The sequence below is a fragment of the Falco biarmicus genome, chromosome 4 (genome assembly GCF_023638135.1).
Source record: "Falco biarmicus isolate bFalBia1 chromosome 4, bFalBia1.pri, whole genome shotgun sequence".
NCBI classification, from domain to species: Eukaryota; Metazoa; Chordata; class Aves; order Falconiformes; family Falconidae; genus Falco; species Falco biarmicus.
This window is the reverse complement of record NC_079291.1, coordinates 9,259,313-9,331,401: the sequence shown is the minus strand read 5'-3', so window position 1 is coordinate 9,331,401 and position 72,089 is coordinate 9,259,313. Positions and strand designations below refer to the sequence as shown.

General features: G+C 41.5%; 1 long non-coding RNA gene across 1 annotated transcript; it reads left to right on the top strand.

The window, feature by feature from the left end:
- Positions 1-36,559: 36,559 nt before the first annotated feature.
- On the top strand, positions 36,560-54,403 carry LOC130148309 (uncharacterized). Its single transcript, XR_008821519.1, has 3 exons — positions 36,560-36,783; positions 53,781-53,867; positions 53,999-54,403. It is a non-coding gene; the product is annotated as an uncharacterized LOC130148309 (long non-coding RNA).
- Positions 54,404-72,089: the final 17,686 nt, after the last annotated feature.

The following is a 72,089-nucleotide window of genomic DNA, read 5'->3' as shown; positions in this document are numbered from 1 at the left end:
ATTGTTAAATTCAGTACCAAATCAGATGTTTTACATTGTTTCAAAGCAGTAAAGACAGTGACTCCTCAGGAGAGAGTAAAATCTTACTCCTAAGACATCAGGTTAAATAGTGCCTCCAATGAAATCAATAGGAAAATGCTTGATCATTTTAGTGCTGCCAAGTTTTCATTCCTGGGTATTTGTTGATACCAAGGGAAACTTCTGAGGAATAGTGGAAACATTTTATTTGTGTGTCAGAGAATTGTCTTTTTGTTCAAGTTAATGCTAAAGCTACTTCCAACTTTTGTGCTTGATCAGAAACATAAATTACAGGTGTGGTCAGATGTGTAGGATGAAGAGGCCTTGGTCTGACATCTCTGTGTAACATTGAAAAAGTGTGACATTTAGCAGTTTTACAATAGGCTAAATCCTGAACTGAATTTATTTGGACACTCTGTAGCTGTAGCTGCAATGGCTTATCTGAAACAGAGTCACTGTTGGGATGTTGCTCTTTTTATCTTTTTAATTTCCACTAATTAAAAGCAAAATATAGGACAGAGAAGGACTGATTATGGCAAAGCAACATTTCCAGATGTTGGTAAATATATTGACTTCTGAAGACAAATTTCTCCCCATCTCATCGCAGATGCTTATCATATCAAGTGCCATGTCTCCAGTGCTTAAAACTAATGAGATTCAACTATTTTCCTCACCTAAGTATGCCTTAAAATCTTAATTGATCACCGAAGGCAAGATTCAAACCTTAACAGTGCTGAAATGAGGAATACAGGGACATCTGAGTAACATGTAGAAGATGAAGGGCTTAAATGACTTACTTTGTTTTAAAATATAGGGAGCATCAGAGGTCCGTGTGTCTTTATGTGTGCAGAAGGCAGCATAGCAAAATGTGCATTGAACAGGTGATAGTGAGTAGATTTCTATTCCCCAGAGACTGTCAGACCCATCTGTGGGTGCTCTCTGTTTTGACAGAACCCAAAAATGAGAGCTGCATTCAGTTCTCTATCAGTTCAGATGCATCACAGAGCTATCTTTCACCAAGTGCTTCTTCCTCCAACATTTAAACTTCCAGAAGTTGCCTGACCATGCATTGACTTATGCTTCTGTCCCCTTTTATTTTAAATGCAAGCTTTCTTTCACAGCTTCTCTATTTTACCTGTATACGTGTGAGCTTCTATTTCCAGCATGACCATGCCAGATTCTTTTTGTTGATCGTTAGTAAACCTACCTCATTAGCTGCCTATTCTGGATGTTAAATTTTCAATGCTACTGGTAGCAGAACATATGTTGAGTCGTTGCAGTTTTATTGTGTTTCCTTAGATAATTTTACAGAAGATTCTCTTAGATTTGACCTTTTAGGTTAATTTGGTAAAAGCTTGCCTAGATATTTTCATTTTGATTTTACTTATTTTCCTAAGTTAATTAACAGTATTCTGTTTGCTACATCCAGTGAAACTGATAGACATGCCTACACCCCAATGCAACTGAGAATATAAAGGACCCTCTTGGTGTCTAATTATGACAAGTAAGAAAAGAGGGCTGAGGCCAGAACCCATTTATGGATTAGTGCATCATGTATTCCACCTACTGCAAGTCACTGAAATTCTAAATGGTAGTCTATGGAGGTTAAAAATTTACAGTACTTTTCCATATTTTCTTTTTATTCCAACAAAACAGCCAGGAGGTAGAAGGTTATTTTGCATTAATATGCCTTTTCTCATTTTAGGGAGAAAGAGAACCTTCTGAGAGCAGTATAAGGATAATCCTCATTAAGACATTATTAACAAGGCATATTATTAGAACTGTTAAAGCCATTGCCCTTGATTACAAATGAGTAAATTGGTTAATGAGAACAGTAGTTAATTGGGGATATTATTGCCAAACAGGGAAATTATATGAAAGTTAAATACATCACAGTGGTTATTCTGCACAGTTAAAGATCTAGGAGGAAAGATATTAAGGAGAGTATGAGAAAGTAACAGTCGTAAAGTGGAAGTACATTTTAAAAAGTATATTGCAAGAGCCCATTAAATAAAACTGAATAAAAGTCAATGGTGCATATTTACTCTGTTGAAACTCATCTAAAGCTACTTCTTGAGAGGCTATAGACAGAAGATCTGAAACTCCAGCACTGTGCTGAAATGTTTTGCAATCACAGGGCCACCTGGTAGGGATAAAATTTGCCCCATCTGCATTTGCCTTAAAATCCAGGCCGCACATCTGTCCTTCCTCAAGCTTCTTCTCGTACATGTTGGTGAGCTTTATCCAGTGTAATAACTATGATTGTTTGGAGCCGCTCTTTGCTATAAGGGTTAGATATTGCCTGGCTTTTGCAGGCTTAATTGTACTTTCTTTCCCAGTTAGCTCTGCTGGAAATTACATGCCTTCCTGCCAAGAACGTCCTGTGAGGGAGAACAATGCACATACGCAAATGCTTGGGTCTAAGTCTGGTCCCAGACTGGATAACCCACAGGAAGACACTGCTGAATTTGGCTCAGGTTTGAAGTGGCATTTCTCCTGTAAGACCTTGTTTGAGAAACACCCCATTTTGTTTAGGGAGCTTTTATCCAAGTTGAAGCCCAATGTATGTGAAGTATACACTTATTTATGCTTCTGCAGTGCATTTCAAGGAGAATCTGCAAAGCCCATGCCCATGCTGTACCCCTGAACAGGACTATATGCAGTCTATGTTTGTTTCCAACTTTGGCATCCCCAAGCATTGGGCATCCTAAGTACTGGATCCCCACGTGCCAGGTACTGGAATTGAACGTGCTGAAGGATGTCAAAGGCTAAAAGAATGGCATATATAAATATATAACTGGAAAAAGGAGAACTAAGGAAAATATGGTTCTGCTGCTGAATGAGTTGGGGACCCTTGTGAGAAAAGGCTGGGAAACAGGATGAGGTACTGAATATTTTCTTCACCTCAGTCTTTACTAGTAAGAGCAACCTTCAGAAATCTAAGAACTTGGAGACGGGGGGGGGGAAGATTTACTCTTGGTGGAAGAGGAACAGGTTAGAGAAAACTTAAGCAAACCGGGCGTACTTAAGTCCAAGAGCCCTGATGAGGTACATTGAGTGCTGAGGAAGACTGTTGATGTCATTGTGAGGCCAGTCTCAATGATCATGGAGGCCGGGAGAGGTGCCTGAGGACTGGATGAAAGCAAATGCCACTCCTGTCTTCAAAAAGGGCAAGAAGGAGAATCCAGGGAACTACGGACTGGTCAGCCTCACCTTGATCCCTGGGAAGGTGATGAAGCAGCCAATCCTGGAAACCGTTTGCAGGCACGTGAAGGATGGGAAACTCATCAATAGTCATCAGCACAAAGGAGAAGTCATACTTGATTAAATGAGTCATATGATTAAATGAGTGGCTTGTTAGATGGAGAGCAGTGGATGCTGTCTACCTTAATATCAGTAAGGCTTTCAACATTGTCTCCCATAACATCCTCATGGAGAAGCTGATGGAATATAGACTAGATGAACAGACAGTGAGGGATTGAAAGCTGGCTGAATGGCCTGGCCTAGAGTGTGGTGATCAGTAGCATGAAGTCTAGTTGGATGCCAGTAACTAGCAGTGTATCCCAGGAGTCAGTACTGGGTCCAAGCCTTTTTAACATCTTCATTCATGATCTGGATGATGGGACAGAGTGTACCTTCCACAAGTTTGCTGATGACACAAGACTGGACTGGCTTATACACCAGAGGGTTGTGCTCCAACCCAGAGGGACCTCAACAGGTTGGAGAAAAGGGTGCGGTTTTACAGAAAAGGACCTCGGGTTTCTGGTTGACACGAAGCTGAACATGAGCCAGCAATATGCCCTTGTGTCATAGAAGGCAAACGGTATCCTGGGCTGCATCAGAGGGAGTGCTGACAACAGGGTGAGGGAGCTGATCCTTCCCCTCTGCTCAGAACTAGTGAGGCTTCACCTGGAGTACTGTGTCCAGTTCTGGGCTCCTCAATACAAGAGAGACATGGACATACTGGAGAGAGTCCAACAAAGGGCCACAAAGAGGGTTAAGGAACTGGAGCATCTCTACTATGAGGCTGAGAGAGCTGGGACTGTTTAGCCTGGAGAAGAGAAGACTCAGGGGCGATCAAGGGGAATCTTATCAAGGTGTATAAATACCTGAAGGGACAGTGTAAAGAAGAGGCAGACTACTTTTTTTTTTTTTCCAGTGGTGCCCAGTGACAGGTCTAGAGGCAATGAGTACAGACAAAAACAGAGGAGGTTCTGTTTGAACATCAGGAATCACTTTTTTTACTATGTAAGTGGTGTAGCAATGCAACAGGTTGTTCTGAGAGGTTGTAGACTCCCCATTCTTGGAGCTATTCAGGAAGCTCTCTGGACATGGTCCTGGTCAACCAGCTCTAGGTGGTCCTGCTTGATCAGGGTTGTTGCACTAGATGACCTCCAGAGGTCCCTTCCAACCCCAACCATTCTATGATTCTTTGATTTCTTCTATGCAGCTGAAATTCATCCTGGGTTGGTTGTGATTGGCAGCCTAATAATCATACCTGCATTTGCAGCAGGAAAAGGTACTGCGGGGAATGAAATTGCCTTATCAATTCTGCCTTAAACCACAGACATATGGGGGTAAGTATCCACACTATCACAGAGCTTAGTGCCAGGCCCAACCCAGCAGCAGGGAGAATCAACCTGGAAGGTCCCCAAGACCGGAAGAAAAGACTGAATTCTCTATTGAGAAATATGAACACCCCATTGGGGATGCTTTGCTTTGTCAGGTAAATAATGTGGACGAGATGCTTGTTCAGCCTAGGGCCACTGTTTATGACTGTGCAGATGTAGTCCAGCAAATAATACAAGAGAGCGAAGGCAAAGGATCATTGCTTACATCTGTAGTCATGCTGTGTATTTGTAAGCTTGAGCCACAAAGAAATCAGTTCAGCCTAAGTTCACTAAAAACACTATGACAAACTTTTGACTTTGGAGTTCCTTGCAGCTCTGTAGGTGCAGTGAGACAATGTGCCCAATGTCTTTGACTTAAATGGGTGCAGGCTATGCTCTGGTGCCGTTTGTCAGCCAGCTGCCTTCAGCTTTCATGCAGGTAAGGTTAAACCTGGAGACAAAGGGGTAGGATGATGATACAGCACTGGCAACACGCTTCTTGACTTGAATTAGTCTTGATTTTAAAGCAAGAAAGACACACAATTCAAGGCCTTCCAAAACTACACTTGCAAATGTCTTGTTAGTAGCCTGTGGAATATTTAAAGGTATAAAGTGTATGGCTGGAGTTACACTAGAAGAATTAGGTGTGGCTCAGAGTTGGCCACTTGAGAGCACTGGTGCTGTTAACCGTAATTATTAATCGTCTATGGGGTGAACAGCCTGGGGCACAGGCTGTCGTTTCTAGTGGCGTGTGCAATGGAGTGTTTAGTTTCCAGATGAAATTGTAACAAAAACACAGATGGAGTGATCACATCCCACCCACCCTAATTCTTCTTGAAATTCCCAATGAAGTATTTTGTCTTCCAGCTTTCTTCTTTATGAAAAAAATAATATTCTGTGGAGTGTTGTTTAGGGAGAGGAGGAGGGGCTGTATGACTCCCAAGTGATACTTCAGGAGTGGCTAGGTTTTGTTGAACATTGGCAAAACTTCCACTGAGCATATAAAGGACCGAGGCTTTCTTCAGTTTGAGAGCTGCTTTGGAAACCTGAAGACATGGCAGGAGTGGGTGGAGGAGGAAGGGCAGGAGGTCATACCAAGCAGTGTTTTCCATTCAGCTGCAGAAAGCTAATCCACATCATGCTGCCAGTTTCCTGTTATTTGTTTGGTGGTGGTGGCATGCTGTGAAGCACCAAGCTGAGCATCCCGTAGATCTCCTGCATAAAAAATGTGTGGGAAGATGATGATACATGTCTTGTAACAAAACAACACATAAGGGCTGTGCATCACTGAAGTCTCTTTCTATCTCTTCATTTTTTAGTATTATCATGAAGAAGAGTTTGAGTTTGTCATCCTAAAGCTACAAAACAATTTGGCTCTTATGCAAGATAATAAAAAAGAATCCTGCCAAAACCACAATGTGGTGGAAAAATGAGATATGAGATAATAGCTCTGTGAAAAGAGTAGTGTGCGTTATCCACAAACTCCCATGAATACTCTGTAGCTGGGGCACCTCTCCTTTTCTCTGATCTCATCTATCAGAGATTGTTCTGGTGATATGTGTTTCATTTCATATATCACTTCAGAAAAGCAGTCAATCAATATTTGCTCTTCTGTTTTCCCACATTGCCGTGAGTTAATGTGATGTTCTTTATCTTGCTGAGTGTAAGAACGAAAATCCTAGAGCTGTTGCTCTCCTAACGTCTCTTTCAGGATCACCACAAGAGCTGGTCATGGTTTGCTCTGCTAAGCTGAAGGCCCAGGAGGGCTACATTTCCTTCTGATCCTTCATAACCATTTCCTTTTTAGCTTAAGCAGTTCTCAGCTTTCCAGCAGTCTTTAGCCTTTTTGTTCCTCAGTTGCTTCAGCTATGTCTAGGCTGTTTTGAGGCAAGAGAAGGAATTTTTTTGAGAATAAGAGATGCCCTCTAGGACTCTATCCTGCTGAGGGAAGGTTAATATATTAACATAAAGCAAAGAACTGATGGTTTTGGCCAGGCACTTTCATGGCCTTTTTCACTGCAGTGTCTAAATGGCTCACAACTGTCCGTGGAATTATTCTTACTGGGCTACAGTCAGCTTCATAAGTAATTGTTTTTAACCCTGCCTCCCTGTAAAAACCTAGAGAAATATTAATTAAATTTGCCCAGATCATGCACAGAAAGTTCATGTACACAAAGAAACAGAGAAGTTGGTTCAAGTCTTGAGTCACCAGCCAGTATTTTAACATGACACCTTTCTCCCAGCTTTCCCAGTGTTTGCCTGGTGGGGCTCTGCTTTTTCCTAAGGAGGGTATGCATACTGAAAGGCTGGGGGTTGACCCTTTTATGCTGGGTCCCTTATAAAACTTACCTTGGAGTGAGATGTAAACTTAAGGCTTTTTCAGGATATTTTGGACATATCTGAACAGCCAACACCCAAGCTGTGCATGCAGGGGAGCCCATCACAGATTTCCTGAGACACGAAAGAGGATCTTGACTCCAGAGCTGCTAGGTACAGGCAGTGTGTCAGCCAGAGAAGGAATATTCTGCATAAAATTCACTGAATCAAGCTACACAAGGAGCAAGAAAGCCAAGATCAAACTACTTCTCGACATAAGTTACAGAGAAACTAGCTAAAGGCTAGCTGCAGGCTCACATAATTGAAGCTAATATGCTAATTGTAGCAAAGCCTGGGCTCCAGCCAGGATATAAAGCTGTGTTGCAGCACTGGTAGATGATCTCCTGGTATTATTGGGTACAGAGCGATCTTTCCTTACAGGCCCTGTTTGTATCTTATCTGTGTCACCGTGAGATGCTGCTGTCTCACTCAGGGATGCTAGAATGTGCTATAGCCATGACAGCTTTCTACAAGAAAGACATTGAGGTACTGGAGGGTGTCCAAAGAAGGGCAACAAAGCTGGTGAAGTCTTAAGAGAAGCAGCTGGGGGAACTGGTGTTGTTTAGCCTGAAGAAAAGGAGGCTCAGGGGGAACCTTATTGCTGTCTACAGCTAGCTGACAGGAGGCTGTAGGCAGGTGGGGGTAGGTTTCTTCTCCCAGATATAACAAGTGACAGGACAAGAGGAAATGGTCTCGAGTTGTGCCAGGGGAGGTTTAGATTGGATATTAGAAAAAATTCTTCACTGAAAGGGTGCTCAAGCATTGAAACAGGCTGCCCAGGGAGGCAGTGGAATCACCATCCCTGGAATTGTTTAAAAAGCATAGATGTTGTGCTTAGGGACATGGTTTAGTGGTAGACTTAGCATTCTTGGGTTAGTGGTTGGACTTGATGAGCTTAATAGTCTTTTCCAACCTAAATGATTCTATGATTCCATGAAAGCTGTTATGGGTAGGAGCTGCCCAGTGAGTTGCAAGAGGAAATTAACCCTCCGTCCTTAGACTTTTTTTAGAATATTCAATGATTTCTCTGTCTTCAGAGGTAGCAATGGGCCACGCTTTAAATTGGTGAGACAATATAGACCATGAGCCAGCAATACGCAGAGGTGGTACAGGGTCATGATGGTGTCCTAAAGCCTGCATAAGATCAGCCTGTGAAGAAGGCCCAAGGAGCCAAAAGGATGCTAGAACAGACACGGATAATACTGGTGAGCATCTGCACTAAACTGGCCAGCATGGCAATCCCTTGTTGGAGGTAAGATCTTATGTGGCATCATTCATTAATAATGTTTTATAACATCTCCATTTACCCCGAAGTCTCCATCCCTTCCTGATGAATGTTGACCTATCTGTAGTTCATCACTTCTCCAGTGGCAATGTGACCCTTTGGCAAGTAAATCCTAGTAATATAGACCACTGCTTGGCATATCCTCAGTGCCAAGGCTCCCACGGCACATCCAGCCAGTGCTTCACTCTCAGCAAGGAACTCCGTAAAGTTCGGAATGTGATTTCATGGCTACCTGAAGACTCAAATCTACTTGACTGGGCTCTTCTGAAAACATTGACTAACAGTACATTTCCTTTACTAGACCTGTAGCTGCTCATTTTGCTTCTCTCAACTGAAGTGTGAAGACACGTAGTATGTCTGAGCTCCACAGATAATAACAGGTACTTTTGTGTGTATATCAAATATGCTTTCAGGCACCTCCACAGGTGGATGAAGCTTGGCAGAGCTACAGATGACAGAGTCACTTCTGGACAATATATACATATTGCTGTGGGCACAGAGGAGGAGACTGGATGACAGGATCTGTAAGGAGCAGAGAGCAGATCTGAGGCAGGTACATGTGTATGAAACGTCCCTCAGTTTTCTGTGCACCCAGATCTCCTAGGAAAATGGTATACCGGTCTAAGCTATTAACTGGTGCTTTTCCACTTGGACTGCCGCCATGCTCACCTCTCTTTTCCTTGGGCTGTCCTGCCTGGGCAGCTGCAGAAACTCTTCCCTCAGTCAAGGGAAATAACTGGAATTTCTATTGCAGATGAACTTGTAACCTCACAGATTTGGTTTGAACCTTGTTAATATCTTGGATATTAAAGGATTATTTTATTATTATTGCAGTTGTGGACTATGCATGGGACAGGGCAGGTCTGCTTGCCTTAAGATAACAAACTTTTCCCATTGAAAAGAATAAGTGTTCAAAACACTGTTCTGTCCTGAATCAATTATAAGATTGTGGCAGGCAGTAGTTTTCAATAAAATATCACTAGCAGGAATGAAACTACATTCTTTTGAAAAGTCATCATGTTACATAAAACAATAAAGAAAAAACACATCCTGTGAAATCCATAAAATGGTCCCTCCTCTGAGGTGTGTAGGAGGAATGCCTAAGCACAGTTTCTTATCACTGTATTCTGCTCAGTAACACAAAACTGGTGGAAATGATGATGGGATTTTTGGAGTACCAAGAATTGCTGTGTTGGTATGTGAGGCTTACATGTAAATGGAAATATGGGGGAGACACATCCATTCTTGATTAGTTTATGTGATTTAGCAGTCTCACATTTCATTTTCTTTGTTAATGAAGTAGCTGCCAGTATGTCTTGGGGTGAACCAGAAGATGATGCTTGTGCTCTGTCAGAACTGTTACGTTAGTTAGTTTAACCCAGAGTTAAAACCGTGAGGTAGCTGCATGTCCAAGACGGGCATCTGTTCCTAATGATTTCTCTAAAATGGCTCGCTGAAGCACACGTATACAGATAATTCCCTGGTGGCACCACCCTGAGCTAAAACCACCCATTTTCTGTAGGGTCATATTTTTAAAGATGCAAAATTGTTCTAATTTTACTCCTACAGTAAGCAGCAATATTGCATAGCATGAGGTTTGGCCATTTCCATTCACAAGAGCTCTGTAATATTTCCCATTAGCAGCTATCTGCTCACACCAGCAGAGCAGCTATTTGATGCTGAGGCTGCCATGACAGGTGCTTGAACGTATAAATAGAATCATGTTTCATAAATATGGGAGTATCACATGGTTGAATGCATGGAAGTGCTGAAGTGGGAAAAATTTCTCTTAGCCAATAATTGTGTGTGTGTTCGTATTACATTCAGTGAAGCGGTAGGCCTGGCTAAACCCAAGAATGAAGCACTTGTGGCAAGCTTTAATTTAAACTGTAACTGTGATAAAATGATTAAATCCAGGTCTGTGATGTAGATGGGTACTGGCACTGTAACTGTGCACATACCCAATGCATTTTGTCTTCAGCTCCCTGGGTGATCCTGGAAGTCCCCAGATGGCCTCTGTATAGATGTAGCAACAGACTGACTTGAGACAAGGTGATAGACTGATCTCTTCGCTGCTTCACAGCAGAGCAACTGACTGATTGCTACAGCTATCCAGGTGGGAATTTCAGACAACTGCCTGTTGTGCCTAGACCACTTGATAGGCGCTATTTGTATGCTTCAGTGTGTTGGTAGTACCCTACTCACAGGGCAGAGGAATCCTGAGCAGTCGCAGTGATACCCCCAGTTCCTGCAGTAGGTGAGGGAACCAGCCAAAACTGTATGTGGATAGTTTTAAATAGTCTGCAGAATGCAGATGCAGAAATGTCTTTGGAGGTGTTCAAGATTTAACTAGGCAACTATCTAAGACACCTGAGCTAATTAAGAGGGAGGGAAGCAGCAGGTTGGATTAGATGACCTTCATAGGTCCCTTCCAACCTGAATTATTCTCTAATTCTGTGGTTGTAGGTAGGACACTCTTTGTACATAGTGTGAAAGCTAGAAGATATTTTGTGCATAGTTTAAGATAATAAATAGGAATGGATCATTCCTGTACTGTAGTGATCGTGTAGGACCACAGACCAGCTGGACTGTAAGAAATCATCAGAACAGACTGTAGTATCCTAGCTTGATCCAGTAGAAGATGCTCTTGCAAGAATGCTTGTGTCCTGCTTTTGGCTGGGATAGAGTTAGTTTTCTTCTCAGTAGCTGGTGCAATGCTGTGTTTTGGATTTGGTATGAAAATAATGTTGATACCACAGTGATGTTTCAGTTGTTGCTAAGCAGTGCATACTCGAAATCAAGGACTTTTCCAGTTTCCCGTGCTCTGCCAGTAAGCAGGTGTGCAAGAAGCTGGGAGGGAGCAGAGCCAGGACAGCTGACCCAACTAGCCAAGGGGATATTCCATACCATAGAGCATCACGCTCAGCATATAAAGTGGGGGAATAAGAAGGAAGCAGGGGATGTTCGGATTGATGGTGTTGCTCCTCCCAAGTATGTTATGCATGATGGAGCCCGGCTTTCCTGGAGATGGCCGAACACCTGCCTGCCCATGGGAAGCGGTGAATGAATTCCTTGTTTTGCTTTGCTTGTGCGTGCAGCTTTTTGCTTTGCCAGCCCACAAGTTTTCTCACCGTTACTCTTTGTATTCCCTCCCCCATCCCACTGGGAGAGGGAGCGAGCGAGTGGCTGTGTGGGGCTGAGTTCCTGGCCAGGGTTAAACTGTGACACTGTGGCTGCCCTATAGGGGCTGTTCTGCTGTGGTGGCATTCCTCTGACAGTGCAGCTGTCGGTGCTTCTCCCCTCTCCATTCAACCCCACCATCCCTTAGCTTCTGAGTCTCCATCAGCCCTCCCTTCCTCAGGCACCAAAGAGTCCTGTGAACTCTTGCCCCTCACCCTCACCTGCTTTTGCTCCTTCTCTCGCCTGGCTCCACATCCCAGTACTTCTCTATTCTTACACCTCAGCTGTTGACTTCCTCTCTCCTCTCCCTTTATCTAACTGACCTCAGCTCTGTGCCCCCTCTAAGGGAGGGTTCTTTAAGGGAGGATTCTTCATCTGACAGTGCTTGTGTCAGCAATATCTGGCCAAGAGGACTATTCATCCAGAATGGGAGTGACTTGGCATAATGCATTGGTAAATTGTGTGAATTTGTGGCCCTTGTTCTATAGCAATGGAAAAGATTTGAATAGAAACTTGTCAGCAGGTCCTGGTTTCTTCTTTTCACAACAATTATTCAGATGACAAAAATACTTACAAGATATCTTTTTTTCTTTCTGTTTAACTTTTACTCGGCTTCTCCATAGTCCAGAGACCACAGTAGGCTATGTGTCTATGCTATGATGAAGACTGTAATTAGTATTTCTATGTGCAAGAAAATTTATCTCAAGAGACCAGCAGCACAATTTATTTTCTATCATCTGCACAGACACATATATGACAATGACATATTTCAAGATGTTCTAAATATTTCCTGCTAAAAAAGACTGATTCCACATTTCTGCAACACAGTATCATATTCTGTAGGTGTTGCAGAAAGATTATGCCAATGAAACTCTGGAGGCAAGAATATTTTTATGTCATTCTTGCACGATCTATCTCATCCCAGAGATAATAGCAAGAACACTTTTTCTTGAAATCCTAATAAATGCACCATTTTTTAAATATGGCTAGTTTTCATGCTGTCTTGAGAGAGTGATTGATTTTTGAAACCCTGCATATGGCATAAACAGTGCAAAGCAGTCTTTCCCATTTGTAAAATAGTATTGTTAGCCCTTGGAAACCTTTATTTCTATTTAATCTTCTGCCTCGTTCCTCCACTGGTACTTAACATCATTATCAAGTGCCATTTTGTTGTGTTACCTCATGCAGTGAATTACTGAAGTCGGCTGAACAGCAACAAACAGAATGAAGGCTAGTCTGCTTGCAGACTTGTATAACTTTACTGATGTCAATACTGTTAAATTTATCTATGTCCAACTTGAACCGAGCCCAGATCTTTATTTAGTTTGCTAGCAGGCTGTAGATTTACATTCTGAGTCTGTTCAAATGCCAGCTAAAGTCAATGACAGTCTGTACTGACTTCAGGGGGTTTTAGATGAGGTCCCAGTTCTTGGATGTGATGACATAAAGGTAAAGGATTTTATTTATTTATCTGGTGAAAATGATGGATGCAAGACAGTAGAGCAGATTACTGTCTAATCAATGACTGTTTCACTGGATGGGGGTTTTCTGGCTGTGAAGCTGGCAGTCAGGAGAGGTAAAGGAGGATTTGTCCCTTTTGGTCAGGTTTTGTGATTGTTTTTCCCTTTGTAATAGGATTTATTTTTTACTCAATTCTGCAACTTTAAAACTCTAACTTAAATTGATTAGGACTTACATCTGAATCTGGCCCAGATGTTTTGGGCCTTTCTGATAAGCAGTAAAATAGAATATATTGACAAGCCCTGCAACAGTCCTGGTTAATTGCAAGCTATTTTCCCTGATTTACTGCACACCAGGGCCATTGGTTGTACCAATTCTCCAGAGGCCTGAACTTCCTACTCTGCCACTTTAAAACACCTGGAACATGACATCAGTGGTTCACTGGCTTCCAGCCAGCAGGTTCCTGCCCTGACACACAGCCCTCTGGTGCTGATTGTCTTAGCACCTGTGAGAGTCAGGTGTGACAATAGGACTCCTGCCTCTTCAGAAAATATGGCATTAAAAAATATTTAATAATGTATGTGCATGATTTATCTGCAGCATTATTTCTTTCTCCCCAGCCATTTTGCTATTGCTTTGGGTTTCCTTTTTCCAGGTCCTTACCAACCCACCAAATCCATAATCGCTGAAAAGCAGGTCTGGACATATGGATTCATATGATTTTCATGACCCAAGATCACATTCTCACTTACTAGGTGCTGGCTGAATGAAAGGAGATCATAGAAATGCTCCATAATCCCACGGCATCCTTTGGCAAAGATTTCAACTTGTCATGTAACTGGTGCACAAAGAATCATTTCCTTTGTTGCTTGTTCTAAATCTGGCTCCCACAAGCTTCATTCCAAGCTCCACAGTTCTTGCAGTGGAAAGCACATCTTGCAGTTTACCATCCCCATGCCAATCATGATTTTTAAAGATCATTATCCCATCAAAATGATCATTTTTCCAAACTCAGAAATCATAGCCTGCTCAATCGCTTCTTATATAGAAGATGTTTCCGATTTCAGATTATTTTGCTTTTCTTGGGATCTTTTCTAATTCTAATATAATTTTTCTGACACAGGGGGATTGAAACTGCATATTTTTCAAGGTGTAGGCAAACCATAGATTCATACAGTGGTACAATAATGTTGTCTATTCTGCGCCCTGTTTTTCTTACTAATGCCCAACTTTTTTTTTTTTTTTTTTAACTTTATTTTTTCCTGACTGCTATGGAGCAATACACTGATGTGTCCATGGAACAATCTCACTTCTGAGTATTAGTGCTGGGCTCAGAGTCCGTCATTTAAGGTGTGACATTAGAGCTACTTTTGTCCAGTGCTCATCACTTTACATTTATCTGTACTAAAAGTTACCAGCTGCTGTGATCTACCCAAGCACTCAGTCCTGTATGTCATGCAGTTCTTCACAGTCAATTTGTTTGTGAATATGCTAACCAGAACAGGCTCCTGACCATGGCACTGTAGACTTGCACTAGTTTCTGCCCGCCATTATGGTTGCTCACTCCTACTCTCTGGGTTTTTTGTGGTTTTTTTTAGAAGTACTAAGGAAATTAAATGTGAGGAAATCTGCTGAAGGCTGTTTAGAAGTACAGATACACTATGACAGCCAGATCACCCTTATTCAACTCCCTGTTGACTTCTTCAAATAACTCTGCTTGAAGCCTGCAAGGTAAAGCATCCTCTTAAAAAAACCCACATGTGGACTCTTCCCTAATGGATCGTGCTTATCCAGGTGTCTGTTCTTTGCAATATTAATATGCTATCAATGCCAAGGCCAGGCATCAGGATTCCATATCTGGACTTCCATGGTTCTACCTGAAACTGTTTTTTTGGACAGTATCACATCTGACACCTTCAAGTCCTGTTTTAAGCACATTATGCACCACTTTTAGTAATCAAACTGTTTCATTGTGAAGGTCTTCCAGAGCTGCTGGGTGAACACCATCTTCATCCTGACAATTTGCTCCTTTTCTCCATTTCCTCAAGGACAAAAATAACCTCACTTATTTTACAGTCACTTCAGTTTCAAACATTCTGTAATGAGTTCTCCCACAAAGAAGAGTCTGAGCAGGGGAATTGTGCCCATTTTTTCTGGTTTGTGTATTGATACAAAGGTGATGTTTAGCTTCTTGGCAATCACCTCATTGCCTCTGAGCACTCTTTCTATATCCTGATCATTCATGGACCCAGAAGACTCTCCAGTGAGCCTGTTTCTCCTGACATGCTTTGGGCTGTATTATTGTCCTTTTGCCAAGAACTAGGAGAGCAAAGTGGTGGGACTTGAATTTCCATGACAAGCAGTGGATAATAGAAAACATCAAAAAAATTATTCGGGGTAGGTGTGTGGGTAGGGGGTGAGGTTTGGCAGTTCTTTGCTTCTTAAAACTGGAGCTATTCATGACCAAAGACTAGCTGTACTTTCTGTCTCCTGCTCCTTTTGTGAGCTTTAATTCCTGTCTTCATCCAGATGGATATTAATGTTTCCCATCTAGTTTTCAGGACAATCTTTAGAAGACTGAATGTGACAAACAGGTACTGTCCAGGACTTAAGGAGAGATGCATTAGCTGATTTTACACTAGAGGAAGTCTTGGGTCTAGATACAAGACCAGCTGCACAATTCAAGTATTTATCATCATATATTGCCAAGACCAAGCCATGCCAGAGCGCATTCACGGTACAATGTTAGACAGCCAATGTGAGACAAACACTCTTTCAAAGATTGTGGAAATGTTGACTGTTTTCTTCTGCGATTTTTGCATAAGTAGGATCTGTAGGATTCAGATGTTTATTTACCAATTCAGAAAACCCTAGTGTTCCTTTAAAAGTAGAAGCAATATCAGAGTAGTTCTGGAAGAAACCCAGCCTGGTTTGCTAGGATTCTTTCAGTTTAAGTAGATTATCATAAAGTGCTATTGGCAATTGCCAAGGCAATTGCACAGGGTACAACTCTTTCCATCAGCTGGGTAGAGGTAATTGGATTGAAAACCTGGCTGCATTAGTTTAATCCAATACTGTACTGAATTCTACAATCAGTTATACATCATATCATCTCAACACTGTGTCAAATCAATATCTGTTTTCAGCAGAAAAAATGTGCAGGTTGTGCTGGAGATACAACTAATGGGAATGCGTTTTGGAGTGTGTGTGCACTTTGCACTCTAAGCAATGATGACAATTGGTTTCATCTGGAGTAATTACAGCTCAGTGACCAGTAGTTTGACAGTTACTCAGAGGAAATCCTCTTGAGGGAAGCAGACCTCAGCTTTGAGAAGAAAACACCTCTGATATAAATTCCTTATGTGTGGTAGAAAAGCATTTCTTCTCCCAAAACAAAGAAAAAGCAATGAAAACAGAATAACAGACTTATCTAGACAAGACCCACAGGATTTCATGTGTCCTATGAGGAAAAAAACCTGAATCTTTCAGTTTTGGTCACCACGATGCTGTGAACTTTTTAAATAAATGAAAGAGAGAGGAAAGGTAGTTTTGACAAAGTGCTCTGTCACCTGCAATTATTAATGCACCACGTCTCCAGAGAGTGCTCAGGGAGAACAAAGTATTATGCATTAGGTAAGGTATACATACAGTGAACGCAATTTATGATACCTACTTTATGAAACATTGTGGAAATGTATGTTGAAATTATCTTAGAATGGTTTTGACACCCAGGAAGGCCATCTTAAGCAGAAAGAACATGCTAATTCAAGAACATGCCCAGACTATGAATTCAGGACATTCCCAGGGAGGGGAAGGAGGCATTTTGCATTTGATACTTCATAGTCCAGTTCTAGAAAGTGAGGTAATAGCAGGGGTAGGATGTTAATTATTTAAAGCCACATTTAATAAAGAGTTCCCTATTATCAAAGCCCCCTTGTTATTGTAGTAAGGAGCCAAGAAAGACGAGGAAAGGGAAGTCTTGAACAAAAGAGAGAAAGGTCGTACCAGGTGGTGTTTCCAAGGCTTGATCCCTTAGATCAAAAGACCCATCTTCTATGTGAACCTTCTGTTACAGGTACAAGCTGAAGTCTTGAAGCCAGTCTACCAAACCTCTGCAGAACTACACTAAGGAATTAACTTGTCAGTGAAGCCTCGTTTGCATTGTAGAATTCAGCCTACAAAAATCTGATCTTTTAACAAAAACTATTCAGAAAGGTCATAAAACAGAGATACTACTTTTTTTTTTTTATTCTCCCAAGACTGCCTTGAAGTAAAATCACAGGTACAGCTCAGCATGATGACTTTTGCTGTTTCTTCTACTTGTAACCCAGCTGAGGCTCAGTTCACATGAAGAAAAATAGCTCTCTTTTGGGAAGCGCGGTTAATAGCTGTGTAAAAACGAAATACATGACACAAAGAGACAGCAGTGTAATTTATTGCTAAATTTCAGTACCTACCGTGTGTGTAACAGGGCTATGAAACACAGATTCTTCAGACAGACCTTAGAAGTTTCTAGGCAGGTATCATAGCAGGGCTTGTTGCAAACTTCACTGCAAACTGTCCCCCAGGCACAGCAGACGACTCCGATGTGGGGGGACTTCTGAATTACTGAGTCAAACCTGCCTTTGATGAAACTTCATTTCTCCCCAGAAAGCTCTGGTGTGTGATCCCCATCAAAATAACATTTTTACAGCTGTGTAGAGATTTTTAAACTGCAGAATCCTCTATTTCTTTATAGATTTTATATGAAGAGAATTTCAACCCTCACAAAAAAAGAAAGTATGTGAAGTATTTTCAGTGTAGATGAAGTCTACCTTGAGGAATTACTGCTAGAATTAAGCCTATGTATTCAAGCTCTCAGTCAATAAAGAGCATTTTATCACACATATATTTATTATAACTAAATAATGTTTGTGTAGAATACAGTATCTAATGTCTGGCTCAGTACAGAGTGGGCAGATTAAGTCTTAACTACCATAGCATTTTTCATTGGCTGAGCTACATCCTTATAGGGATCGTAATTTTGGCAGTGATAGCAATAGTAATTTCTTCAGTAAATCACAATATACTCCCTAAACAGAAAGAGCTTTGCAATTTCCCGAACAAATGGAAAAATAATTTTGCAGGATCAGTAAAGATAGCAATAATTGTTATGGAGCTTATTGCAGTTTATGCAAAGAACCTCAGTTTCTCATGATAGACTATCAGAAGTAAGACAGTTTGAAAGTGGAGTCTATAATAAACATAAGTGTAGCACAGTTTAAAAGAACAACTTTCCTGTTGCTAAAAAATACGAGTGCAGAAAGTGAAGTGATTGCTTCAGAAGCAAGAAGTGCAGAATGCCAAGTCACTTCATCAAGATAGCAATATGAATAATGATTTCCAAGGTCCACTTAGAACTAGGTTGTTATTGGTAAGTGCAAAAGTTTTTTGTTGTTGTTGTTTTTTGGTTGGGTTTTTTTTAAAATTTATTTTATTATTAAAAAGGCCCCGATATCCCAATACACAGAGATATTAAAATGTTCCAGTAGTTGTTCCTAAGTGTATGGGTAGGTGGATAGTCCATTAGTTGTCTACTTGCTTCTGTTTAAGGCAACATGAAATTGCATCAGGGATATTGGAAGATAGAAAAAATGTTTAACCATAAAGTAGTGCAAATTTTGACAAAAGTAAATTGTCCATGCAGTACCATGCAAATACTAATGTCCATACAAAGACCATGCAAATACTAATATATAGAGAGAAAACCATCTATGTATTAATGTAGTATGAAAACTCTCATTCTAAATCATTCTAAATAATCTCCTAGTCCACATACTGCATAATACAAAAGGGGAAGCTGTATACGAGTCATAATATGGCCTTGAATGTGTACAATAAAAATTTCAATTCCTGTTCCATTTTTTGCCAAATACTTTTTTGAATTACAAGGCAGATTTCATTTTGTCATCCTTGAGTGCGTGGAAAAGTTGAGGGATTTATCTGCAAGGTGGTTATTTGCAAAACCATGCAAATGAAGGAGTTTGAAAATGTTGATCTTACATTATAAGCTATTTTTGTATTTTAGGCTACAATTACTTATTTGACTAAGACAGAGGTGATAAAAATGTATTTTGAATAACTGGTACTTCATTCTTTACTTATCTTTCACAATGACAGCTTTTTATGGTGTCTTAAAATTAGAGAAATGAAAGCTTGTAATGCTTTAGTTGATGAAATACAGAAGCTTTCTGTATGCAAATTGCTTGCATATGGAACAATGTGTGATCGCTTCAGTGGCCTGTATGCAAACCTTTATTCTGGAATAGACTAACATTGTGCCTTCCCGTCATACTTCTTTCATATCTGTGAAGTTTATTTTTTCACAATCTAACCTCAAATGCATCACTAGAAAGAGAATTTACTTTTTGTGAACAAACTTGAACATTTTACAAAAAAAGTGCTGAATATTGATTGTCTTAAGGCAACACTTCAAATAAAAGCTAGTTTCAGTTGCACACAGAGATTTTATTGGAAATATTTCAAAAAGAAAAGGATTAGAAGTTATAAGTGACAATTAAAATAAAAAAATACTTTTATGACAATGGAATTGTTTAGATGAGGGTATTGAATGTACATTGAAGAAAACTACATGGCATGCTATGAAAAACAGTGTTTTCATAAATGTTCCTTACTGTTCTTTATTTTTCAGGTGGTTGTCCCTGGGACTAGGACTAACTTTGTAAGGCTCTAAACTAGCATTTAAATCTAAGAACTAGCAATTCTGGACGTCCATGTAATATCTTCTAAAGAGCCCAAGCAGCAGTTAGAAAGAAACCAAACGTTAAGTGCTACTCAGGATGACTTTGTGTTGTGTTTGTTTATACACTCTTGCTTTCAACATTATAATCAGCAATGAAACCTTTTGTCTGGCTAGAATGAACTCATAGTATCTTTGCATTTGAGCTCTTCTGGTGTTGAAAGTGGCGTATGGTACAGCTGATAAACCTGAGCACTTGTTGCAGTCAGCTGTGTGTTGTCTAGCATAACTTAATGATTTTTTTAAAGACACTCCCACCAGCTCCCACATTCTCACTTCCAGTTCTCTGCCCTTTCCATTTTCGTGATGTAACTGTGGTAGTGACCTGCCTTGTATGTAGGATCAATGCAATGAAGCTGGTTCAAAAAAACCCAATCTGCAAACGCTCTCTGGGGGAAAGGCAACCTTGCCCTCCTGAGCTAGACCTGCCTGCAGGCACCTGGCAAGGCAGAGGGCTGATCTGAGAGAGAAATTTCAGCATAGACCAGTGTCTCCGGAGCTCCAGTGATGGAGAAAGCAGCTGGCACACCTTTGGGCTTTGACAAGTAAATGAGAACTGCTCTGAAGCTGTGTCTGTCTGATGGCTTTTACAGGGAAACCTAAGAGGGTCACATAGGTGGCTTCAGGGAAAGCATGTTTCCACCTGTTTGCCAGCACTGAAATGCTTATATGCCCAAAGTGAAAAATCGTGCCTTAGACAATTTTTAGACTAAGCCATCTCAGTGAGCATGTCACTCGGTGTCAGTACTGAAAATGCCCTGCAGGGTGTCACTATCTATTGAAACTTTTCTGAAAAGGTCTGTGCACCAGGGCGGGTAACCGCAGTCCAGACTTCTCTTTGATAGAGGCTGGAATCATGAATACTTTTACGTTATTCAGTGTCTCTTTTTAGTTAATACTTGAAGAGAGATGCAGCACTGGCATATTGTTCCAGGTAGAAGCACACTGTTCGGTGAAACTCTAAAAAGCAGTCAAGGAGGACACTTAACCAGGAAGCAATTTATTGAATTTTTGGGGTGATAAACATGTTTAATTGTATAAATAAAAGAGGTTAGAAGTGATCTAACTTGTTTCTCTCCAAGGAACAGTGTCCCATATAGCAGTGTATAAAGGCTGAACATGCATTTGGTGCTGTGCACTACAGAATGAATCCATAAGAAAAGAAACTCGTTGGTTACCTTATATTCACATCCCAGAGAGGAAGTACTGGGAGGGAATCATCTATCTGATCTAGCAAGCAAGGGCACGGAAAGAACTATGAACGTGAAACTAAAGACCAGCAAATTCAAACTAAAAACAAGACACATGTTGTTCTGGTAGGAGTGATTGAAACAAACTATCAGGCAAAGCGATGGATTCTCCATCTTTCAATGTGTTCCAGAGTGGGCATGTTCTCTGATGATGTGTCTTTTTTCCAGCTACAAGTTACGCAGAGGACAGTTTGAAGGGCAGTAGCTGACCAGCTGAAGATACCCTCTCAGCTCAAACTCTCTAAACATGGTGCACTGCCACAGATCTTACAGGCACAACACAAAATATAAAAGATGCCACAGCTCTCTGTTGCAAGCTAAAAGAGGGAAGAGGAACGATAAAGACCACAATGCAAACAGAAGCCTGAGAGAAGTAAAGCTCCTGTGCAGGTAGGTCTAAAATAAACAGGCTGTGGGATGTAAATAAATAGACTATAGTCCCAGGGTGAGAGGAGAACGTATGAGCTTCTCTATGATGCTTTACACATGAGATCCCCTATTAGCTTAAGTGTACATAAATTTGGATGCAATATGCATAAACCAGAGCAAATCCACAAAGCTGCAGCATGAAAACAGCTGGAGTGCTCTCTAATTACAAGGAATCCTTTCCGTATGGGATGCTGGTTGTCGGAGATGAAAATTAAAAACAATGCTGTAGAATATTGTACTGGCATTTATACATCTATAGTACAGAAGGCACATGTGGCAGGTGCCTATCTGCATAAACCCATTTTCTTGGCCAGTTCCTTAATTTCTAGGTGTTCACCTGGTGTGTAGGAAACAGCTTGGTGCTTTACCACAGGGAACGTAATGTGGCTTATCTCAAGGGCTCAACTCGTAAACTAACAACACCCTGCAGAGCTGGTAACACCACCTTTGTCTAGGGGAAAATACTGATTTCCAGCAGTGCCCCTGCACACACACAGTTCCTCTGTCTGGTCTGGGGAGCTGTGCTGGCAGTTTCTAGTGTGTGGTGGTTTTTTTTGCCCCCACAGACAGGCAGCAAAGGTGGAACAGCAGAAGTGAGAGTAGCTGGTTGTCTTCTTGAAACAGAAAAATGTGAATACACTGTACCTGCACCTCTAAGCTGTCTTTTGGAAATGTCACTACAGGAAATATAGGAGAGGGGGGATGAGACTCAAGTAACTGATTCACAAATATCCAAAGTCTATATAGAGGTTTTAGTCCAGCAGTAATATGTTTCCGGTTGTATTCCTTTCTTTTGTTTCCTTTTTTCCTTGGTATAGAGCTTTTGTAACAGGCCGGTTTGCTTGTACTGCTAAAATCATGTGGCCTTAATCTTTTTTTTTCTTTTTTCTTTTTTTTTTTTTTTCTTTTCTTTTCTTTTTTTTTTTTCTTTTCTGAACAGGAGTCAGTGTGATCATTATCTCGCAAAGGTTCCAATCTTTGTCATTTCCTTGGCACTACCCTTACACTGATGCTATCAGTGGAAGAGCACAAGCTACTCTGAGCTGTTACAGATTCGTCATTAGCATAGAATCCTATTGATTCTCCCTATCTTTTTTTCCAAGGCTGAGCTGCATGAACAGCCTATAATAATCATTTAACACTGAGTTTAAACTGAAGATACTATAGCTTGGTTTTGGTGCAGTTTGCCTCAAAGTAGAGTAAATAGCAGGCAATAGTCACAAATATGTTTGAGTCTTAAGGTTCAGTGTGTTTGAATGTTAACAATTATTTTTTTCTCCATCAAGGATAGGCATTTTCTGATAGGTGCTTTTCAAGTGGAAGTTAGAGCCATACAGTTGGTGGGGGTTTTTTTCGCCTAGTTATTCAACAAGCAAGACTTCTAAGGTATTTTATTCTATTCTGTCCCTTGTTAAGCCCTTTGAGCTATTGTGCAGACTGTTGTACAAAGGAAAAATGAGATGAAAATTATGTGAAATGTTAATTTTAAAAGCAAAACTACCCTCACTCTATAAGATTGGAGTTAGAAATCTCTACCTAGACCGAGGGTTCAAAGCCTTATACTGCCACTTTGGGCCAAGTTCAAAAGGTGGCCAAGTTTTGAGCAAACCTAGACTAAATTATCCATTCAAGTGCAACCAAGTGAAACACCAAGTTTCTTACTATCCCATCCCCAAACAAAGCTTTGCAGTATCAACAGTCCTATGCTTTACATTTGTTCAAAATTGCACTCAAAGCCAAAATTCACGATCTTTAAGACCCAGACTTGGTTATCTGTATGCAGCCTGGAAGGAGTTATTTAGGTATTAGTTAGGTATTTTCACCCAGTCTCCAGCTCTTTTTTTTTTTACTTTTTAGGAAAGGTCTGTTCAGTGATGAGTATGTCCCTCCTTTTTTTTTTTAACCTTTACTATGTATGGGATGTGGTTTACTGGCACTGTATGCTCTATACTGTATGCTCTATTGCTTCTTGAATTAGGTAAGTTCTGTGTGGATTGTTCTTTGAATGTTGCTTGCAGATTCATACGAGTACATCTTTCCCTGGGGACGTACATCATCTTCTCCTTTCCCATCAAGGGGAGTGTAATTACAATAGAATGTGGTGTGACAGATGTGGGTATTATAAACAGATTGTCAGCTCTTTCTGAATGACTCAGGCATTAGTTTTCTCTCCTACCAAACACCAACAGAATGTTCTATGTATCTCTTTATTGTAAATTATCATCTTGGTATCAGTTCCCGTTCATTCAAACACTGTATTTTAGCCAAGGACCACTAACTGTATGTTGCAATGTATATATGATCACTCCTTCCTTCCTTCGTCTGCTCATTTGTTCCTGCCTCCCTTCTTCTGCTCTAGTTGTGACCAGGATCCTTTATTTGTTTTCAAACGAAAATCAGTGTAGATTTCCATTTATTATGTCATCCAATCTTTTATTTACTGCCTTTTCATGCATCTCTGCGTTCTGCATTTTTTTCTATTAAGAGAGAACTGTCATGAACCTTTGCACCTTTTTATTGCGTGTTAACATAACTGTTCAAATCACACAGCTCATGGCTCACTTCTCCTCGGAGTCCACTTTTTTATTATTACAAATCTGTAGCGAAATTGAAGAAGCACTCTGCCTTGCAGTACATTTTACACTTACATGAACATATAAACTGAAGACTTTTTATTTCTAGAGGACCCACTTTCTTATAATTCATTTCACGCTAAATAAAATGAAGGGCTATCCATTTTACCACTGACATGGAAACCAAAAAAACAGAAGAAAGCTCAAAAATGAAAGCAAATCTCCATTGACATTTAAATGGCTTCTTTTTAACTGAAGAACAGTAAAAACTATAGTTCTTTGGATCCAAATGCAAGTGCAGCTAGAGGTACCTGATGTCCATGTATCCTTTAAAATTCTTCTGTCCCTTTGTCCCATCGAGCAGATTGTGCTATTAAAGCAGGGAAATAATTCATAAATATTCTTGCATATAAAGAAGCGGCTTTCCTATTGCTTCTGAATTCCTTTTTTTTTTTTCTTTTTTTTTTTTTTTTCTGCCTTACTCAGAAGTTCAGAGCTGGGTGTCTGGGCAAGTATCCTAGTACTCTTGGTTGTTAAGCAAAGGGAATTCTCCACCTTCTCTTGCTGCCCTGCGGTATGAGAAAGCGGTGTACTTGCCAGTGCCTGAATGCACAGTACCAGTGCCTGAGCCCTCAATGAGATCTTGGAGGCTGAAACCCACCTTCACAGGTAACTGATGATCAGGCCAAGGGATAGATAAAATTTGAGTCTCACTCCCCTGCTCTGCTCTCAGCATCTCCTATCTCCAGGTTTGGACTCCCAGTTCTTAGCTGCAGCCCCAGCACTCAGAGGATCTGACAGACAAACTGTGGTGGGCTGCTTCCAATATGCATCCCCCTGGCTGGAGACTGTTGCCACTCTAACAGCTGACAGGTGGGCACACAGCAGCAGCACAACTGCCCAGTTCCTCAGCTGAAGTCAATCCCCCTTTCCCTCGCAGTTTAAGCCAGGACACCAGGGTGGCTCTGAAGCTGCTGAGATGCAGGTGTATGAGCCATATTTCTGATGTGGCCGGGAGGCAGCAGAAGTGCAGGTGGAGATGCAAAGTGGACAGTCCTGGGCTGTAACACCTTCTGCTTCTGCAGCCCATGGACCTGAGCACGACAGTCCTCCCATTCAGCACATAACTCGGCCTTGGGAACACCAAGTAGAGCCCAGCCTCTTGACTTCTTTAATGTTACAGCGTGCAGTGCTCAGTCTCTGTATGAATCTGGATTTCAGAGAAATGAATCTGTGAGCATTAGCCAAACACTGGCTTCTCTCTTCCGTAAGCTGCAGAAGGGCTCCAGAGTCGCTTTGCCAAGTACTGCCCAGCCCAAAGCACAAACTGAATCTTGGTGGGACCTTTGCCAGCATTTCTTGCAGGCATGTTTGTGTATGTTGGCAGGAAATGCAAAGGATCTGCCAAGTGAATAATTCCCTAGTCCAATCCTCCCTCTAGCCCCATCCCAACCCTTCCAGGGTAACAGTCCTTACAGGGAGCAATTTTGGAAAAGCTTTTTCGCAAGGAGAAATATGCCACTTGACACAGCTCCTGGCATCCCAACCCCAGTGCAGTAGGATCCCTCAGGCCCTCTTGTTTGGGTCCAGCAATGGAAATGTGGGCTAAACCTCTTTCTAATTACTTGTTTTTATTGCAAGAGTGTTCATGGGAAATGCAGACATTATGGACTCTATCCCAAACTAAGTCACACTCCAAACTGTCTCTCAGTTTTGGTCTCAGTCTATTAGCATGCAATTCCCCATGTTCTAGAATAAGTACTAAGAGGCAAAAGGACTCCCCTTTCCTTGTGGGACAGAGGACATGCCATTCCTTCAGGGAACAGAAATAAGAGATTATGGCTCCTGGCTCCAGATGCTACAAGACCCGAGTATATGGCTTGCTCCTAGCAGCAGCTTCATGAGTCGGTGGGTAACATTTGTTTGCAGATGTATTGAAAAATTGTGAACAGTAGTCTTGACTGGAGAAGAAAGGCCTGCATTTATGAGGTAAATTGTTTGGGATAAATCACAAAAGTGACTCCAGCTTCCTTCAGTGCAGCTGTTTACATGAGGTGCCACTGAACCAAGAAACGGGCAAGAAGGACAACTAAAAAGAACGAGGTGAACAATTTTCTTTCTTAGAGGCTGATGTTGCTGTGTTGGCTGCGTAAGTGACTGTTTAACTCAGCAGTTTGTTAGAATGAAATTCATTTCAGATCCAAGCATTTTCCCACATTTTGGATTCATATTTACATTTGTTAAGGTTAATAGTCCTGACAACTTCTTCATGTTCTCACCAGGGAGCAGTCACTGACAAACCGTAGGAGGGACTGAAACAATATTCTCCACAGAAAATAAAATCTGTGCATCCTAGGGCTGTTACACATTCCTCCTCAGTAACAGTCCTCAGTCCCTGTTGGTGTAAATCGGTGTGGTGCCCCTGACTACCTCAGTAACGCTAATTCACACCACCTGCAGATCTGGCTTATTCTTGCTACTCATCTTTCCAGTGTTGTTCTAGGAAATGCAGTAGAGCCTCAGCATTGCCTAAATCCATTTTCTTTCTTTTAGAGTGTTTCTTGGTGCTTGTCTTTTCCTTCTAAAGCATTTCTGTTTCTGTTTCCTCTGTGCTTGTGCTATAGAGCCTCACCTGTAAGTGCTCTCTTTTGCCTTTTAGACCCCATGTGCAAAAAGCAATTTTTTAAGAGCACAGGTTGAAAGGAGAGGTCAGGCAAGAGGTGCCTTTGGCCACTTCTAAGGTTGCATGCCTTTAAAAAAGAAAATAATACAGGAAGCCAGGAAATTCATTCAGGAGAGAACGGAATTGAATTTTTAAGGGTAATACATAATCTGGGGAAGTATGAATCTGCATTCCTCCCACTGGCATCAGGGCTCTCAGGACATCCAAGGCAGGGATATTAGTGAGTCAGAGACACTGTTCTTTCAGCTTTCTTCTCCTTCCCAGACTCCACAGAGGATCACACAGGCAGACTTTAAATATTCAAGCAGACAAGTAAGACCTAAGAAGTTAGTTCTCTTGAGCTGAACTGCAGCAAGCAGCCATGTGCTTGCTCTTAACCTATTATAAATGTGAACTAAAATGTAGTAGCTAAATGGAGGAATTTAAGGTAAAATATTTCCTTTGCATTTAAACCAGTATAAACAGTAAGGGCAAGCCCTGTGCCTAAGCTGACATGGTATCTTGCCACCAAGGGAACCAAATCCAATGTGAGTCCACACAGAGAGTACTTTCTCTTCTCCCTCTTCCAGCTTCAGTGCAGGGAGGCTGGAATTGAAAGCTGGTGATAGTGTTTAAAAGTCTCTGCTTCGTGGACTAGGTTTTCCAAAGATTCATCCCCAGAGCTTGCCAGGCATTTTATTTATTTATTTTTTTAAGATAATTTCATTGCATTCCTTTGTGCTCTTTCCCTTAATGAAGTCTGGCTCAACCACTGCAGCACTCACCCATGGAAAGATCTTCCACTACAATGCCTTGTCTTTTCTCTAATGAATGTCTCCCAAAAGTAGGTGATAGCATGAAGGGGTCGAGTTCTTGCTCTTAGAAACCCTGTGGTGAAAAGGGTAAGTCAGCCTTTCTTAGCACCTTGTATTAGCCTCTCTAAGAGATGATACTGCTCTTCCCATGGGAGTGGCCGAGTAACAATAGCTGCTTATTTGCAAACCAGCCTTTTTCTCACCATGCCTATCTCATTTCTCTGCCTCCAGCTCTACCCCATGTACCCTCTGGTGTTTTGGAAGCCCAGGAGCAGACATGTCACGGCTTGCCATCGGTGTACCTTTGCACCTTTGTAATCTTATGTCATGTCTTGTTTGCCATGTGTTTGGGGTTTTTTTAATTTCCCATCAGGAAGTTCTAGTGCACATCCTTTCTGTGAAGTTTTGATTTAGTTCTTTGTCAGACCGATCTCTTATGGTGACTAATGCAGGAGGAAATATTGGGAAAACGTCAAATAAGGTCTCAAAGATTTGGCCACGAGTGAAGATGCTAAATATAAATGCAAATAGGAAAGGTAGACCAGGGGGGGAAAAGCTGGCTTGCATACAACTTTTCTTCAGGGATAAATACGTTCAGAACATTTTTAGACACAGGCTGAATAGAATATAATGCTGTATTTGTCCTCAGTTTTTATCACAACTGTGTGAAAAATTGCCTCATCTGTAAGGGCTTGGAATATAATGAGCAAGAATGAGCTTCTCTGTCAGTCCTAATAGCTTTCCTTCTGAACAGATAGCTGCAGTAGGGGAGTTGTCACTTGTTCCAGCAGTTACAGGGAGCACTAGTTAACCACAGGTTTCTCTCTGCAACTTTCTCTCTGCAGATGAGCTAGGTAGTTAGAAATACAGACACCTTTGATGGTAAGCTGTGGAGCATAAGTTACAGACATATATATATATAGCTATAGATTCGCATAAACAGAAGCAACAAATATAAATGAATACAGAGGGGAGAAAAAGGGTAAATCCCAGATAGTCTACAAACTGTTTTTCTCCATCATTTTAAATACATGAAACCAAACTTTATTTGAACCAAATGTTGCGTAGAGTAACACCAAATTTTCTTAAAATCTCTCTCTGTACAAATATATTAATACACGCATATAAAATACACAACACATATGTACCATATATATATTCACATATGCAATATATATATATTCACAAGTTCATTCTGAGCAGCACTGAAGGCACTATTTTAAGTCCCTAAAACCACAGGTTTATTTAACCTCTAAACTTAAAGAGCATCAGTACATGTTCTTATGTGCCACTAGATGGTGACTTGTGTAATGAGTTGTTGACTTTTATCCTAAAGTACATTTCTGGTTTATTTGGAATGAAACAGAGTCATAATATTACTGTCTGCATTGTTAATAATTTACCTCTAAATATATTGCCATAAACATCCTGCTGGTTGTAGGAGTCTAAGGAAAAGCTATGGAAAAATAAGGTGAACATGGTCCCTGCTAGATTCTGTTGGAGATTTTTATATATCTTTGTACAATTTCAAACCTTTTTCATTTTGTTTTGTTAGTCAGGGCTGCAGGATGTCACATACAAATGATGAGGTGACAATTCAGTTGCCTCCTGAGCCAAAAAAGCATCCAAGGTTTTCCTCAATTATGTAATGCCATATGCATCATCTTGTATAAACAGCAAGCCTTCCCACATCAGGCAAAACTGTCTCCCCTGGTGTGTGCTGTGTTTCCACTCAGAGCAACCTCTCATTTTAGCTCTCTGCTATTAAAAGGCTACTTCAAAACCATGCTTGGCACCTTTCCCTACATGGTTGCAGCAACAAGATCAAACAAAAGCACTTTGTTTGGCAGCTGTAGTCTCACTCTTCAGCTGGATGGGGGATCAGACTCTTATCAACAACAGGCTGTACCAAAGACCCACTCTCGGCTTCCCTCCAATGACACTTGTTGCTATTAATACTTTTCATCTGGCATAAAGTATGAGAAAGCCTTTCTTCAGCCTCAGATAAATGGTGAAAGTTCATTGACGACTATGCACTGCATAAGGAAAAGTAACATTTCTCTCCTGTTAATGCATCATCGAGATTGGAAGTTACTTAGAGCTCGATTTGCCATTTTTGTAGAAAATATTTTGCATTTGTACAAAACTTCCTACAATGAGGGGACCTATCTCGGGTTGCTTAGCTCAGGCTGCTGATCTTTATCAACAATCATCTACTACTAATAATAATTAATTGCAATAAGTGATGACTTTGTGTAATTTCCTTGTTATTTAACAGACTGGGACATAGAGGTTATGGCTTTCAAAAGAAGGTGAAGAATGAGAGAGCCTTGAAGGCCTTGGTTCCTGAAAATCAGACTCCTTTCAGGACACTTAAAGTCTGTAATCACAAATCACTTTTGGCCTGTACAGCGGACTTCCTTTCTGTAAGTGCTTAGTGAATAGTTTGTAATGGATATTCCTGTGATTTGTAGCCCAGGAGTGTGAGCAGGTATCCCCTTCCTTCTACTTGTGCGTTCCTGCTGGATGACTCTGCTGTTACAGGGGGCTTGTTCTCTCCACTGAATCAGATTTTCTTTTCTCATCAAGCAAACTTCAGCCTGTGAACTAGCATTTCTTTTCTGGGAGCATTGACACAAGCTACATTTTTCTTGTGCAAATGTTTATGGAAAGCCAAACGAGGGCTTGACTGGAACGAAATGTATCTGAGATGCCACCAAGGCATCTGAACATCCTTCTCCTAGTCTTTGCCTACCTCCACTGTTGATTGATCTATTACAGCAAGGCCTTGTGCATGGCTGGACTCCAGGCATTTTCTGGTACAGTGTTTATTAATGCCTTACCAAGACGAAACATTTCTGAAACAAGATTAGCATCAGTATTTACAAGCAGAGGGTCAGCTCTAGAAATAGCTCAATCAGAAGATGTCAGACCAGGCAGCTATTCATGGGAAGTTATTTGCAAGGGACACATTCCCCCCCTTCCCAGTTGTGCTTCATGTTTTCCTCCTGCTGATGATGCTGATCAGGTTCATTCTCCAGTTCAAAGCTTAAATGAGAAAAATACATGTTTGCTTCCTAGAGTGCAACTCTGTTTATTTTCTGCTACCTTTCTGCCTGTGGAACTGCCTATCGATTTCTTAGCCTGTATATTTCTCTTCTAATGACTACACCTTAAGCTGTGCCAATGTTGGTGAAACAGTGTGTCTATGCCACACTGAAGTGGACACAAGAGGAATTTTTTTTTTTTTTTAATTGAAATAATCTCTGATCATGTCTTGCTAAGCAAAGACTGCTCTTGTGACCAGCTGTATGGGGACAAGAGGTACGGGAAGAAATATCCTGGGAGAACAGAAGCTTTGGAGGCAGACAGAATTTTTGCTGAGCCCATAAACTGTTGGCCAAAGACAATTCATGTGCCTTGGACTGTCCTAAATATGAGCATGATTTTTAAATCTAGCCTTCTACCCATGCAGGGTGTGTTTCTGGGAGACGCACCAATCCTTTGTTTTCCATTCTGATGAAACAGCCACCAATATCTTGACTTTCAGAATAGGTACACAGCCAAGTCTCATAAATGCAATACAGTTAATTTGCAGTGTCCTGCTGAGAGCTTAGTGACACTGTAACCTGAACCTGTAATGTGACCAAAACTGGCTTCAGGCAGAGGGCATGTCTTTTAAAGCAAATACACAAACAAAAAGGAAAAGCAAAACCAACCCAAAAGCACGTAAAAAAAAATGCATTGGGGAAAAGTGAGAAGATGATGATGATTCCTGATTCTGTTTGAAACAAGACCTTTTGCTAGACTCTAATCTATATTCCACCTTTCCTTTCACTACAACTTGTCAGACAAATTTTGAAACCCAAGACTGAAATTGGTAGTTTAAAAAATTGCTCTCATTATTTTAGAGAATTATAATCTAATCAAGAAATATGTTCTAAATCTGCCTTGTTTTTACTAGCTAAAGGGATTTTTAAAGTAATATATGTTTTGGCAAACTATATGTGCACATGCCTTGTAGCTGAGTAACAACCTAAGAGTTAATTCTTATAGAAAATGTGCATAACGAACTAGAGCTCGTGATTTTCTGTTTTCCTGTTGAATAAAGTATCTGGGAACAACGAATGTGATACATTGCTGCTACTAATGCTGTAGCCTGTCCCTTTGTTTAATTACTGCAATTAATCTTAATCTGTCTTTGTTTGGCAACAGCTAGGTTACGAAGAACCAGCTGAATGCTTTTAATAGAGACTGCTGTTTTGATCACTAAACTCACAGTCTTTTCTTTGACAGATAAAAATATTCAGTATTTTATGGCAATCTGAGTGGATGCTCTATGGTTCTTCCAAATACAATTGTGTATTACTAAGGGAGTGGGAAAAATATTTGCTACAAAAGAATATTTTTGTAAACACAGTAGAAAAATGAAATTCAGTGTCTAGAACATGTTGCCCTGTTCTGTCTCTACAATTGACACAGCTGTGTTTCACATTGTATGAAGCACTCACACAAGCATTTAATTCACTCGTAAATTGAGCTACATGAAGATGATGTAATAATTAGGTCTGAAAAAGATAGAAGGCCTACTTTAGATAATATACTCACTAAAATAGCATATGCTGTCTTCCTTCAATTCTATATATTTTAGTCTGTAAAGCTGTACTTTTGATCAAATGACAGTGAAAAGAATAGAACAGGCAAGATTTGCACAAAATTTTCTGAGACAGACGCTCTTCAGTTTTGCAGTACTGCATTTTTGTAGGCATTGCTGTATATTCATAGAGCTGCATGTACAATTTCTTGGTTGTGATTCTAGGAAACACATTGAAGGAGTACCAATCTCATTGAAACAAACTTCTATTTCTCTGCTGAGTGTCAAGGAGTAGAATTTTACCCCACGCAGGCTGAAGAACCATGATCTGCTCTGGCCTCACCTGGGCAAAGATCAGCCAAATGCATCATCTACCCTTGATGAAGTGATGAACAAGACCATGCATAGAGAGGATGTAGTACACTGTCTGGATAGTCATATCTCCAAAGGTAAGCCCCCTATTGCAAGTGGGCCTCCAGCATCTCTGTAAGAAGAAAAGGTTCTTTCCCGCCCCCCCCCCCCCCCCCTTTCCAATGCTCGTTCTTGCAAGAGCCCAATTAAGCAAAGTTCTCTGCTGTTTTCAGCTCCTCTGGCCACAAACAAGAGCCAATGTCCCATCTGGCGTAGCAGGTCAAAAACCAAGTCTGAACTTCACCTGGGAGAAAACGGGAACCTAATGCAGCATTTTGCAGAGCAGGCATTGCTCGTACTGTGCAGCCAGATCTCCTCAGTGAGCAGGTGAAGACAGCTGCTGCAGATTTCAGAGACAGCCTTGATAGGAAAATACCAGGCGGTGGTGACAAAGGCATCAGGTACTGAAAATGCTGCAGAATAAAGTTGGTCATGGTACATTTGCTGTTTCTGCGTTAAGGATTTTCTAGGGTTTATAGGGACATACCAGTGTTTGTTTGTGCCAGCATTATACAGAAGTGGCTGGTCTGCTCAGACCCTAGGATCTGGACAATTTTCTCTTCAGAGTGACTATATGCCTGACCTCTATTCCAAAAGTATTTTAAACAGTAAGAAAGTAAGAAACCTTCGGGGTCTTTTGACCTTCTACATGTGTGTCTCACTGATGTAAGACAGTTGTGTCTTACACAGTTCTGCCTGCTGTGAGGTGGCTTTTTAATATTTACACTTTATGCTATTTACGCCCACCACAATGCAGCCCAGGTCAAGACCAGTGTTGGGGAAAATTGAAATGGTTGCATGGATTTGTTTGGAAAACATGTCAGTGTCTGTAAAAATAATGTGTTGAGATTTTGTCATGTGTGATTTTGTGTTGGCTGGGTCAGGCAGGTAGGGCTGAAGAAATCCCTCTTTGGACCTATGATCCCAGTTCCTTTAGCAAGGGGTTCTCTGCTCGAAGGCATGCAGTCATGTTGTTCAGACCGTTGCTCAGACTCAGTCTGAATGAGAGCAGATTAGGGAAACAGCATTAATACCCCTCAATTTAATCAGTACCGTCACCCAGCTGCGACTGGGCAGCCACCCCTTGCTCCCTGAAGGCCCAGTTCAGCTCTAGGAGTGCATGTGCTCATGTTTTACCAAATAAACTTCAGTCTGTGCAAGATGTCCTCCACAGGGATGCAAGTCTAAATGATGTATATGCACATAAAATGACTCCATGAGTGATCAGTTCAAATCTAAAAATTTAAAAAGTGAGACACAGTGGGTTTGCTCACTTGAGGAAACATGCAGCATCTATTTATTATTATGAACAAACCCCAGCAGATTATAATTACTATCTTCTTGTCTTATTACTGTGGCAATCAGGAACACTGCAGAGGGAAACTGCCTGTGGCAAAAAGAGCTTACAAGCCAAGGGATAGCAATGTGATGGAGGTGTCAAAGTTGTTTCAGCAGTGAAACTAGTAAGTAAAAGCTTTATTTCTCTTTTGCTATTAGAAAAAAAAAAAAAAAATCTCAGGATTGAACACAGTATTACATCTGGCCCCAAATGACAGCTTGTTGCAGGTGCCTGCAAAAGATGCAAAGGCACTGAAGAGCTGGATTTTTCATAAAGCTGCTACATATCCCAGTGCTGGCATCTCTCTTACCCACTGGCTCACAAATAGGCGTCTTCCTGGCTTGTTTCTGGTAAGAGCTGGGGGCTCTCAGCTCCCCCTTTCACTCTGCCATACCTGGTATTGACAGCTAAACAGCCCCTAAACAGCTAAACAAAAATATATTTACATACACAGAGAGAATCCTTATCCCTACGGCAAGGCGCTGAGGGCCTTCGTATTGAAAATAAGCAGCCTGTTTGATCTGATACTGAAGTAGGAACCAACAGAAGGATTCAAAGACCTGACTGAAGGTCTTCCATTGAAACTGTTGCTTCCCAGGAACAGAAAAGCAGAGACAGGCTGTGAGGTTTTGTACTGTTACAAATTTGGGACAAGAGTGTTATTCCTAAGAGAAGTTGACATCAGACATCCAGGTCATCCCAAACAAGTTTTCACACATCCTGTACACTTCTCCACAACATTTCTGATACATTGTGATGCATGCTTTGTAGAAAAACGTATTTTGTGTAAGCTTCAGAAAGCAGTCGTCTCTATGACTGCCCTTTTTCTTCATCTGTCGTTTGTGCTGCCAACTGCAGGCAGCATGCTTATTTAGCATACTGCAGAGAAACGTCCCTTTGTTCGCTTTACAGATTCTTCACCAAGAGCATGTTTGTTATTTGGTGTTACTAAACAGCTGATTTTGCAGGAGCACATTTGAGCTCTGAATTGTTTGCCAGCAGTTTGTAATAAGCCAAGAAAGAGCAACAACATATAATCAAATCCATTATGACTACATTAAGATTACAGTAGAGAAAGGAAATTAAACAAACAAAAGTATTGCAAAAGTACAACTAAGAACAATGAAGATATCCGAGCAATGTTGTAAACACTTATTATTACTTACATAAGAACCACTTGTCTGTTTACTCTCAAGCCTGGGACTGAACAGACTTTCCTTTTAAGGCTGCCCTCAGATAAGGTCAACCTCTGTTAATATGGAATCATCAAGTATGAACTTGTTTCTCAGCAGCTCTCTTAATACTGAAGCCATTCCTTAAGCAGCCAAACTCTTCCTTCAGTCCTGACAACTTTTATTGTTGAACAAACAACAGAAATGCAGATAAGATGATAAAATCATAAGGGAATCTATCAACCTTAAGACAAAGAAATATTTAATATAGATAAGTTTACAATTTAAAGGAAAACACCGATTAGCATAGATACATAGTGGAGAACCAGTATGTAAAATGCACTAACCCAGATATGTTTCTCAATGAAAAAAAAACAGGTAATAAATTAGGTGTGGTCTCAGTTCAGGCCTGAAAAGTTACCTTTCTTCTTGATGTGGAGAGGGAACGGAAGGCAGAGAAAGTAAATAAATACAGACAAGCTTCACAGAAGGCGAATGGGAATAGTTTTGTAAGTTAGTCAAATCTGTTTCCCAGTTCTCCTGTATTTGACATTTCCTGTGGGAGAGGGGTTGGAGACGGCTGACAACCCCAGCCGTCTGTGCTGCACACCACGCTCCTGGCTGGCCCACGCTCTGGCAGCAGCTTGATCTTACTGAAGTGCAAACATGAAGGGCAGTTGCAGTGATATGCAAGCTCCGACCCGCCAGAGAAGCATCCCGGTTACTAAAAAGCACGTTTTTAAGGAAATTGTCTCATGCAATGATTGTTATAAAATGTCTGTCTTTCTCTTCCAGCCTCTTTTAATTAAAATTTTAATAGTAGATTTCAGATTACTACACCATAAAGTTAATTGGGACTTTGTTCAACCAGCTACTATGCCATTAAGATCAGTGGTTTTCCTGGGACTGAATTTGTCTAGAAAAGAATTATTCACTGTGTTCTCAGAAGGAAGGATTGTATTTCAGTATTTTGCTAGAGAAGGCTGCTGAGGCAGAAAGATAACAGAGAGAGAGGAAGAGAGAATACATAGCATGCTGTGCAAATGATACAGTCTTCCTTTCTTCTCTGCATAATTCAGTTCTCACCAGATTTTAACAGGCAGGCTGCACTCAGATTGCCTTTCAGAAGCCGATGATTGGAAATGCCATCTCTCATGTATTTCCCTGCCACGGCTTCAAACATGGCAAATGATTCCCTCAGAACGGGGGCTCTGAATGGCTGCAAATCATTACTGTTCCTCCAGGTTTCCCCTCTGATCATTTTGCCATTTAGGGTTAAAGGAAACTGGTAAGCATCATAGTGTTTAAACAGTAACTAGCTGCTGAAGGTACAGGTTAATTAAGCTTATTGAGACTGGAGACACCAGCTCTTTTTGTCAGCACATTTACACTGAGGTAAAGCTGGTGGGAAGCCGTCACCAATCTGTCCCACTAGGGCAGACCCAGTCATACTGGGGGCATTTCTATCTGCGCTCTGCGGGGATTTCTGCTCTTACGTACCCAGGCAGTAAAAATTACTTGGAGGGGAATTCTGTTCCTCTTAGGCACAGCCCTGTTGATTACAGCCAGCATTACCACTGCCTTCTGGGAATTAAGTCAGTGCCTTTGCAAATTAAATCATGGGGAGGGTTGCTGGTTTTGTAACAGTTTTCAAGATCTGAAATGTGTTTCAGGCTTCATAGAAAGAAAACCACTGAGCCTTTCTTCATACACAGAGAATGGTGTGCCCGTGACCTTTTTTTCAGTGCAGAAGCTGAGGAGCTCAGCTAAGAACACAGACACAAATTGCCTGGGAGAGGAGCTCTGAAGGTAAGCTCTGCAAGGGGGAGGGAAGGTGGTCATAGGTCTCACGGGTCAGCAGTTGTCCCTAAAGGGAGACATAGGATTTTTTGGGTACCTGCAACCCAAAGCCCTGCCTGGCTACACAAAATTTGTAGCCTGCATAAGCCCAACACAGCAGCACAGTGAGTGTCCTGTGTACTCCTGAGCCATATTTCAAGTGCAGGTCTGAGCTGTAATCACCCCTTATGAAGTACCTGGGTGCAAGTCCTCCGTGCTGTGCAGAGATACAGGGACAGGAGGCATAAAGCCCAGGACTGCGCCAGCCCCTACCTCTGTGTTACCAGGACATGAGCAGCAGCCTAAGCTGTCATCACCTATCCTGTGCTTGTGGGAAGCACTGGGTGCCTGATGTCTGGTAGGGTGCCTCTAGAGAGACCCAGCATTACAGGCTGCGGAAGCACATGGATGAGCTAAAGAAATTATGACATATGGGCAATGGAGATTATAGGGCTTCTGCTCATGCACCAGCCCATATTGCTGTGCTCTGCGACTCCTTTACTGTGCATTCAGGTAATATTGTATTCTTGAGGATGTATAAATTCGGTTAGAAATGGAGAGATAAAGTCTGACATACAGCATCAGGTTCCTGAGGCATCTGCACCAGTACCCTGCTCTAGGACCAGCTGCTCTGAAAAAAAAAAGCTCACAAAGCTCAGTAAGTGGCATGTAAGGGAATAAAATCCTTCCTATCTCCCCTCTCATAGAGACTCTGCTCTGCTTGAAGCTTGGCTGCGTTTAGAGACTATTCAGATTTTTTTTTTTCAGGGGAAGAGTTTTTGTGTAGCATTTAAAAGAGCAACTAATTAAACATTTTTATGACGTAAATTAACTTTTGCTTGTGTATGTTTGTATATTTTGTTGTGAAAATAAACATAAGCATCCTCCCACAGGTATTTACCTAGACATAGACCTATACACACACTATATATGTGCATATATATATAACATTCTCAGTTTTTCCCATAACTTACCATGGAAATCTTTATCTATCCCTGTCTTGGTATGCCCTTTCTTCCCCTCTCTCATATCGCTTCAATAAAAAGTTAAAATCTGAAGGAAGATAATAATGCTGTACAAACATCTGAAATGTGAAAAGCAAGAGAAAACCAGTTTTGCTTACCCAAAACTGTGAGGGTTGAAAGGAAGGCCTCATCAGCTTTGTGTAAAGAAGCAGAGATTCGGGTCAGGTATAAACCTTCCTCAGTGCTAAAGCAGATCAGGTTGTGGAATAAACTGCCTGAAAAGATCACTGAGTCACATCAAAGGAGGGATTGTGGAGCTGGAGGCTGTGGAAATTGCAGTGCCATTAGGATGCAGCTAAAGAGCCTCAGTGAGGCTGGGTCAGCCATCTGACCCCGCCACCTCCACTTTGGGGTCAGTTTTTATTTCATGCACAATTTAATGTGACTTCTTCCTTATCTGCATGTAACTAAACCTTGCTGTGCAGCTCCTGGTGTCCTTAGTGTAAAGTCTCAGGTTAGCGGTAAGCTTATCTAGCCTCCAGCAGACAGGGAGAGGAATGCCTCTGCCCTGGCTCCCTGGGCTGCACACTACCGGTCCCTCCCCATCACCCAGGAGCTAAGAAGCGGCAGGATGGCTCCCTCATGAGCAGGGGTGGTAGCAGGGGACAAGGGGGGAGTAACAGATGCTTTCTACAGCTGCAGCAGGTGAGACATGAGACCAGCACAGTGGTCACATGGAGCTGTGCCCTGTACCACTGCTGTCCATGTTGACCATCAGCTAATGAGCTGGAGAGAGCAAATAGCAGAGACGGGCAGAAAACAGGTGGCTTGGCATGGCTGTAAGCGTCCCAAGCACAAACACTGGTCGGTCACTGCTGTTTCTTGATGTCAGATTCACCACTTTACCAGGTGCCAGCAGCCAACGCCAGTGGGAGGAGGTGGTCAGATCCACACTGGGTCAGGGAGCAGCCAGTGCAGTGCGGTCTGCGTGCAAACAGCTGGTACTATCAGCTGCATGTGTTTATGCAGAGAGATACCTGTGTACCTGTGTTCCTTTCTTACTCTAACTTCCTTCAAATGGCTTTTTTTTGCTGCATCTTTCTCACTTCCATGACAGTCCTGCATTCCCAGTGACGCTGGCAGGTGCTTATCACTGGGAGCAAGGGACAAAAGGTCTTCAGCCATGGTAACAGTATACAGTCATCCTACCCGAGCTATAGTATGATATCTTTTAATTGACTGGCCTTTTTGCAAGCATACACACATCACATTTCCACTGACTTCACTGAAGCTTCATGCCCCCCTCCAATATCGGCACTGCACAAGACCTAGGGCGCAATTCAGGCACCACAACAGACTGCTACAGCACACAGGAAATCTACACAGCATCTTGGAAGAGGAAGAAAAACCAAAACCACACTGAGTTTATCTGTCATGGGAATGCACAAAGCCAACATCTCCTTCTAGGTCCTTCTAGGACCCAAGCTAGGAAATACACTCTAACCAGTTAGAGCCAGGCACTGGGCAGGCTGGGAGGAGAGGGCTGTGTCTGGGTGCAGCTGTTGTCACCCCACCACAAGCTGGAACTGGGCACTCCATCGTGGCTGCCCCAGTGACACTGTTCCATCCCCAGTGCCAGGGAGTGCAGCTGGTGCCCATCCCGGGCAGGCTTTGAAAGCACGGGCAGGGAAGGGCGGGGGGGGGGGGTGTTTGCAGGCACCCCGTCCTCAGGGCTTCTGGCCCTCGTGCCTTGTGGCAGGATAGATGCAACATCTTTACCTCTCTCTGCTACGTGCCTGAGCTCCTCCACAGGGATTTGTGTGTGGATAGTGAAATCTGTATTTCTTCTCATGAATTACAGAGAAAATCTTGAACTGCTATCAGCTGGTCATCTTACCAAAGGTAACCAAAGTTGTGTGAGGGAATTATATGAAAGAAAGAGTTAATAACAAAGGCACGGGAGAATGGACTACTTAAAACTTGTAAATAACTAATTGTTTTAAGATGTGTCAATAAAGTTTTTCCAAACTATTGTCCAATATACTACGAACAGTTTAAGACAGAAGGTCTTGGAAGACTCCCCTGGTTTTTATCTCAAGTGTTTTACTACAGTGACAGACAGAAGGACAAGCCTTGCAGATTGAGTACGTCTGAAATGGAGGTTTGTAATGAAGACGGTGCCTTCCTAATCTGAGTCTCAGGTTGCTTCAAGCTTCTTTGGGAAAGCTACCAATGTATACATAGTCAATAAAGATGGAGTAGAAGGTGGTAATCTGCAGTTTATCATTATCGTATGATATGTAGTCAATAAAGATGGAGTAGAAGGTGGTAATCTGCAGTTTATGATTATCGTATGATATGTGCGTGCGTTGCTGGGTGCTGTCCTTCCGCTTAGGGATGTGTTGGTATTACTCCTAGGCTGGCCATTCAGCAACTCTAATCCTGGAGAGATTTCCCCGTTTGGCTTGCATTGTATTTGCATGAACTTTCATCATTTTATCAAAAGAAAAGAAATTGCTGATAAGAATATTATTTGAAAGGAGGTTCCAAACATTTTTCCGAGAAGTAGGCTGCGCTAAAAACAAATGCCTATCTATGTACATGCATAGCATGAGGGTTATCACCTCAGGAAAGTAGTATATAATGCAGTTAAGTGTGTGTAGCGCTGTTCCACACCTCTATGTGCCACTGTGGGAATTAGCTTCCTTTCCCCTATAAACTCCTCACTGTGCTGGCAAGAAAGGATCTGGAAGGCAGCTGCAGGCACTAAATGAGTTGCACAACAGCCATTGCCCACACTCCACTGGGCTGCAGAGACTTTCTATTTTCATATTTTCAGCTTTTCACTCCGGTAAACACATTAAAACCCAAAGACGATTGACTTGCCATAGACAATCACAACCTCACTTGGGCATAGTTGTGTGCCTTTCCTATTTACCCTACCTTGTCTTAGGGGGAATATCTCTCGCCAGTGGAGAGCAGGGCCGAGTCTGTCATTAATATTCTTTAGTAGAATCATGTGCTGTTCTCCTGCTAAAGAAAACCCGAAGTCACACAATCACCCAGAAAACAAAAAGAAAACATAATTTATGGATCTCTTGTCAGGCTGTACTAATTATAGGCTGTTGCCTTCTGCTCAGACTCAGAAAGAGTAGTGAGCATAAATATTCAAGTGAAACAAGCGTGCAATGTCATGTATGCTTTTGTGGTTAAAAGGTTACTTTTAAAAGCTGAAGTAAGCATATGTTCTGTCTGTGAATATGAAGCAGAGCAGTACATCATAATTCCAGCTGAGAATCCAACCAAGAACCCCCAGTCAGGTGTTACCTGAATGAAACACCTTCTATATTATGCTTGAGATCACTTTCAGCACCTGTAGCTACAGATCTGTGCCTGCCAAGTTTCCCTTTGCTTGAGGAGTAATTGAATTGTTCCCACCTTCCTGGAGATAGACTTGCAGGTCCAATAAATTACAGGGACCAGCAGGTAATTAGAGAGATAAATGCTGTCATTTACAATTGAATCCATTTAACCTACAATCTTACACTTAAAGCTGACTGGGCATTAGAAAGGGGGATGTGGACTCACGGGCTGTTTAGAAGCACCAGGTCCATGGTGCCTGACTAGGTCTGAAGTGACATAACTTATTTTCCCTTCTATTTCTTACTGTCATGCTTTGTATCAGCCCCTTGCATGTCTCCCATTTTAATTTGGCAGTGACTGAATCACTCTTCTTATCCCCTGCTAGATAGTTCATCTGTGTCTTCCATTCTCTAGCCAAAACCTTTTCTTTTTTCCTCCCTGTAATTTGAAAAACGTCTCATCTCGTGTTTTTCTGCTCTAGAAGATGAGTTTGGTTAGGAAGTCACAGGTCCCGAAGCTTGAATACACATACAAGTACATTCGCACTAAAGGTTAGATATTCACGTCATCCAGTTTTCTAGCCTGGGGTGCTGGATAGCCAATATGTGCAATAGCTAAACAGCAGCCTTATTTTTTGTAAAGGTTACATTGCTTTTAGCTTATCTATATGATGTTGGACATAGCGTTACTGGCATTTCATGACATCAGGGTTACCTTTATTCTGACAACAGTACAGAAATACCCATAAGCTACAACATGATTTAAGCTCTTTATGATGGTTATGCTTAAGGCAGCCCTGTAGAAAAATGGAGATTTAACTTCAGTCAAAAGAGTAAACTTTTTTCAGGTCTGTGGCATAAATCTGAGCTCTCTGCCCATTCCTTTCTACCTCTTCCCAGTCATTTAGCTCAGTCTGAAAAAATGCCAGGCTACTTTCAATATGAGATAACCATAAGCTTTTTATGTCATATTTTAGGAATTTTTTTTTGTTGAACTGAGAGAAAGCAACATAGAAGGTAGAACACTTCTTCAGTTGTAAACTAGAGGAGGAAAAAGTTTCTCCCTGTGTGAAAACACACCTTTCTTAAACCCATCCAAATGGGTAAAGAAGAACACCCCCCACCCCCCACCCCACTCCCTGAGAAAAAAAAACAACCCACCAAAAACCCACAACCCCAAACAAAAGAATGAAAAGAGCCAGAAAGCAGGTGAGATTCTCTCTTATCTGTGTCTCTGGGAACAACAACCAAAAAAGAAGATTTTTTTTTTTTTTTTTACTTAAAATAATATCTAGTTCAGTAAAAAATTTGAATGTTGGATCAGTTATCAACACACTGATTCAGGCCTACTCTTTGAACCACATCTGGAGGGCAGTTGAAGGCCTGTTAAATCTGATGAGTTGAACATTTCTACACGCTAACTTCTAAACTAAGCTGCTTTTATCCATGCACCAGTGACAGCTTCAGATTACACAAGCAGGACACTGCAATCTATAGGGTTCAGAAAAGGCTTGGTGTTTCAAGGCTTTCAGCCCCTTTCTTCCTGCTTCACAGATTATGGGTCATTTGAGAACCAAGGAGATCTGTGGAGGTGAAGCAGAGAAATTTGGCATTAATGTGTCACTGCACATGAGAGAACAGTTGTTTGTTTCGATGTCGTACAAAAAACCAGTGCAGATGACAAGAGTATTTCCTCCCCTGGAATTCACCAAGGCTTTTGGCAAGAAACATACAGAAAAGGACAGACTGTTGGACAAGATGAAACGTAGTAGTCAAAGAAACCACAGCTTTGACTGAGTTGTCAGAAGTGAGATGCTGACGTGGTTTTATTTGATATGAAATGGACTGAAAAATAAGCATTTGCCTACTGAAAGTGAGGCTGAGGAACAGCACCTAAAATTGTTTGAAGATGGGACTACAAGAAGATTTGCATATTATTACGGTCAGGTCAGGTAGCTGGACTCACAACACAATGCTAGGAAGCGTTAATCGGTGCAGCAGTAGAGGTTCTCCTGTGGGGTTCCTGGTGGACAAGCAGCTGAACATGAGTCAGCGTTGTGCTCAAGGCAAATAGGATCTTGGGCTGTGTCTGCAGGGACATTACTAGCAGAGATAGAAATGTGATTATCCCACTCTATTTCATGCTTCTCAGGCTGCTCCTGGAGTCCTGTGTCCAGTTCTGGTCCCTCCAGTTCAAGACAGACATGGACAAACTGGAGAGGGTCCAAAGGACCCTACAGAAGAGAAGGCTGAGGGGGGACCTCATCACCATCATAATATTCCAGTACTTGAAGGGTGGCTACAAAGAGAACACAGGTTCCCTCTTCACAAGGAGCCACGTGGAGAAGACAAGGGGCAACGGGTACGAGTTGCACTGGGAGAGGTTTCATCTCAACATATGATTTTTTTTTTTTTTTTTTTTTTTCACAGTAAGAACAATTATTCACTGTACCAACCTCCTCAGGGACGTGGTAGAGTCATCATCGCTGGAGGTTTTCAAAATGTGATTGGACAGGGTGCTAGATAATCTCATCTAGGGTCCCTTTCCCATGAAAGGTTGGACCAGATGAACTTCTGAAGTCCCTTCCAACCTGGGTGATTCTATGATTCTAATTTAGAATAATATTTCTATGCAAGGATATTTATTGTGAAGAAGAGCATTTCAATACCTAAGGAAAGTTTATTTTGCTGTAGAACTGGAGGAGGGAGGGGTTAACATGAAGAAATTCACAGTCACAGCTGGCAATAGAAAAGGGAAAGGTTTAGGTTAGACATCAAGAGAAGTACCAAACCTGGTATACGACACTGATGTGTTAAATAGTTCCTTAGAAAATGTAGAAACAGATGTTGCAAAGAAACGTAAGGAGAGAACGCCTCAGGAGTTAATACCACTGAATATATCTGTCTGGTTGTGCCTGTTTGGGTACAAAGAGAGAAGACACAAGTGGTTCTTTGCACCCCTTGTCCTACTGTCTGGTACCAACATGGTAAGAGGGATTCAGCCATCTTGCTATACTGTGTGACAGGTTAACCAGGGACACCCTTATGTTCATGAAGCTATCACTTTAATATCACTGGGAGGTGCCTCCACTGCTGTTAGGAAACAGCTTGCTTTACATTTCAACTCTATCTATGAAGATGTTGCTTGGACATTAAATAGAAATATGGTACCTTTGTAAAAAAAAAAAAAAACAAAAAAACTAGCTCATTGGTTTTGGCAATTTTGTGTTGGCAGAATAGCATAAGGAACATATTGCCGGAAAAGGGAAGAAAAGAGCTCATGAACCCTCAAGGGATAAGTGAAAAATATTCTCCCTCTTGGTGAATAAACAATGGTTTATTCCTTGACAAGGAACATACGTTCATTTTCTTTTCTCTATATTTTTCCTGTTGAGTGAGTGGGCAGGCTGTGATAAGGGGTATCTGATTTGACATTACACGTATTTATGACCTACAAAGCTTTATGTAGACCAAAAAAGGGGGGTGGGAGTGGGTGCAGGAAAGAGAGACAGACAGAGATGGCTTAACAGTTGAATGTAGACCTAAGAGCCAAGAAATCTCCAGGACTAATTGTACTGCTACTCCCAATTTATGGGGTGGCCTTGGACACTGTTAAAACTTAGCAAGTGTTTTGAGTTTGAGAGCTATGTGTTAGTATTAAGATGGCATAACGAGGCTTTAGTTAGGGTAAAATGGGCTACTTCTCTGCTGAGACAGAGTAACTATTGTAGATGTGAATATACAAATACACTACCAAAGCTGAAAAGAAACCTATTGATCCCTCTGACATGAAATCTTGAGAATGGGCCATAAAACAGTTTCAGTAAGTAAGTATTTCACTAGAGATTGTATATGTTTTTGTATGTGCCATTGTTGCCATCAAAGGTGAATATACTTTGATTCATTTTAATTTATAATTCTGACTGAAAAGATTGTTTTCATTCCAGTGCAATTCATATAAACCAATACATTCTCAAGACAGGGGTGGAAACTTGGCAGTATTTCCTTTCCACACGAGTGCTAAGCCAGCTTTGACATTTTATACATTTTTAATTAAATCACCATGATCTTTGCAGGCTAGTGTTTGGTCTGACAGGTTTTTAAAGCTTGAAATTAAAAGGTAAATTATTTTAACAAATGTGCACAAAGATTAAAAAATTAATCCCTTCAGTGTTGAGACTGCATTGTCTGTTATCTTTGTTTTAGGTAAAACAGATGTTTCATATTGCAAATGATGCATGAATAGGACTTCCCCAATGTGATGCAAATGGATTGTTGAAACCGGCATTGTACAGACTAAAAGAGCTTGATGCTACTAGAAACTTCCTGGACAAACATCAGTAATGAACATGTTATTTGGTTACGTTTCACCACCTTCTAAAAAGCAAAGCACGCTCAGAAAGAAATCACTAGAGAGAAAGTAGTCCATTCAGTGACTGATTGTTTCAAGGAGAATAACTAGCCTAATAAGTCAGCTCCTGGTCCTGCTGCTAATTCCAGTCATCACCTCTGGCAAGTGCATTCACTCAACCTCTCTGGGTCAGCCACTGTAATATGAGGGTCACAGTCTCCCACTGTTTATCATCTGTCTCATGTATTCAAACCATCCATGTCTGGGGCAGGTATTTTTTTCCAGCAGCTGGCACAACCGATGCACACTGCTGTAATCCAGAAATCAGTAGCATCTGAGGAGCAATATCTCCCTGAGTTAGAAAGATCTTCCACATGCACTGGATTGTGTGGAATAGACCTGTAAGCTCTTATAACAAAAAACCATTGTTTCGTTTGAGCAGACTGTTTCACCTCACTGTGTCCATGACAATGTATTTCCTTGAAGTACATCATTACCAGTGTAAGCAATTGAGAAATCAGGTCTAAATTAGCCTCCGTGTTCCCAGTTTAGAAGAGGACTTGATGAACTTTCAGTCTGTTCCTACAACCGTCAATATTTGTGTTTCAGTGACTAGAATGAAATACATTCCTAGGCTGGTAGTGTACTGACCAGATTTACATACTGTTTTCAGCGACTGATTCTTCCCAGCTTTTCCTCCTTTAGAGGAGGAAAATTCAGATTTATGTCAACAAACCCGTATGCAAGAAAGGGCTCTTGTCCTTAATCATTGTATTAAAAGTGCACAACTGCCTTGCTTTAAAATGGAGCACTCCAGCCACAGCGTCACCAGCTTCTCTTTTTGTGTGTGTGTGTGTGTGTGTGTTTTCTTTCATTGAGTATTACAGATCACAGAATGTATGGTGTCAGTTTTGCAAAATAATTAAATGAGTTATTTGGGTATTTGGGCCTGGTGACCTCAGTATGAAATGCTGGGGAGAGCAACTGCAACAGGTTCAGCTGTAGGACAGGAAAAACGCTCATGATAAATAAGTTCCCTCAGCTTTTGCTTGTCCTTTTAGTTGCTCACCAAACAATTCTGATCAAAAGGTTAATTTTCCTGTCTTTATTGAACCTATCCCACATGTACCCTGACACAGTCAAGATTTGCCTCTCGCTGTTAAGTCTTATAATTGATCACCAATTCCCTCCTGGAATCCTTTCCTCTTCCCTATTCAAAATTACATTGCCAAAGAACACGAAAACCTCTGCCTTCGCATGATTTCCCACAGACTTGCTGAATTTCAACCCTGTCTGCTGTGCGGCTGGATTCAGAGCACATAGGCAGAAAGGCCCAAGATGGACCCTACCAGGAAGAATTTAAAAGGCCTTGGCAAAGCAAGGTGACATCCAGGATCACCAGTTGGGAAGGACAGAGAAGGCTTGTGCAGGACTGAGAAAGGAGCACGACAGAGCAGGTGGAAGAAGGTGGTGAAATTATAAGAACAAACAGAAGTTTGAAAAGCCATAGAGGTTTGCCTGATTTTAGTAGTTCAACATTACACATCCTGTTCTCTCCATGAGCTCGCAGGGGTACCCAGTTCCTCTTTTTATGCCACACTGGGCACACTTACTGGTGCATATGTTTCAGAGCTCACCAAAATGGAGACCATGACAGGAGGTTTGCTCCTTGCCTAATAGGCAAGTCTGGTCTCAAAGAGGGCTATTTGGCTGTTGTAGCGAGTGATGCAGGCAAACACCATAAAATGAAACGCTGAGTATTCTATGTGTGGAATCATACCCATTTTCACAACATCTAGAATTATTCCCCTGACTTTCCAGGGCTCCTTAGCCTAAATGCTCCGTGAAGTCTGTGAGCAACTAACAGTCAGTGCTTTTCTGGAGTGGGAAGAGAATGTACATTTTTGCATCTGTTTGTGTGGCTTCTGGGACTTTTCCTGCTTTTAACATTCTCTGGCGATGCCTCATGCTGAGTCTGCCTTTGGCGGCAGCCACTGCACCAAGGGACCATGCAAGCAGAATAAATAACGAGGCAGTGCTGAGAGGCTTTCCTTGATACAAATTGCTGTAGGTTGGGAAGAGAAGGCATATTTTCTTAGCACACAAAAGGCCCCCACGGCTGCTGCTGTAGGAAACTGATCCACTGTTGTTGCTCTCTGTTCTGGGAAAGGATGGAAGAGCTTTTTGATATTCTTTGGTTTCTGCTGTATAGTCTGCCACAGCAGTCAGCATTAGCAAAACCAGACCCGTTCTCATCTGTTCAAAATATCGCTATTATTTCTGAATGCTGATTACTCAGGCAGACTGCAAGGCAGAGCTGTGTGAGTTTCAAAAGCAGGGCGACAAATTTTGTACTGAAGTGGCAATGACACAGAAAAAGGAGGCAGGGTACAAGCACTTAAGGGACCTGGAGAAGCTGTGGAGAAAAAGGGTTGTGGCTGAACGACAGCAGTTAGCTGAAGGAAGCATTTACTCAGCACTTGTGAGATCCCATCTGAAGTACTGAGTCCAACTGTCATTTCCCCCCCCCCCCCCCCCCCAAATACAAGAAAGGCACTAGTGATGAGTCCAGTAGAGGGCTTGCAAGATGATCAGAGCAGGAGCACTTGCCTGGTGAGGAGAGGCTGAGAGGGGCTTCCTCCAACAGAAGATGTGATGGCTTTGGAGAGACTTAACAGCAGATGTCTGATGCCTATAAGGAGGTCACTGGAAAGATGGAGCTAGGCTGTGATAGTGGGGCATGGCAGCTGGATGATAGACAGTCAGTTTCCAACTAGATATAAAGGAAAAAAAGATTCACTGCAAGGACAGTCAGGCAGCAGAATAGGATGCCCAGAGAGGTTGTTCAGTCAATCTCCATCCTGGGAGGCTTTTCAAGACCCAACAAGATAAATCCTCAAGCAGCCTGGTCCGGGTTGAAAGGTGACCTTGCTTTGAGCAAGGGCTTGGACTAGAGACCTGCTGATCCTTCCCACACAAGCTACTCTGTCATCCTCATTACCAGTTGCCCCATCATGCTAGATGTAATGGCAGCTCTGCACAGGTCATCTCAGTCATCACCCAGATTTTGCAGCCACTACTCTAATGCCTAACCTCAACAGGCAACTTATTCAAGCCTCCAGTCTCTAGGATCCTTGCAATATTTTTGTTCTTTTCTTATGAGGCAAACCTTGGAAAGATGACCTCACTGTCTTCAGTAGAGTCACAGCAGTTCAGGGCTGCAGAGAGCTTGAAACAATGGTTTCAACCCAGAAGTCCTCCTTACTTGTGGTATACCAAGCCTGAAACCTCCTGCTCTGAAGGTGTTGGTCCTCTTAAGGGTAGATTGGTGTCAGGTGCTCTACATGGCTTGGATGGGCCAGCAAAGCCAAAGATTGGAGTGCCAGGAGTGGTCTGAGATGCCTTTTTTTCTCACATTGTGACAGAGGAGATTTCGTTAACCTTTTTACCCCCTCTGGCTTGCTCTTATTATACAGATATAATCGTTACCTGCTTTAAACCTCCTAATGTAATACAGAAGTAAATCTAAGCCACAGAGTTAGTGCTATGTATCAGTGTTAAAGAGGGAAAAAAAACCAGCTATCAGTTAGAATTTAAGTACACACAAAGGTAAAGAAATTACAGAAAATACGTCTGTCAGGTTTAGGACAAGAAGGACTATTTAAGCCATAGTACAAACAAAAGAAATTTAAATAAAAGACTGCGTTTGCAAGGTGAAAACAGGACCGTTCATAACTGCAACCGAGAAAAGATGTCAGTAGATATTTCTGTTCTGTACTCAGAGAAAAGGAGGTGATATGCCTATGCCACCTTAAATGTTTTCCAGTCCATTAGAAAGCAGGGAAGGTGCTACCATTTCTTTAAGATTATTGTTTATAAAGCACCAAACCTGGGTAACTTGCATCAAGAGATACAGACAATTACTTCAATCTTCTGGTGATGGTACAGTAAAAAGGAAAAATGGGTTAATATAGGCAATCACCTTGCTAGCCTGATGCTACCCTTGCAAAATAATGGAAAAACTGAAACAAGGTTTAATTAATAAAGACGTAAATAGATATAAAATGTGTGAATATAATTTCATGACAGTCAATATTATGCTATTAAAAAAAAAGTCTTGTCAGAACAGCCTGATTTTATTGGGAATTACATGTTTGGCTGATACACAGTGTTGTGTAGACATAAAAGATTTCTGTGGTTTAATGTGTTCTGTTTGCTGCCATAGGATAATCTGAGTTTTTAAAAAATGAGCAACTGCATGGCAAGGTTGCAAAAATGAGCAATTAGTGTCAATAAAGCTTGGATAAGATGAATTTAGAACTTGCTAAATGGCAGATTGCAAAGCTGTTGCTAACGTAAAATGTTCTCTGAATGAGTCTGTTTCTAGTGGCATCCCATGGTGGTGGTATGTACTAAAACCAATGTTGACCAACCAATTCCCTCATAATCCTGTTGATTTAAAACAAATCTGTGAATATCACATATGCTAGTGGAATAGAAATAATGAGGACATGACAACTATATGAAATTGTGATTGAGCGTATGTAGTCTAATCAAATAAAGCTTTTTAATACGGCTGGGTCACACAAGCATAGACTGTAGGCTATATCTGCAGAGTTGGGGAAGCAGCGATGCTGAGCAGAGTCTCGGGGCTGCCACAGTGCAAACAGAGTCCCACTGTGATGTTCTGGCAATACAAGCAAACCTAATGCCTAGCTACATAAACGTGAGAAAAACAAGTAGGAGCAGGGAAGCAATTTCACTGGAACTGGAATATTGCATGAAATTCTGATGCTGGCATCTTGAACTAATGTTGGAAAATAAAAAAGGTGCAGAGATTATTTGAAGCCTGAGGAGTCTGAGAAAATGTTTTATTCTGAGAGGACTTTATTTATTGTGAAGTGGCTTTATAGCAGCTGAAGTAGGGAAAAAGAGAAGGTAGGGCACACAGATACCTTAATCTAGTGAGAAGAGTTCAACAAGAAACAAGAACAGGGGGTGAGCAAGCTCAAATGATGGAAGCTAGAAAAAGCTGTAATAGAAGATGCATTTTTTTTTTTTTTAACAGTGGTGGTATCAATCTGTCAAAGAAATTACAAGAAGGGATAGAGGTGAATCTGTTTCTAGATCTTCATCTCTGGAAAGAAGGAAATACTTTGAAAAACAGGTTTTAGTAAGCCAGAGGTCACTTGTTGTGGTAGAGGGAAGACTCCTTTAAGCATTAAGTTAATTAAACAGAGAAGAGCTACTCTGTGATTGTCCTTTCTATTACCCCTTACATCTCTTGGACGTGTCCAATGGATGGGCTTATACGGGTAATTTAATGCTTGTGATTATGTTTTTGGTTTAACTGCCTATAGGGTTTAGACCCAGCTGTGAGGCTGGCTGTGTTCTAGCAACACTGGTCATATTCATCCTTTTTGCTGCACGCTGTGTGGTTATCACAGTCCCTTTCTGAAATTAAGAGAGGCACGTGTGTCTGTTCCCAGGGTCTCCTTTGTATAGGGAAAAGCCACCAGGAAAATATCCTGCAAATAGAAATTTGTTTTCTGGAAGCTGAAAGAAACAATTAGGGAAAGAGGTATGAGCCACTGCATTTTCTCCCTGGAAGGATCCCTGTTTGTATTACTGAGACAGGCCTTCTTGCAGCCACGTCCAGCTGACAGGAAAGTTATGTATGTACCAAATAACAACAAACATAAATAAAATGAGCCTTTAGAGCTACACTTACTGTACTTGACTTACCTTTATTGATGCAGCGGGATGCAAACTGCATTTCCAGTAGCAACAGCTGATGAACCTCTAGGCCAGCCAGGAAAGACTGTTTCAGACTGGGGACAGCAAATTTAAACTGTTCCCAGGTGCTCCAAAATAACCTCTCAAGGGGACATATTTACAAGAGGGCAGGCAGAGCCAGCACCACTACAGATGTTACTCAGCTGAAGTGCATTTTTGGAGTGGCACTTCATCTGCCTGAATAAAATGGGGATGGGAGTCATCTACCTAAATGTAGGTCACCTGGGCTGCCTGGTGACTGACCAATAGTGGATAGAGCTCAGCCCACTCTAAAATAGACTTCTAAAATAAGGCAGGGGTGTGCTCCCTGAAAGTGCCTCTTTCTCTCTCTGTATGGGGAGTTTGCTAAGTAGCTTAACTACAGGCTACTGTGCTGCAGATGTCTGCTTTCATTAGCTTTTTGGGGTCTTACAACCAACTCAATTTCTGCCATCTGTCAGTGCTGGGAAAAGGTCCTGATGGGCCACAGTCACACTCATTGTGTGCCATGAAAAGAAGCAGATGTGATTTCATTGTCTTCCACATGCACAAAACGCACGTTCACACTGGCTGATGAGCACTTAGTGCAAGCAGTGCAGGGAGGCAGTCCAGGCTCTGATCATCCAGCCTTTGTTAGCAATCTTTGGACACCACTTGTAAGTGAGTGAAAGTAATTTCTGATTTTTTCCCCTGCTGATTACAAATGAGGATTGATCTAGCATTGATACATAAGGCAACAGGCTCATTCCACTTATTAAGTGAGGGCAAACCAAGAAAGCCAGTTTGAACTTTGCACCAGAGGCACATGGATAATATGGTGGTATGGTTTCTCTGTGCTTCCTGATTATAGACTGCATTGTAAAATTAAGGGAGGGCTGCTACATTGCCAGAACCAAAGTGTCACCAGCCGCATTATCAGATGGCTGAAGGAGGAGCAATGGGCTGGGTCCTATTGCAGCTCAGTGCCAGGAGGTGACAACGGCATTACTGGAAAATTCACACAAAGCTCTGGTACTATCTGTGCTTTGTGAGATGCAGTGCTATTTTTGAAAGCCATAAAACTAGTCAAGTGTCTTGAAAGCATCTCATTTCATTCATTGGGAAAAAATACCCTCTCCATCAGAGATGGACTGTGAAGCGGTATAACAGAAGCCAAGATTAATCCAAGATTCCTGGCATTTGTAGGAGTTGGATAAAATTTTATTTGTATGAGACTATTCCTTTGCAAATTGAAGACTGTAGTTACAATGTGATGGAAAAGGGGAGGGGAATTTGCACTTGACTAACAGAGCATAATCTGATACCAAAGCAAAGCCTGGGACTTGCAGATTTACGCAGTTCAAATGAATGATAAACTGCCTCTTAAAATGACAACAGTGCTTGAAATGGGCTAACAAATGAGTTGCCATGTAAATAATGGCACTGCTGGTGACATCAGAAGCCGTTCTTTGAGAAACTTCAAAGAAAAACAGAACACTAACGAATTTCTACATGAAAGAGGACCTTAGTTTCCTAGTACAGAAGTAACACATGGCCAAAAATATATATTTTTCTCTTTCTAACCTACACCTTCCACCTTCCATAGTGATTCTTGCTTTCACCTCTTGGCTAAAACCAAATTAAGAGTGAGTTGTAAATAGCCTTTTCTGTTGTCACATGCCACATGGACAAGGAGATGCTGAATGAGCACTATGCTTAAAAATGTCCATCTACTGAGACTAGGTACAGAAGATGCATGATAGAAATGACCTAAGCAGACGCATTGTTCCTGTAGTGAAATAAAACCTGCAGCAGTCCTACTAGAGGGAAGTATCCTGTTGGTGGTATCGAATAAAAGGGGATGACTATATATGACAATACAGTATGTCTAACAGAAATGTGAAACAGGCCCCTTTGACCCACACTCTGTAAAGTGAGACCCAGGCAGCAGGCGATGGAGGGTACACACAGGCAAGTCAGCAGTGACGTGCAGGATCTATTCCAGTGGAAGTAGATATTGGACTGGGCCTTGTCACATGCAAGCACAACTGATCAATCAAAATTGCACTGTTGTAAACTGTGGAAATTGCTAATGCCACTCAGTTCCATGGCCTTTACTATTTGAGTTTATTCCCAAATGCATTTGCTAGAGCCAAGATGCTGCTTACATGTCAGTAGGAAAAAAGGTAAGACCTTTTTCCCTGGGAATTGGTTTACTTTTAGTTCAGTGCTAGGTTAACGGTTGGACTTTATGATCTTAAAGGTCTTTTCCAGCCTAAACAATTCTAAGATTCTATGTTCCCAAAGCCCTGCTCTGTGTGATTTGCTCCTCTGCCATTTGCCCTTAGTTTATTCTTCTCTCTTCCCAACTTTTGCAGTGTTATTGCTGTGAGATTCCCACTGTGATCATACCCGATATTATCCTGTCTGGTTTATCTTCCTGACTGCCAGTCACAGGAAATTCTCACATGAAGGAGGATTTGTGAAGAGACCGTCATCTCTGCATGTTGACTCTGACTTGTTCCTGTTTTTCAGTTCCTGCCACAGCTCCTTGCTGCTCAGTCTCAGTTGTCTGCTGAATGTAAGCTGCATCTTCCATCTCCCCCTGCTCCTTGACTGAAGGTACCTTCAAAGCTGTCACTCAGCATATAGCAAGGGAGACAGCTCCATCTTACTACTGTCCTATTACTCTAAAAAGCAATAGCTCTGTGTCTAAAGTTTTCTTCTCTTTTATGTCAATTCTTCTTTTGTAGTTTGAGGTGAGATCCTTGTTTCTCAGCCCACCTTTGGACCCTGGGGCTTGGAGAGAATTAACATTGCTATCACCTTTCCCTCAGCCACCAAAGTCATCTGTGCCTTGATCTGGAAAATGTATGTTCTCTATCCTGGTCAAATGCAGCAAATGCCTTAAGCCTGATGGTAAGTGCGTGTCCATTCCCGTTGAAGTAAGAGCTTGGATGCAGCTGTCCGAGGATTCACCATCCTTCCCCCACATCTCTCTCTTTCCACCATGAGACTCCAGAAAGTGCCAGGTTTTACTGCAGACCCACCCCTAGCCTGTGGTTTCTCTTAGGTCAGCTGGGCTGTCTCTCCTGCTCCTCCGTTTAAACCCCATTTGTTTCACCAAAGCGTTTGTTAGCATGAGTCAAATAAACCATTTTGACACCTTCTTCAGTCTATTTCTCATTGAAGAAACCTCTTTTATCCTTCTAAAAAGTAGAAGCCACAAGTATCCTTTCAGTTCCTAATACTGCGGCCCTCGCTAGCAGCAGCTTCCTCAGAGCCGGTGGCATTTTTCAGTGTGGACGTGAGGGGACAACTGTGCTCCTGGAGATCATATGGCTTGCAGCCAAGGTGTGCAGATTCCCCTCCCAGATCCACTTGCATGCTGAATCATCCATTACAGGGGGCTGGGAGTTAAGTAGCAAGGGGCAAAAACCTTGCTTAGTGAGGTGCTCTGTGAACAAATTTTCCCCTGAAATAAAATGGAGAAAATGCTGAAATGTGAAATGATCCTCGCTGATCCTACAGGGTTTCACAGTGTAGCTGGGCTTTATTTTTAGGTTTCTGTGTCTTTTTTTGGCCATTTATTATTTATCTCACAGCTTGGGAGAGGTCACTCTTGCTCGTCACTCTCCAAACTTTCAGGTAGTCAAAGGCTTCAGAAGCTCATGCCTTTCCCTGCTTCGATTAGGTATGGTCCAATAAGCCTGACTAATGCTGGCAGGATCCCAAAGCCTGGTTTGCTAGAAAATAAGCCTAATGCCCATTATTTTATCCTCAAGGTACTTCAGGTTTCCAGACAACTTTCAAATTTGAGATTAGGAGGCACGAACAAGCCAGCTGATTAATTACAAGAGGTATTTCATACATCAGATTCCATTTTTCATCTGCAAAGGAAGAGGGCAACCTCCTGATCTGCCAGAAGTGTGTGTGTTTGCTCATGTGGCTGCTTAGCATGGGAGCAGGCTGCTCTCTCTTTAAAAATTCTGTTAACAAAGAGGAAAGATTTCCCAGTATTTTCTTCACGTGCATAAAAGAGAGTTACACATTAAAATTGCAAGTGTCTTGTTCCCTCATGTGTGTGCATGGGGAGAAGTGACACCCCCCTTTCTTTAGTGGGAGCTAAGCTCTTCTACCCCAGCCTAGAAAATCAGCTTTGGATTTTTGGTGTCAGTAAGTGTGCCACATCTGCCACAGCACGGACAGCAGAATTCAAGGTGGACTTAGAAGCATTTGCATTTTCTGGTATTTGTGACCTGCATGAAAGATGGATGATTTGTGGTACACTCTGAGAAATTAGCTAGCCTTTAGAAGGAAGTTTACTTTTCCTCTCTAGTCTTCAACTGGACAGCAAAGACTTAGTTCATTACCTGGGGATCTCCAAAATAAAACATTTTGAGCCCATATGCAGAAAGGCAGGAAAGTTCAAACTCCACCCCCCACTCCCCCCTTTTTTTTCCATAGCAGGTTCTTCCCTACTTGCAAGCACTGAGCCCCTACTGAGTTGACTTCATTAAGACCATAAGAAATGTCTAACTAATTTGAGGAAACAATGAAGAGTGAGTAGCATGAGGCTGAGGAGCACTATGCCCACCCCCACTGCCCTTGCCAGTGGTTCTTCGCCTCTACGTCCTGGATAACCACCCAAGGAACCAACATGCCTTTCGCATGTTGCTCTTTATTTCTCTCAACTCAGTTTGTTGGAGGCTACCAAACCCCCAGCATCAAATAAGCACAGCCAGTGTTCATCTTCACTGGAGGGTGGATGGGAAAGGCTGTCTTCTGCTTTCCATGAAGGGATGCTACCCTGCAGCTCCAGCAGCCATTCCCAGTCCATGTTGTTCCCCTGCTGCCTCAGCAGTGGTGTCTCACCCCAGGGCTGCTCAGCCTGCCCACACCAGTGGCGAGCTCAACCTGGCATTAGCCATGACATCATGGGGATCCCTCAGTGTCTGTCAGGCTACTGACACAGCTGCTGAGGTCCCAATTGCTCCCTCCTAACATGGGTCTTCATGACTCCTGCTAGTACTGACTTCATAGGGTTGGGACACCCTTCTTCTTCACGTAAGAATGCTATCCTTACAGGTGCAGTTTGTGCCTTCTGCTCTTCCTCCATCTCACCAGCAAATGCCCCCATCTCCCAGTAACCCCCAGTCCCAGGCTGAGAGATACAGAAGGAGAAGGGAGGACTATGCCTACAAAGGGTTTATCTGTGGCATTTCCCTAACAGCATTCTATTCATTTAGCAGCATCTCTCAGCATTTCCCCATGGACAGAAATTTTTAGTTGGCTTGTAGAACGTAATTTTTTTCACTATTTTCACAATTTAAGTGAATTGGTTTTACAACCAAAACAGAAAAGGTGGGCAATGAATGACATCTGTTAATTTCAATCCCTGCGTAATGCCCAAGTGCTTAGAAGTTCTGAGCAGAAGTGAGCAGGGAAGGGGGCAGGGCAACTGAGCAATGCCACGAAAAATGAAAGTCATCTCAAAACTGAACATCAGACGGTAATTGAAAGCAGCTGCACTTTTTAATTTAATGCCCATCCTAGATACAAAATGAAAACAGTAGCTACATCTGTAATAAAATAAAGCCCTAAAGCAGTCCTAACTAAAAGCGATGTCAGATACCACAGACCTGGTCTTCTACTGGCTGATGAAAAAAAGTACCAGGGTCACTTGGCAAGTGCCAAGTGATGTCATATCCAAACATTTCTAAGGAACTCTAGCACTATAAGTCTTAACACTAAAATAGCTACAAAAAGTTGTCAGAAAACATTATGAATGACTAAACAGATTAATCGTCTATGCATAATAGTGAGACATACATATACAAAAAACAAGTACCTTAAAAAATGAAGTTAAATTAAATAAACTTCAAAAACAAAGAAGAGATTGCAGTAAAATACATACCCCCCTCCACCACCCCACCCATCTCCACTGACGTAAATATCAGAAACCCATGCACTGGAAAAAAAACTATGTCCTCTAAAGCAAGGTAACAAGCTAGACGGGGAAGACCATACCAGTGAAGGCACTGCATCCATATTTCAAGTGTTTTCATGATTGATGATGACAGATCCTTTCCTGGCTATGAGCGGTATAAGAAAGAATTATTTTTCCATTGGCTTTCCTTGGGCATACAGAAAACAAGGCAATGAAACATAGATAATATGGCTGGCAAGAATGTTCTCTGGATAGTCAAGAGGACAGGTCTTTAGCTTGCATATATCAGAATAGCATCATTGCCTTTACATTAATTAAGCACCTGCCCCAGCATATTAATCGTTCTCTTACTGTTCTTTTTTAATGGACAGTCATATGTATTCTAACAAAGAAATCACCAAAAGAGCTGTCTTAAACCAATGAACCAAAACAACCCCATAGTGGAAAGGTGTATCATATTGGTATTCAAAGGCTCCAGAAACAATTTGGGTAACTCAGCCTGGGATTTATTTGCAAGGAAAATGAAGATTCAGGGCATGGTTTATTTTATCTCTGCCAGGATGTGCCTGCCCATTCTTGTACCCCTAGGCTGTATGCATGCATGCCTTTATGTACTAAATGAAATCCAGTAATAGTATTCAAAATCACTCCCCAGTATGAAAAGGCTATGGGACTGCTTAAATTAGATTAACCATCACAGAGTAAGCATGTGTCTAACCCTTTACTTGGGTTCTTCTATTGATCATAACTATTTCTTTTTTTGGTATTCTCTCCAACTATATTCTAAATATAAAATGCTGTGTTTGGCGGGGACAGATGAATCGGGTGGAGAGTAGGGGTTGTCGTATTTCTCAATCAGAAACTACTAGCTTGATATGTTCCTGCCCATCTGATTGCCTCTCCTTGGACCTGAGAGCATTCGCTCCCACAGGCCCCAAAACCTGCACATTTAGAGGCCATAGCAATAACGTGTAGGAATAAACCCTTTCACTATTTCTTTGGGTATTGAAGCTTGCCTCATCTTTCTCTCCTATTTATTACCTACTTAACTACTGGCTGTACCTTGGCTCTTCTGTCCTTCAGTCCACTGGAAATTCATCTGCTCTTAATGAGGTGTCAAAAATGATTGATAATGCCTCTGTAATGATCTCTGCCTGCTCTTTAAGTACATTCAGGTGAGACTATCTGAGCATTTAGTTTGTCACTATCATTTTCTTCATTTTTCACCAGCCCAAACAACTGCTTCCTTAATTGTTTTCTCACTTTCTCAGAAACTGTAGTGAAAGTACAGGTTTGAATGCAAAGCAACAAATTCTGTACTTGCACATAGTTTGCTTGTGAAGCCTCACTAAGGTCCATGATAAGTACAAGACAGAAATCAGAGCACATGTTAGCCTTAGAGAAATGCACTCTTGTATACTTCAATCTATTGTATACTTGTATACTCTTGTATACTTCAATCTATTACTTCCAAGTGAGTATGCCTGGATCACAAATAAGCTTTGAATCCTGTTTGATCTGATGTGCCAGTCTGTGGGCCAAGTTTCTGTATTAGAAGACAGATTCTACCCTTTGATGGACACAGTTTCATTTCTGAAGGCTTTTGTTTGAACTCCATGCACAAAGCAGATGGTAAAGTCAGATTTTCAACCCAGGCCCTTAATTTGGTGTGGGTGGAATGCTTTAGAACATTGAACTTTCAATGAAAAGATAAAATTATGTGCTTTTGAGGTAGGTGGGGAAATTCTATCAAATTTATTCACATTATGGTGCCTCGGAAACATCATTATAAATTAATTCAGAGGCATGAGTGAGGCTGATAAAGCCCATTTAAAAATTAAGTCTGAAAAAAATGTTGATGTATAGGTTATCAGAAAATCTATCATGGATTTTATCTTCATAGGAAAGTGGTAGGCATTCAAACAAACACAAATCCATTTACTTCAATTTCCCCTGGTTGTAAGTAGAAATTTTATGACTACATAATTTTTTCACTGAATTTTTAGGAGTATAAATTCCTGTTTATCTCAACTGAAAAATTTAAGGCATTGAAATTGAACAGCAAAAAGTAGAGGATGTAATTTTAAAAGCATCAGGCCAGTTCTTAGGAACTAATTAGAATTCTTCCAATAGACTTTAGTGCACAGAAGCATCAATGCAATGTATGTGTTCATGCATAAACATACCAAAGCATATGTAGTGGGCTCTTCACCCTGGTGTTATAGAGGAAGCTTCACTGATCATGTTTATTAGGTACTCACCAAGTAGGCTCGTCTTGCCCAGTTTTAGACACTTGAAGCATAGACATCTATAATAAGTAACTCACTGTAGTCTCCCTCCAGTCAACGGAATGAGATAGGCATGGCCTACCTGTCGCTTAGGCATTACCTTCAGTAGAGGAGGAATCATGCTCTGAAGCATCTCTTTTCCTTCCACTTGGGAGATAACTCCATTTGGTCAAAGGATCCTTTCAGAGTCTTCCTCCTCCACATTTGCTTTTTTGCATTTGATTTGGATTTACATTTGGATTTGATGTAAAATCTGGGCAGGTCATATCAAGACAGGATTTTCCTTGCTTATTTCAGAATTTGGGTTAGGGTTAGAAAAGAGATCTGGACAAGAGGCTAATAGTCTTTTTTATTGTCTTACTTGTGGAATAGGAGTATTTCTACTGGTAAGAGGTGAAAATACAGCTCTTAGCACCCTTGCTGCCAATCTAAAAGGGAATCACTACTACAGTACATCCCGCTTCCTGGCTCAAGCCTAATGAAATGTGTGCTAGCGTTTATTACATTGATCCCTCCCTCCATCCCTTTTAAGATCTGTTTTTGCAGTTCAGATGGAACGCTGCAAAGAAAAGCTGCAGTTTCGCTGCCATCATTACTTTTTCTTTAAGTTCAGCCACATAATTCGGTTTCCTGATTTGGAGTCCTGAAGGTTTTCAAGAGTCTTTCAACCTGTCAGTCATGCTAATGTCCCTACCCAAGTAAGGCTTGTCTGGCCACTGACAGAGATCATTATGCACCCTGCACTTCTGCTCTAGGCGAGTCCCTAAGCTCACTGTCCATCCTAATCTTGTTACTCCTAGCACAGATGAATCTCTCAGCCATTCTAACTACCCAGCTGGTAAGCAGAGAAGGATCTAATGTTGGCACCAATGTGAATTTTGTACATACCACTCCTTCCCCCCAGAACTGGAGAAAGCACATTACCATTGCTGGTTGGAAGGATGCCACCCTGAAAACAGTATGCTGCTATGCCCATTGCTCTGCATAAGCTGGGGGACCTGCCCAAAGGGATCAGTTTCTAGTTTGGTAATTTTTGTGATGACAGTGATGAACATTATAGCAGTTATCCATGCTGGAAACATAACCATACATATGCTAGGCATTGGAAAGAAGTGTTTAGCTGATTTTGCAACACATCTGGTGATTTTGACCTGTACAAAGGAAAGCCAGAATGTTTTGTTCACATGAACCCAGGCATGGGAACATGCTATTTCAGGACAGACGTTTTAAATACCGCTTTTATGCCCAAGTCACATGGTGATTTTCTTTTTTTCTAAGTGCAGAAATACTCAAGTGTACATTGAAACTTTGAAACCACGTAGTCTAATGCCTAACTTAACCATTTTAATGCTTTCTTCATTCACTTCAGGTTTTGCTCTTGAAGCAGACATCTTGGGAAGCAGGAGACCTTTCCTTGTGTTTTCTGAAAAGATTTCGATAAATCTGAGACTAAGCATGAAGAGCCAGTACAGATTAAATTAGCATTTGTTATATCTTCAGTAAAGGCAAGAAGTAGGAGTGCATCCAAAGAAGAGCAACAAAGCTGGTGAAGGGTCTATAGAACAAGTCCTGGGAGAGGCAGCTGAGGGAACTGGGGTTATTTAGTCTGGACAAAAGGAGGCTGAGGGGGGACCTTATTGCTCCCTACAACTACCTGAAAGGAGGTTGTAGCAAGGTGAGTGTCAGTCTCTTTTCCCAGGTAACAAGCGACAGGATGAGAGGGAATGGCCTTGAGTTGCACCAGGGGAGGATTAGTTTAGACTGGATACTAGGGAAAAATTTGTCACTGAAAGAGTTATCAAGCACTGGAACAGGCTGCCCAGGAAGGTGGTTGAGTCACCATCACTGGAGGTATCTAAATGGCACTTAGGGACATGGTTTAGTCGTGGACTTGGCTAGTGCTAGGTTTACAGTTGGATTTGATCTTAAAGGTCTTTTCCAACCTAAGTGATTCTGTTTCTATGATTCTCTTAGCCATGAAGGCCAAACTGTTAGAAACCAATGAAATTCCAAGTAGGAAGAAAAAAAGATACACACTCATATCAGCACGATGAATCCCCTCCCCACACCTTGTTCACTCAGCCTGAAGCCGCTACAACCTACCTCATGTTTGCCACTGGTCATAACACCCACACAATTACTGCGGCTCCCTTGCAGTGGAGCAGCTAATGAGGTGCTGATAATGTATGTTCAGAAAGCACCGCCTCATTGAACGTGAGATTTCAGGTCCTCCTGCACCCAGAGCACCTGCACGGGGAAGCTGGCTGCCCAGGGCACTGTGCTGCTGCCAGCACCTGGGCCTCCCCGCGGCCTCCATTTTGCGTGCAAGGCTGGGGATGGCAGGTCAATGGAGCAGAGGCTGCCTGGCACTTCCCAGGCCTAAGTCCTCAATGAATTATTATAGATATTTCTCTATAAAACTCTCTGCTAATTGGAAATTATTTAGCTTTTGGAGGACTTTTGCTGCAAAACCAGGCTTTGGAAGCATTAGTAGTAAATAGTGCTGAGCAGGCAAGCATGCTACCATGAAAAAAATAGCATGTTATTCAACTACCGGTGTGACTGAAATGTTGTTTAACTTCAGCACTTTCTTGTTTTAATTAAACATTCCCCTTTCTTTCTTTCACAAAGAGAAGGTTGGCTAAGAAGCATAATCTTAAAAAAAATTAATTATTCAGATTTGCTGAGGACAAAGAAAGGTTTCTTTCTCAGTCAATTTACAGTGAGTCAGTCTACCAGGACCATGAATTAGCACTAGAAGAAACCCAAATGGGTAATTAGCAGCAGTAACAGCAACATCAGAGATGGGAGCTTAAAAGACCAGAAAAAGTTCTTCAGGTGCTTTCTTTATTCAGACTGGCTGGAAAATGACAACAGTGCACTGCTTCTTCAGAAACTCAAAAAGTGAACCATTTACCCTTGCCCCTCCAACCTTATTCTCAACTCTTAATCTTGGACACACACCTTCACAATCAAAATTGTAATTGCATGACATTGTTGCTGAGAAATAGGTAATTAGATGCAATGTTTCTAACATGCCAAAATCAGTGCCATATTTGGGAAGAAGGTTTCAGCTCTCACTAGCAAAATTTTATACCCATTACTTACTACTTTATTCCTATTTTCCTCATTGCTCTTTATTGGGGTATTAGATATTTGTTTCATTGTGGGATCCAAGAAGTCATGCTAAGCCTGGCACAGCTCCAATTTCAGCCCAAAACCCAAAGGAATGACAATTATACGTAAAGTGAGGCAGAACCAAAGATACAAGAAGCTGATAGCCTTATTTTGATCATGGTAATATGATGCAGAAAACACAAATTCTTTAATAGCCTGAAATTACCTAAAGTGTGTTGCAGTTCTTGCTAGTACAATAGCAGATTTCTGGGAAAAGCTTCTGTTACTTGAAATCTAAAGTTCCTTTGTGCCTATGAAGTTACCCCTATAAATCATATTGGAAATATATTTAAAACCAACCACACTTGTGAGTGATTCTAGTTTTACACTGACACAGATATATCAGTAATGCTTATTTTTAAGGATAAACTGTAATTATTAGAGAAAAAAATACACTGCACAAATAAAGTCACATATGACATATAATAAACTAGATTGGAAAAGGTCAGATGATAACAAAACCCAAACATATGCCAAAACCTCCGAATACCCATTAAGTTATTTATTGGGTACTTCACGCAGAAAAGCCTGGCTTTTGGCCATTACACTTGACAGTATAAACTTGGTAACTTAAGGTGAGTGCTTTTTGAGGGTCAGGTGATTGGTGCTTTGGTTCCCTTCCCACTTCTGTCACAAGCAGCCAACCCTACAGCAGACAGAGACCAGAGCCACATCCCTGGCTCTTCCCTGCTCCTCCAGCATCTGGTCATGCTTAGCTGGCAGCCACCTTGCAAATCAATAAACTTCTGTCAGCCCTTTCAAGAAATGCAGAAGCTGGACATTAGGAAGGGAAGGCAGCATTTTGTGTCTCCTCCTCATGCTAAGGATCCCTCCTGGAGTCAGGCAGAATCTGGAGTTCCAGAAAATATTCTTTTAAACATGGTTTTGCTGTCACACTTGTGTGCACAGCATTCAGAGTAAGATAGCATCTTAACATTAATCACCTCATTTAAAAAGTAAAGTACTCTACTTATGTGCTTGAGGATTTTGCCTTGGCTGGGGTTAACCCATAGGTCTCCCGCTAGCATTTTCTGCTCAATTAGTTCTTTCAAAAGGATTATTGAATCTACACAGATATTGTGTAATCTAGGTTAAATCAGGAAATAGTATAACGAGAAGCAGTTACATGGGGAAGGGAGGTCAAAAAAAGCAGCAACAGGAACTCAGAAAATATGAGGATATAAATAAAAGGACAGGTGCTATCTTCAGTCATGTAATGCTATGGGGACTCAGTAATTGACCTAAAAATAGAAGAGACTAAAAGAAAACATTCTGAAAAGCACAGTAGAGGCCATAACCTCAGCTGGTGTAATTCAACGTACTTCCACAGAAATGAGTACAAAGTGAATCACTACAGCAGAATAAGAACTTACATATTTATAGAAGAAGTGGCAAAAATAGCATTTGTCAGAAAACATTATTCAAAGCTAAAGAAAAAAGCTTGTCGAAGTAGACCACGTTCTCTGAACAGAGCTGTGATTACTATATTATGCTTACAGTAAAGGCAGGCGATGCATAGACTAGGTTAATTTTAAATACATGTTAAGCAAGAAGCATTTGGTAGCTATGATACAGATGGTAACAATCCTAAAAAAGAAGGGATCATGTTTATATTTTCCTCCATGACAGTATTTTTGGAATGACAATGGCTAAATCAGAACAAATACTTAAGTGGATCATGCTCAGCTGGATATGTATCTGATCAGATTTCAAACCTTGCCAGTTCTGCCCTGGATATAATTATCTCAGGCTCTGGAGAATTACTGATGGAATTTTACTTATCAGAGGCAACTGGTGATTTTAAAGGATGGGCATTCCCCATCAGTCTGTGGACAAAGGGACACCAAAGGCTAAGATTGCCTTGGACAACCTAAACCTGAATTTTAGCTTTCTGCCTTTGAAGTGAGATACTAGGTCTCCATTTTCCCCTGTTTCAAAACAGCCCTGCTCAGCTTGTTCTGGATCCCATCCTGAGCAATTTCACTGTTGAGAAACCTTGAGAGACAAAATAGATGAGGAAATGCTACTTTTCTCTTTGGCTGATATTTTTTCACTTGAATAAAAAACTTCCATAAAGTTGGAGAAATTCTGCTCCAAGAGTAAACAGGAGGAGAATGGCTGGTATGATGCAGGCCAAGAATACTGTTAAATCTGTGCTTTAATCACTGACATTTTATGCAACCGTCTATAATTAAAAGCAGAGTTTTCACCCAAAATATACCTCATGCAAGCAACATATGTTTTGTGCATTGGAGCTTAACTGTTCCTATCCTCTGAAGGAGCAACTTCATTCCTGGAGAGCTGGCACCAGACTGTTTCCTTACGATGTTGCTGAAGCCAAGCTCAGCATTACCACTGCCACACTCATAAAGATCAAGTGCGATACCCTTGTTGTTGTAAATCAGCATAGCACCATGAACTTTCATAGTACTGCACAGACTTAAGCCTAGTGAGACTGTGACTCCTACTTAAGCAGGACCATTTGACTGCCACGGCTTCATTGACTGCCACTGCCGCGGCACCAGGATAAATGCATCCAGAAGTGTTTCTTCCCACAGTCGCTAAATGCAAAGGCCTGTGGTGGAGCCAGCTTCTCAGATGCATGGTTGGGTCATTGCATCCATTCTGCACATCCATGGATGAGCAGCTTTGTATGAACCATTTCAGAATGGCATACTTTAATACAGTGAAGTAATGGTAAATGGTAAAAAGTGCTCTATTCTCTGTTTCAGTAAGGCTAAGGAATAATTTGCTAGCACAAAAATCACACTGTTTAACTGAAATTTTTTAATAGCTTTGAAAATATGTTTATTCACAAAGTAGAGTTCCAGCCTTCTCAGAGATCAACAAAAGCTATATGAGTGTGTTCTTTGAGAACTAGCGCAGCCAGCGTTATGGAAGCCTTATGGTTATTGGCTTTAAATGGAAGACAAAAAATTTAAACCAGCTCAATCAACAGCTTTGATTCACTATGCTTGTTTTGCAGCAGAATAGGCTAAAATGAAATAAAACTAATATAAATGCCTCAAGGTTACAAGGTAATTTTTCAACAAAACAGTAAAGTAACACACACAGCTCTCTCCAGAGGAACAGCAACAACAAAAAAAGCTGGAAATTGTCAACACTACTTGGAGCTGTTTGCAAAACATGAACAACTTCTCCAGAAAAAAAAAAAAAGTAAATTTTTTCACATAATTTTGAACCAGCTCTCCTCAAATGCTTAGAAATCGCTTTTGAGCCAAGCAGAGCGTTGGCACCAGCTTGAATTCTGTGCTGCAACATCATGAAACACAGTGCAGTAGGATAATATAACAACCATTCTTTTTGTCTTAATATTTCCCCCTTTGTTTTGCCCAGAATTTTTTTCATTATTTCCTTTTTGCCTTAAATACTGATCTGTTGCTGATCTGATCTGTGAACCAGCTACCTTACCCTCCAACAAACGTCTCATCAGCTGTCACTGCAAAGCTCACAGGATGGTGCAAAGTGCTACTAAAAAGCCTCACAAATAGCAAAAATGTATTGATAGCTTGATTATTTGTATTTAATAATTTTAGAAACATCTGAAACCATGCAACTAGTCACACACTGTGTCACCCCTTCTATTTTATTACATCCTATTAATGCAGACTTTGTCCAAGTCTTTTCTAAAGTGAGCCTGTACATAGATATATGAGCATACTCTGCCTTCTGCGCACAAGAGTCTTGTTCCCCACTGGAAACTCTGCTATCAGTTTCACAAGTGGTCATAAGAAATGTGCTCAGGATTGTGCAGGGGCAGAGAAACACTAAGGCAGTCTTACCATGTGTTTATACTCTCCCAGCAGAGACAAGGGTGTCTGAGGCTCTGCAATAATACAAATTTGCAGATCCAGTCTGCAGCAATGCAAGATCTGATTAGCAAGTCATAGAATCATACAATGGTTTGGAAGGGACCTTAAAGATGACCGAGCCAAGGGCAGGGACACCTTCCACCAGACCAGGTTGCTCAAAGCCCCATCCAAGCCAGCCTTGAACACTTCCAGGGATGGGGCATCCACAACTTCTCTGGGCAGCCTGTTCCAGTGCCTCACCAGCCTCACAGTAAAGAATTTCTTCCTAATATCTCATCTAAATCCACCCTTTATCCTTAATCTGTGCAAACTTCTTTGGTTAATAATAAGCAAACTCCTTCTGACCATTTAGTGAAAAACATTACAATTGGATTGTTTGAAAACCCACTTATTAGATATTTACCAGCCTGTGTGCTCTCCATGTTGACAGAAAGCCCCATCTTAAATGTTGACATTGGACTAGAACAAGATTATCTATCAAAGTGGCCAGTGGAGTTGGGGATGTTTTGAGACAAGCTCTTAAAACAAGCAGCTGATTAGTAACCAGTGTTCTCTGCAGACAACGGTATTGGGAGGATGATGAATACTATTTGTTCTCAGAAGTTGAAAACACCGCATTCATTTAAACAGCCACAGCATTGTTTTAGCTGTCATAATATAAGGCTTCTGGCGAGGTACGTGGGAGGAGTTGACATGTTTTTGTAGGCCACCTGACATAATTGGGAGAAAAACAAACAAGCAAGTATTTTTTGCAGTTTCTGCAGTTTGCAAGAGCTTGTCTGTTGGGTTCCTGCCACCCCCCTTTTTTCTCAGCTATATCCACAAGTCTAAGAAAACACAGTACCTTTTCACTTTATAACAGGCACATTAACAGGGGAAGGGAGAGAAAGTGCAAATGTGCTTGAGGACTTAGAGAAATGCAAAATCTTTGATAACTTAATTCAAAACCAACCAACCAGACAGAAATCCTTGTGTGAACTTCAGTGTTCTTTTGGTAGATAGAGATGAGCAGGAAAAGCATACTGCATTCCCCTTTATATAAAGTTTTGTACTTGCTTTGCTCAGTGGCATACCTGTAACCAGCAGTGGAACTTCTTAGTAGATGTTCCCAACGCTGACAGATCTTAGGTGAAAGAAAATAGTTTAGACAGCTGGATACATTAGAGGACCACGTAAAACACAGTTTATCTTGACCCTAAAATTCTGCCACAGAGTCTGTTTTTTCATCCTAGTCTGTCTTAAGGTTTTCTGTTGTTTCCTCAACCCCTTTTCCCAGGATAACTGCAAAAACAAGAGGGGAGGGTGAACTCAGAGAGTCAAACACCATGTAACAAGCAGCAGAAGTTTGCCTCTGAGCAAACAAGCCATTCAGTTGTCAGCTACTTTTGAAGAGCTTGCAGATGCACAAATTGATTTTCATGCTGAATCGGATGAGAAAAATGGAAGCACTTCAGTATGTCACATATTTCTAAAGCTAGACTTTCCTGGCCACCTGGTTAATACATACTCCATTAGGATGTGATGTCTGACACCGAGACCTTTAGTTGTAATGAGTGGCCAAGGATTCAGAAAATCTGAGCCCTTAATCCTCATTCGAGTTGCCGAAGTAAATATAGTATTCCCCTGCAGACGGTCCTAGAAAATACGACATAAATGCAATGTTCTCTCTTTAAAAGAGGACATTAGCAAGCTGCATGGTTTTTAGAGGAGTTCTTTAGGTCTTTTTCTCACAGTGCTAGAGCCCCTCTAACCACAGGCACAAGAGGTATAGTTAACATACTGCATTTAGAAAACAATGTCCTCAAAACATGCAACTCCTTTTCCAAACACACTTCCTCTCATTATGGATCTGGCATGCATCGGGAAGACAAACTGTTTTGCAGAGCTTGGATTTGCATGTATCTGCAGAGCACCCCCCAGCCCTTAGAGGCTACTGGGGCTTGTCATTGTTCTGTATCGATCCAGAGGACTGAATCTTGCCTTCAGCAACTGGCAGGAAGAAACAAACCAAAATGAAAAGGGAAGAAACATTGTCACAAACACCCTCACACCTGGGGGTGACCTGAGAGAATTAAATGGGTGAGCACCATACCAGCCCCGTGCATGGTGGGGAAGGTTCAGGGCACGGAGGCAGCAGCAGCACCAAATCTTGCTGCTGACCAGGTCGACAACCCAGAGAGAGCCCAGCCTACGCCATGCTGTGGCCCCAGCTGGAGCTAGAAAAAGCAGCTCCTATGTGCTTGATTCCCACCCCTCTGGCAGCAGTATCCCCATAGATCCTACTCGCATCTGCAAGCACTGTAGTTTGGCACAACAAGAAGGGGTCCTGGGCTTGGCTTCACTCTCCCAGGCTGCCCTGCACTTTTGAAATGAGGAATTGTTTTTATTATTTTAAAGAAAGATGCTTTGATTTCTATCTTTTACCTTCTTCCTAAACAGGCATTTCTAAACTTAGGGTCTTCATTAAGAATATGCTGAAGGAGCCTTGTTCTTTAAGACAAGTTTTTAATCCACTCTACTTCCAAAACAATTTGAATAATCCAGCTTCAAGTCCCCTCATTAAGGCCAGATTTATAAAATCTCAATCAGACTTTTGCTTGAGGTTTTGTAAATCTGGTCCTAATACAGGTACTTAGAGCTGGAACACAGATCAGCTTGAAGCTTTGGGGAATTAAAAGAAATTAAAGCAGCAGATAAAACCTGTACACCAAATATTCCTGCCATTGTAGCTGACAAGAGAGAATGTATACATTTTGCATGGACCTCGTCTTCCCCATCTGTTTTGGTGGCTAAATTACAGCTGCTGGGTAAATGACAGATGAAGAAATAAAGCTAAAACCTTCTTGATTTTCTTTTAGTTTTACTTTTCGACCTATCTGAAATATCTTGAGTTTAGTCTTTCAAACTTTCCAAGCCTTGATAAAGGATGTGCCAAGGATGTTTGAGTTCTTCCATCTCCATGAAGAAGCAAAATTGTTATTAAGGATTTTAAGTTCTCTTTTATCTGATGTTAATTAGCCACCAAAAAAAATTACATGCTCAGAGAGTTTGAGGTAGTCTGAATTTAAAAAAAATAATCCTGTCTCTTATTAAACATCATCTCATTTGGCTGTGGCAATTCACCACTTTGCTATTTCTCCAGTCACTGTACAACTTTACAGTCCCGGTAGGAGTTCAATTTCAGAAGTGAAAAACAAGCACAGGAGAAAAAAATAAAACCAAACCATCTATTTTATGAACACCTTTCCAGGCATCCTCCATACATCTTTTCCTTCACAGGTGACCTTTACCAAGGTATATTTGTTTAAAAGTTGAGCAACAGTCCTGTATTTCACCTGGAGTTTCTCAGCCTTTGTTGATATCAAGCACCCCAGCAGACAGGTCTGCCATCCATACCATTCACATCTAAGAATGATGAGGTTCTAGAAAAGGCTGGCAGCAGACAGCAAGGGTTTACATTTACGGTACTCAACTATATTTCATGGAATTGTAGCGATAACGGTCCCAGAGAAATTCTCATTTCCTTGGCAATGATAAGGATCTTAGGTAGAGACAGCAACTGTAACTTAAACAAGTTATATATGCCTGCAGAACAAGGTTATTTTTAAATGCAGGATGCCTGCTTGCAAACGATTCTCTGTAAATTCCTCAGAGAAGCAAGGGACATAACACTAGCCCTATAACCACTGGTTAATTAACCTCTGGTTCAAAAGTACAATTTTTAAGTTAAGAGAAAGCCTGAGACTATTATTTTAAAGGTTGTTTAAATTATTAAAATCTTGTTGGGTGAGGGAGGTACCTCCAAACTGGGAGGGAGGTATGTCTTGAGTCAACCAAGGAACATTTTTGCATCTTGGCAAAAAAAGGTACAGCATCTCACAAGTTCATTTTTAGAAACTTGCTAATCAGACCCTGTTCACTGGCAAACGATTACTATGATATGAAAACAAAGTTCAGGGAAGGTTTAGCTACAACAACATGTTAGGAACTGGTGCTAGGGTAAGAAACTTGGAGAAAAAAAAATCAGAAAATATGGTTCTGTACAGGCCATTTTGCACTCGCAAGACACCACTCACCCTGCCATGTATGTGCATGTGCACACAGAGACAATTTTGTATATATATATATATATGTATATTTGGGTGGACTAAATGCTCCAGTATCAATTTTCCAAAGGATAAATACATAGCAAAGCTAACATGATCATAATAGGCCTTCTGAACACACAGGCTTCTCACTTCTGCCTCTATGTCCCTAGAGCATACTACCATGCTCTTACAAGAAGGAGCAGAGACACAGGTCTTCACCTGTCCCTAGTACTTTTGAGTTAGACTATAACTGCTCTTTCTTAGCCCTGCTTTACTGCCTTTGCAGTGCAGCAGTGACATATTTTATATTGTACCAGATAATTCTAGGGAAAAAATAAAAAGTAACATTGAGAGAAGTTCATGTAGATTCTCCTTATCCTTCTACTCACTGATGAAAGAATATGACCTTTTCAAGATTCAATGAAGATCATAATTAAAATTAGATTCTCTTTGTTACCTACAAAGCCTTGAAGCTCTAATCATTTGAGCGCTATTCCTCTTGATCTACTTAGCCCTGACAGCTTAAGTCAGCGCTGAAGTAAACTCGTGCCAACCCAAACCCTTGTATCAGTATCTTTTTCTCTGCTAGGAACCCTTAGGCACAACTGAAATAGCAACAACAAGCGCCTTTAAACTAGACAGGCTAAATATTCTCCCAAAATTACCATGAATTTACTTCCTGTATGCTCAGTAAGGATGCTGGCAACTAAAAATGCTTTCTGCAAGAGGACCTCCACTGTGATAGAGAACAGCCCCTTTGATTTTAATGGAATCACATTACACCACTTCAGGTAGGGATCTGACCCTCTACACTTTTGGATTTCAGGCAGTACTGTGGGGAGATGGTCTCTCAGCTTATGAATTTTTAAAAGGACAGACACAGCAGCAAGAAGCATGTAAGGGATGACTTGATTTATACAGCCTGCACCCTTTTTCACTACATCTTCCCTGCATTTCAAAAGACACATACAGCTGGTTTAACACCTTTCTGTGGGAGAACAGAGCATGGACATTATTTACAATTCACTGCCTGAAAAGAAATATATCTTTCCTCTTCAGAGTTGATGAGGGCTGGGCAGGAAGACCTTGGGTCTTCAGGCAAGCTGTGGGGTGGCAATGTGGCAGTGACTGATAACTCAGCAGCCACTGCAGCAGCTGGCACCTTTTTTCCCCCGCCCGGCTCAGCGGGAGCCAGCCTCACAGCAGGAACAAGGCCCGTGGTGGGATGCCTCCTACTGACCCCGCTCACCATGCCACAGAGGTCTCAGAGGCTGCAGGTGGGAAGGGAGAAACACTCTGGCCAGGCTGGATGGGACTGGGGAACTGGTCTCCTTGTCAGAAGCATAAGCATCCTAACCCTTCCTCTCCCAGCTCAGCTTTACCCCAAATGGCCTTTCTGGAGCAGGGAGCAGCATCAATGGTGTTATGGGAGGTGGAAAACAAGTCACGGTGTCAGCAAGGGTCACAGTGACTTAACCATGGGGGAATTCCCTCTGCATCCCCCTCTC